The 72,089-nt window shown below is 41.1% G+C and overlaps 1 protein-coding gene across 1 annotated transcript; it reads left to right on the top strand.

Moving 5' to 3' along the window:
• Positions 1-1,487: 1,487 nt before the first annotated feature.
• Tmem170b (transmembrane protein 170B) lies at positions 1,488-42,102 on the top strand. The gene is made up of 3 exons (XM_047558904.1): positions 1,488-2,171; positions 25,535-25,705; positions 34,487-42,102. The coding sequence occupies exons 1-3, from the start codon at positions 1,859-1,861 to the stop codon at positions 34,615-34,617; spliced, it is 615 nt and encodes a 204-aa protein (XP_047414860.1). The 5' UTR covers positions 1,488-1,858; the 3' UTR covers positions 34,618-42,102.
• Positions 42,103-72,089: the final 29,987 nt, after the last annotated feature.

A 72,089-nucleotide genomic window follows, 5' to 3' on the forward strand; every position in this document is an offset into this window, starting at 1 on the left:
GCCTCCCAAGCTGCTGGGATTACAGGCATGCACCATCATGCCTGGCTCCCATTCAGAACTTTAATGTTAGGGATTTAATATTAAGTTAAGACAGGTATTGTGGTTGCTAGAAAGAATAATGGGTTAGGAATTCAGACACTGAGTTCTGAAACAGTGTCACCTCTATCAGGTTACTTAATTCTTCAAAATCAATTTTTCCATTTGTAAAACAAAATGAATTAGAAAACCATTAAAGTCTTTTTGTGTATGATCCTCAAGTGACCCTCAAGTAACAGATCTAATTAGTTCTAAATTCTAGGAGCAAGGCAAACTCTGAGTTTTGGTTCAATTCCTATGAATGATCTCAAAATTTTCTTTTCCTATGTTGTGAGATCAAAAGGACAATACATATAAATAAGTACGTGTATATGTCATTATTATTTTTAAAATAGTCACCAAGAGCAACAGTTTACAGGCAATCAACCCTTTAGTGTTTTGCCACATATACTGGATAGCTACAGCATATATTTCTTCACCTCCTTTTATGAATTTTCTCACCAGATGTCAGAGGGGTTCGAAAAAAGATAGAGTTGGAGTAGGGGTGTCTAGTGCATATTTACGTTATTGACCAACCTTGATTTTTAAAAGGTTTCAAACTTCAAGGAGTTAACTTGTGTAGCTGAATTTAAGGTGCTCCTCAGGCTAACCTGGACATGAAGAAAGAGAGCAAACGGGGGCGGGGGAGATCTGGGTTAAGTGCTGGGGGGAAAATAACGGAGACTTACACTTTAGATAAAAAAAACTATTGCCTCGAGTTAGAGCCCCTGACGGCCTTGAGGATTGGGACACCTGCTGAGCCTAGCATCAATAGGTGATTACTGATCTCAGTACCTGGGAGGCCCAGTTCTTGCTACTGGTAGAAAGGCTGGCTGAATGATAAAGCGGATCTATTTGTTTTAGAGGCTTTCACATACATTCTGCAAGTAAGTGACTTTTCCAGATCACCGAACGAACTCACACAAATCAATAAATCTATTGAGATATTTAAACCTTTTTTAAAAGTTGCATGCAAACACCTTTTATATGAAGGTGACAGTTCATGAACTGTTACAGCATCACCTCAGCAAGTTTAGCAGCCCCCATAGCGGGCCAGGGCTCCCGCACACCCAGCTCACACAGCCCCGCCCTGTGCAAGAGCTCCAGATCTCCCAGGGCTCGCGCCCGGGGTCCGGGGGCGGGGCCCTGGAGGCGGTTCCCTTGGAGCACCCAATCGAGAGCGAGACCCGGCGGTGGCGCCAGTGACGTCGGCCGCGCTTCCCTCCGCCCCCCTGCGGGCGGACGCTCGGCGCTGTCAGCCTCGCGAGCTCCAGCGCAAGAGGAGAGGGAGTGGGAGGGCTTTGGGACCCGGCGGCTGTCGCAGGACGGCAGGTCGCGGGGAGCGGGCGCAGTGAGCATGCGCAGCCGCTCCGGGGCGGGCGGGGGAGGAGGGGCCGGGATGAGCAAGCGCGCGCGCGCGCGCGCGCACGAGGGCCCCGCCGGCGGCCGCGGGTGGAGGGGGCGGTTCCTCGAGTGTCGGCGACCCGAGGGCGTGCAGGCGGGCGGCAGGTGCCGCCGCGGCCGCCGCCGCAGCCTGCTCCCGGCCCCGCATCTCCTCGTCTTCCCGCGGCGATGAGCTGGGCCCCGTCGGGGGCTGCACCTGCTGGCTGCCCATCACCCCGGGCCTGCCGGCGTGACCTCGGCCTCGTCGCGTGTCGGGCCCCCGCGGCGCGGCGCTGCCCCTGAGAGGGAGCGGCGGCGGCCTCCTCCGCCCCGAGTGCTCGCTCGGGGGCCGCGCGGGGACAGCGCCCGGCCCCCTCCCCTCCCCGGTCCGCTGTCCTCAATGTCTCCCCGGCGGGGAGGGGGCTGCCTGGGAGACACGCTGAGCGGCCCCCCCCGGAGGCTCGTTGGCGGCAGCAGCAGCGCCCAGCCCGGCGCCCCGCAGCCCTCGCCGGCGGCGGCGGCCTGGAGGAGCCGCGCACCCGCCGTCGCCCCCCGAGCCTCGCAGCCGCCGCCGCCCGGCGCCCCAGGAGAGGGCGGCGGGCGACCCCCGGGGAAGATGAAGGCGGAGGGGGGCGACCACTCCATGATCAACCTGTCGGTGCAGCAGGTCCTGAGCCTCTGGGCCCACGGGACGGTGCTGAGGAACCTCACGGGTAATTGATGCGCTGGGCTGGGGACGGGATGCGGTGCCGCCCCTCCCCTCCTTCCTCCCGTCCGCGGAGGGCGGGGGAGCGCTCCTGCCGCCCCACCCCCGTGCGCGCCCCTCGGAGCTCCGGCCCGGTCCGGCGAGGAAGGTGTTAATCGGCTCCGCGGTGCGCGGGCCCCGGGGCGCCGGCGCCCTGCACCCCTTGGCTGCAGCGTCGCTGCACCCGCGACCCTCGCCTGCTGCCCTGCACGGGGAGGCTGCCCGGCCTGTGTAGTACGCGCGGAGTAGCGTTGGTGCTGAGACTTGGGCACAGTTAGCTTTTATGTCATCAGCCTCCCCCTCTCATGCACACATGCACGCACACATCGCTTTTTGCTGTTTAGATCTTTATCTGGTGTAGCTCTTTTTCTTTCTGGCAAATCTCAAAGCTAACGCAGGACATAAATTCTCTGCTCACAGTGATCTCTTTGCTTTGACCGTTATTTATTATTTTTTAGGCGACAGAGATGACTAAGTAGATTATAGTGGGTCAGGGGCTGGGCCAGCATCTAGTGCTTTTAAGCATTTTAGCTTTATCTGTCTTCTCTCCCTCCCATTTCCTTTTGTCTGTCTGTCTTTCTCCCACCAGCTTCAAGCTGCTGCTTCTGTCATGTCTGATAATTGTGTGTATTTCCCTTCATTTGTCAAGACTATAGGGAATTGGACTCACCTAAATTATAGTATCAATTTCCATTTGTTAGAATAGAAATAATACAGATGATTATTTTTTTATCCAACGTGTAGGTTTGCTCTGTGAAGAAACTTCTGGTTTTGTTAATGTGGAAGTGCTTATCCCCTTAGAGTTATGAATTTAACAAATAGAGAAAGAGATTCATTTGCAATTTGGTGAGTCCTCAGTCCTTGCTCTCCAGAGGAAAAAACTTAAAAACATATTCAGGATTTAATTCTTGAATATGTGTAAGACTGTTAATTTCAAATGAACATTAATGTTTCAAAAGCCACAAGTCAAATAGATTAATAGTGTATATTATAACTATGCATATGTATACCTTTAAGCATACAGATGCATATAGGTTGCTATATAAAAAACTCACATATTCATAGAGAAAAATTCAATGAGCTTATATACTACAAGGACAGCTTTAAGGACACTAATTTCCATGAATGTGGAAATGACACAATTAATGTTATCCACACCTTTTAAGGTGTAGTTTAACTTTGAGCACTCAGACTTTACTTGGGGGTGGCAGGTCAAGAACATGTTTGCTCTTTTTTTTTTTTTTTCTTCTGTACTGGGAATTCAACCCAGGGCCACTTAACCACTGAGCTTCATCCCCAGCTCAGATCATGTGTTTTATTTTATTTTTTGAGACAGGTTAAACTTAGTTGCTTAGGGCCTTGCTAAGTTGGTGAGACTGGCCTTGAACTTGCGATCCTCCTGCTTCAGCCTCCTGAGCAGCTGGCATTTACAGGTGTGGGCCACCACACCTGGCAGGAACATGTTTTTATAGTTCTGAAAACTTAAATTAACATGAAGAAAATTTCATGATTTAGAGGTAGACTGCTTTATCTTACTTATGGCTTTACTTGTATTTCTGTGCAATATCATGCTTCAAAAGTATCAATGATGTTTATTCGACTGAAGTAAGTAAGGACTTAACAAAAATGTATATTTGTATATGTTAATGACTAGCTTAGCTCATCACAGGGTATTTAGAGAGTTAGTTTTGGAAGCATAGAGTAAGCGTAAATGTAATTTACCTCTTGGCCAGATTCAACAGTATTTTAAGATATTTAAGATTCTCATCTGTATAGTGGCTTCCAATTCCACAAGTCCACCATTAGGTTATTAATCAATGCAGGGTTAGCTTTAGTTATCTTCCAGTCTGATCTTAATAATTGCCATTTGCTCATTGGTCCTTGTCATTTCAAAAGGACATGCTGAACATCCAACACCAAGACAGAGATGTGGGATAAAGGAACAAGGGAACCTCTGCTAGGAAATAACTAGGGTCTGAGTATGCCAGATTCTATGTATCAGGATTCTATGTGTCAGTGAGAACAGCACATGAAGGAACCACACACTGCTTACAGAAAGTCGCCTATAAGTGGTCATATCTTGATGTACTTCCTCATGACCTTAGTGATCGCCTGTGTATCTTAACCATTAGTCAAGAGATTCTACCTGCAGTGCCATGTACAACCCAGTCTATTGAAAACAAGCAAGCAAACACTGCTCTTTATAAAATAAGAATTACAGTTCACTGAGTGCCTGCTATGTACTAGGTACTTTGCATTTGTATTGCAATATATTACAATATAGTTACATACATTATTTCTAACCTTAAGATAAGTCTGTGAAGTATATTTACAAGGAAACACGAGTAAATTAAGTCGCCCAGATCGTATAGCTAGTACATGGTGAGCTAAGCGTTAGACCCAAGACAGTGCCTCCGCAACTCCTTTCCCCTCTACTATGCTACTTTATTTAGCTACTTCCTCTTTACTCCCTGCAGGCAGAATTAATTTCTTGCTTCATCTTGCTACTTTTGCTCCTTGTATATATTTTTATTGTATATTTTAATTACACTTTAATTTCTATTCTTTTTAAACTGAGCTTTTGGAGGGTAGGTCTTACTCATCTGAGTTCTTAAATTCTAGCTTATAGTAAATGCTAAATTCCTGTTTATTGAATGGAATTTTAAAAATAATACTCCTAGTTACATAATTTAAACATTCTTTGTTGGCATTGTTTTTCAGCTGCATCTCCTGGAGTGAATATGAGATGTTTAAGCAACTTTATAGAGAATTGTCACATGTACCTTTAAAACATACAAATGCTTGTTGAATGCAGTTATTTTTGGTGCTAGGTACCATGATTTCATGTATTTTATGTCATCTTTTCAACATTTTTAAAGGAACTGTTATTTATTTTACAGATTCAGACATTAAAGCAAAGGGCTTCTGTATTATAGCTAATAAGTGAAAGAGTCATTACTGTTCTTTCAACTTATAGCACATACTATTAAGTCAGGACAGTTTTGTCATCATAATAAACTTGGAAATGAAATAGATAATAGAGGGGTGCATACTGTAGAACCAGACCGAAATGTGTTTAAGAAATAACTGAAGGTATTACATAAATCTGGTAATAGGTATTCTGGTTAATTAAATACCAAATAAAAGGGAAATGTGCTCTCATTTCTTTTTTTTAAATATATACACATAACAGATTGATATTATTCTTCCCTTTGTATCTTATAGGAAAAGTAGAAAATATATTAACCTTTTAATCTTAGACACTGACCTTTAGAAAACAGTTTTGGATATGAATTAATTCGATAAAAAATAAATTTAAAAAAATGAGAACTGGAAACATTTTAACACTTTTTAGAGCTAGAATTATTTTATTTTAGGAATACTGTACTATCACTCCCTCAGTTATTTAATGGCACAGACAGGACTAGACCCAGTGTCCTGACTCTTGGTTCTGTGCCTCTTTTCTGTCCCCTATAGCTTCTTCACTCAAATAGGTCTGAGGAATTGTGAATCTTGCAGTACTTAAAATTAGCTTGGTAAGTTATTTGCCTCAGTGAGCCTGAGAATGTGTAACTATAGTAGTCCCCCCTTACTTGAGGGAATTCATTCCTAGACCCCAGTGGATACCTGAAACCACAATTTTAGTACTGAATTCTATTTATGCTGTTTCTAATACATACATATTTATGATCAACTTTTATTTATAAGTTAGGCACAGTAAGACATTAAAAATAATAATAATGGGACAATTGAAATAATATACTCTAATAAAATTGCCAGCAGCATCACTACTCCTGAGCTCTGGGACCATTGTTAAGTAAAATAAGGATAACTCCTAGCACAAGCACTGTAGTACCTTGACAGTTGATCTGATAACCAGGATTGCTACCAAGTGACCAACAGGATGTAGTGTATACATTGTGGATACTCTGGACAGAGGGATGAGTCATGTCCTGGATGGGAAGGGGCAGGACAGCACAAGATGTCATAATGCTGCTCAGAACAGGGACCAGTTTAAAACTTAGGAATTGTTTATTGCTGGCATTTTTCCATTTGATATTTTTGAATTGCATTCGATCTCAGGTAACAAACTACAGAAAATGAAACTTTGAATAAGGAGGACTACCATAATTTTTCCAGGAATAGAGAATGCTGGGAAAAGCAAGATATTGAAAAATAATGCTTCCTAAAATTTATTACTTACATATGTGTGTGCTAGTTTATTTACAAATGGCATTTGGAAAAGTTAGTGATCTAAATCATATATCTAGTTTTAGGAATCCTACCAAGTTTAGTCTTCTATTTTTCCCTCAAACTACATTCAGACTGCGGTGAAAGGTGAAAAGGGTATGTGTGTGTGTGTGTCAGTGTGCATACATTTATTTAGGTATGTAGATGTAAGCATGTATATACACGTGCTCCTTAGCCTCCTGTTAGATGTTGAAAATGCATTTAATTCATCTAACAACACCACAGCGTAGCCCAGCCTATCTTAAATGTGCTCAGAACCCTTCCACTAGCCTACCGTTGTGTAGACTCTCTCATACAGCTTATTATGTTGACAGTGGAAAACAGAATGGTTGTGTGGGCATGCTGTTGCACCATGATGAAGTTGAAAATCACAAGTCAAATCATTGGCATCTGGGCTGTTATAAATGTACGTGTGTACTGGCTTATTTTACAGGATATTCGTAAATGTGACCAATCTCTTTTGGAGTTTACAATTGCTAAGGCAATTTAGTGTCAATATTCAGTGTCAGTAGAAAGGGAAAAACGTTGGTATCCACCACACATATTTGGCCTAGCTCACACATGGCAGTGTACCCGGTGCCTTCCTGTAGGAGTGCTGCCAAATAGTCTGCTCTGTCACCCTGCGTTCCACCTACTGGGTTAGCTTCCTCCTCCCAAATGCTCTAGTACAGGTGAGTTTATGTAGAAAGAGTTATTTCAATTGTCCACTCTAGAGCTATTGATGTTTTGTAAATGTAGCTGTAATCACAGGTGCCAGACCTCAGAATTTACTTCTTAAGAAATTTCCTTTTACGTGTGTGAAAATTCCTTGCTTTCTGTGGTACAAAGCCACTTAATAAGTGTTGTATGATTTATACTTTATGGCATTTAATTTTTTAGGATGCTCACCTATATATCTGAAGGAAGATATTGTAAGTTTTGAAAATTCAGAATTGTCATCATCAGGTTTTTACTTTCTTGATTGTCATCCATTATTTTTGAATTATACATAAATTCATATACTTTGGCAATATCCAAGGTCCAAATGATGTTTCTTAACCTGATGCAGTTTCTAGATTAGTCTTGAGAGTACTTAAGTTCTAATTTTGATTCTTTAGTATTTAACTATCAGAATAAAAAATTATTTATCTTTGTGTAGTGATTAAAAGAAAGGTCCAAGCAAGTAAAATCATGAAGAGGAGTCAGACTTACTAGAGATATTTTCCTATAGAAAGGAAACTTAAACTTCTAGAAGAAGGTGGAGGAATTGGAACCAGGGAGGAAATTGGAATTAAAAATGGTCAAGTGTGTTAAGAGCCCAGAGAGTGTAGTGTTGAATTTACATAGTATCAGATGAATAGCTCTAATCATGGCTATATTTATTCAACACTCATTATGAGTCAGGTACTACAGAAAGCATTTCCCATGTATCTCACTTCAAATAATTAAAGTGACCATATAATTTATTATCTTATCTCATGTATATGATTACATAAGATGTGGTAGGTTAATTATGTATTTTAATGACCCAGTATTTTAGCAATAAAAATTAATCATAGACTATACAATGGCTATATAGCACATTTGGAAGAGTTGTCATTAGACTATCAAATTCCATCTAGTGACCTTGAGCTAAGTAGATTAAGCCTTGAAAGAAAAAGAGACATTTTACAAACTTTACGCAAGAAGGAAGAATCATATTTTTCCTCGAGTCTAGTTGCCTGTATTATAATGTAAATCTTGGAATGTAATCTGGGAACATACATGTATGTACTGGACTAGGACTTGAAAAAAGTTTTGAGGAATGCAGATTTCCGTATCAATTAATATGGCTTATCAACATATTCCATTATTACCCTTCATCTGCTATTCTGTCTCATGTATTTGTACATTAATTTTATATTTTTTTCATAATTCACCATGGTTGTTAATTTTATATAAAGCAATTCATACCCAGGATTTCAGTACCAAGAGTGACATATGTCCTTTTTAGAAATTTTACCTTTAGTAGTTAACATTCCTCTAACTCTTTTCAGTGTGCTGGACAGTGTTCTAAGAAACATTACTTGTACTTTATTTGATCCTCAACAATAATCCCATGAGATAGACACAGTTATTATTTCCAGTTCTCCCAGTGTCTATGTGCAGAAAAGCTGCTTCTGGCTGGACTCTTGGAGTGTCCAGTCCTGCATGTGCTCTGCAGACTGGCATGGGCTGGACGGCCAGCTGCCCAGCAGGTTCATATGGCAGGTGCCTGGAGATGGAGGGCCAGCCCACAGGTCTGCTCAAAACATGGTTTTTCCAGAGCAAAAGTCTGGAGAGAAAGCAAGTGAAACCAACATAGAAGTCACAGTCTCCTGTAACCTTATCTCAAAAGTGTCATACCACACCCGTGCTGTTTTCTCTTGGTTACACAGACCAGCTCCAGAACTGCAGGAGGCTGTGGCGGGGATCCCTGGGGGCTGCTGGAGGCAGGCTGTAACAGGCTTACAGTGTAGGCGTGGGGAAAAGGAAGGAGGCCTTTAAAGGGAAGACAGACAACAGAGGAGAGGGGGAGGGGATGAGGGATCCACAAGAGAAATAGATTCAGAAGGTGATCAGAAAAAAATGTTTGATAGGTAGAATTATTATATAAAACAGCAATTTCTAACACTTTCGAGGGTTAATCTTGGTTATATCTTTTTTGATGCTAGGAATTGAACTCCGGGGTGCTTAACCACTGAGCCACATCCCCAGTCTTTTTAAAAATTTTTCTTTTGAGGCAGGGTCTCACTGTTGCTGAGGCTGGTTTTGAACTTGCAGTCCTACTGCCTCGGTCTCCTGAGCTGCTGGAGTTACTGGCGTGCACCACTGCACCTGGCAGTCCTGGTTTGTTCATTATGAGTCCTGTGCCAGTCTTTGTGGTAAACGCTGATGAACAAAGATGAAAATACCCATTATTGCCCATAGTTGCTCATGGTCTAGAGAAGCTCTCCTAACTTTCATGGCTTATTGAGTTCAGGAAGAACAGGCAGTGGGATTTTGATAACAAAAGTAAAGATGGAAAGTGGAAAAAGAACCTTTGTGTGGGACGGTAGAGACAGGAGAGGTGAACTGCTTATGGGATGGACCAGGAGTGAGTGTGTACTGCAAGGGCTTCATTAGGTCTAAAATTAACATGTGCTGCTCTTGGGTGCCTGTGTCTGGCAAAGAAGTTCATGGTAATGTGAAATTGGATTTCCATTGTGTAATAATATTCTCTCCTCTCATCCCCTGTAGTGAATTACGTTTCCTCTGTCTTTGTTTCTAAGCATTGCCACACATCAGAATCAGCTGGGCTGGTTACAGCTCCAGGGCCCCAGTCCTATTTATGCAATTAAAATCCAAGAACAGGGCCTAGGAAGCTGCATTTTATGGAGTGCCCAGGGATTAGGAATATATGATTTAAAAAACATTGATTTTTTTTTTTTTGGTGATCAGTTTGTAGCTATGTTTTGATATATAATGAAAGTAATATGAAATAATTAGTATGGCTAAAGACATTAAAATTTCAATATAAGTGCCTCATTTATTTCCAGAAGGGTATGATAATGCAGTTTTTAAAGAAGTGACTGTCTTTTAACATTAGAGGATTATATCACACTTTATCTTTTAAAAATATTTTCTGCATTTATATGAGCTATTAACCATAGAATGATCCCATTATATGATAGTATTTTAAAATTCTAACTGATTCAGTTTTATTAAATTTGAAATTTATGGAAGAATTAAATATTTAAAATATTTATGGAAATATTTACATAAGATAACAGTTATTGAAACTTCCCCCTCTTGGGTAATGGAGGGTCTCATAGACCCTCCGCCAATACTCTAAGGAAGTAAAGAAATACGAGTCCAGAAACAGTTTGTCCTTGACTGCTGCTAGCCAGCTTCTCCACTTTAGACAAGCCACCTATTTCCCAGGCCCAGCTTTCTTCATCTGCAGCACCATCTGACGCCCCTAACTTCCACATTGATACTCGCGGAAGGTGACCTAGAGGTTCCTTTTCTTAAGGAATTAAGAAAAGCTTCCAGATTTCATTAGGAGTTAAGGAAATAATTTATTCATTTCATATAAGCATTTCTTTAATTTTTGAAATAAAGCAACTTTCTTTTTTAAGAGAGCCTTTTTCAGACCTTTAATATGCTTATTTGTAGGGTAAGTTGTAGAAGCAATAAAAATCTTAGTTTGCTGAACACCATTTAGTAGCTCTTAGAATTTAATTAGGCCTTAAATTTGGTTTGAAACCTCTGGATTTAATATCTAAAGATCCCTTCCAGTTCTGAAAGTTAGTTTTTGTTTTTTAAATGCCAGTGTTGCATAATTACTTCCTCAGGATTTGTTTCAGAATAATATTTAAAGTATTATGACCTTTCTTTGCATTGCTCACTAGGTTTTCCTAATTATTTCCTTTTATTTCCTGCTCTTCCATTCATTTATTTGGACCCATATTTAGATTTAATTTTAGGTAAGTGTTATATTGAGAGATTCATTATAAGTTATACTCATTGACATAAAAAGTTCATTTTTTAGCATTCACAATATATTCCTTGAAATATTATCTCATGAAATTGTAAAACATTTTATCCATTGTTCATATTTTTATAGGTCAGTATCTGATTCCAAAACCATGTTTTTTTAATACCACATGTATAATTTAAGTAGCTTGAGGATATATAAATAATAGTAATAATGAAAGTACTGTATAATTGCTCTGTGATAACTTCATAATAGATTCATATTTTCACATTTAATTCTTATCCTTTTATAACTGAATAAGCTAATCAACTATGAGGAAGAACAAATTAAATGGCATCTTTTAGGAAGATAATACTATGGCTTACACAAATAATTTATAAGCTATCTTAAATAACTTTAACCTAATTTTTAAAAGCAATTTATGTTGTGATTGTTTTAAGTTAAAAACTGTTTTTCTAAGAATTTTCTTTTACTATTCAATGATGGGTATTGTAATTTGCAATTTGAAATTGTATAATTAGTAAGCAACGGGGTAATTGAGCCTAAGTGAGTAATGAACAGTATTGTCATAACTTTTAAGAGGCAACATGTTAAAGCAGCTCTTGAAGGTATCACAATTGATTTTAAAAACTAGTGTTTTTGCTCTCAAGCTGCAGAAGTACATAACTATTAAATCTCTACAGTAGCTTTAATTTATATGTTAAATGAGGTTTCAAGTGGACAAATGTAGCAATTTATTTTTAGTGATGAAAAATAAGAAAAATATCTTTTACTTTTCCCTTAATTTAACCTCCTTTGTTGTTCATTCCCTTTCGTAGAGTTAGGTTCCACCCAGTATCATCCTGCTGTCCAAAGACTTTCTTTTAATGTGACTTATAATGTAGGTCTGCTGGCAGTTGATTTTCCCAAGCTTTTCCTTTTTGAAAAATTTTCATTTCACTGTCAGTTTTCTAGGATACTTTTATTGAAATATGAATTTCTGACTTTACAGCTTTGTTTTGTTTAGCTTTTTTTTTTCTTTCAGTATTTTTAAAGATGTCACTCTATTATCTTGTGTTTTAGTCAACTTTTTTGCTGCTGTGACTAAAATACCTGATAACAATTTTAAGGAGGAAAAGTTAATTTGGGGCTCATGGTTTCAGAGGTCTCAGTCCATAGACAGCCAGCTCCATTGCCTGGGGCTCAAGGTGAGGCAGAACATCATGGTGGGAGAATGTGGTGGAGGGAAGCAGCTCACATGAGAGACCCCACTGCCAGATACAAAATGTAAACCCCCAAAGGCACGCCCCCACCGCCCACCTCCTCCAGCCACACCCTACCCCTTCAGTTACCACTCAGTTAACCCCATCAGGAAGATTAATTCACCAATTGGGTTGACTCTCATAACCCAGTCATTTCACCTCTGAATGTTCTTGTATTATCTCACATGAGCTCCAGGGAGGACACCTAGTATCTAAACCATAATCTTCCAGATTGGTATTTTGTACTGAGAAGTTTGCGTCTTTTATTCCTGTGTATGCAATATGTCTTTTCCTTTGAGTGCCCTCAGTATTTCCCCTTTTTCTCTGGTTTTCAGTCATTTTACTTTGATGTATCAAGGTGTGTGTTATGTATGTGATTTACTTTTGTTATGTTACAGTTTTTCAGGTTTGAATAGAAAGCATTTTTCAGTATTTATTTTTTGGGGGAAGGGGCTATTTATCTTGCTTTGGATTCTCTGAGACTCTTAGGTGTGTGGTTTTATGTCTTTCATTATTTTTGGAAAATTTTTGACCACTGTCTCTTCAAGTATCTTCTTCCCATTCTCTTCTTTTTCCTCCTCTGGGATTCCAGTTACATAAATGATAAACCATTTCAAATTGTTCCCTAGTTCTTCAATGTTCTCTCCTCATTTTTCCCTTTTTCTTTCTCTTCTATTTTAATTTTAATAATTTATTTTGGTCTATCTTTAATTATTCTTTGTTCGACTGTGTCTTACGTCTTTTGGTTGAGCCTGTTAAAGGAATTCATTTCTGACTTCTTTTTAACTTTTCTAACATTTACTTTTGACTCTCCTAGTTACCGTCTGCTGAAATTCCCCATTTGTTCATGCGTACCCCATTCTACTAGTCTTTAACACGGTAATGGTAGCTATTTTAAAGTCTCTGTTTGGTGATTCTACTAGTTGGGCTATCTCAGTCAGGTTCTGTTGATTGCTTTATCTTCCAACAGTGGCTGTTTTTCCTGTTTTTTTTTTTTTTTTTTTAATGCATCCCATAATTTGTTGTTGTTGAACATAGGACATAGTATATAGAACAGTGGAGACTGAGGTACTTCCTTATTCCTGGAAGTGAGTGACTTCTGTTAGATCAGTGGTGTGAAGAGTCGATCTGACCTACTCAGGAGTTGAGCCAAGCCTGAGTTTCACTGTTGCTGTGGTCACCTTCAGTGCACTGCATGCTCAGGTTCTCGGGAGGTTGCTGATGGTGCCTGTGCTTAGGATGGGAGCCAGGTGCCACAGGGTTGTCAGTCTCAGTGCTCCGTTGTCAGCTTCTCGCCAGCTCTGCGCTCTGCCTCCAGGAGGGCCTCTCACGCACTTTCCTTCCCAGTGGTGGATTGCTGTTGCTTGTGCCAGACTCTTGAGGGGCTGTCCTGGTCTCTTTCAATCTTAGATGTGCCCAGTCTGGAGTCTCCAGATAGGGCCTTGTCATCTTTCCTGCCTTTCTGAACCATGGTGACCAGACTTTCCCTAAGGTTTGTGAATGGGCCTGGGCAGGAGCGTCCCCTTCTTCCCTCAGCATTCACCCACCTGTCCTGAATGGTTTTCTACTTCACCCCTAGGGACAGAGGATTTTTTTCTTGTACCCTTCCCTAAACCAGAGCTGCAGTGGTTTTTTTTGCTGTTCCCTAAGAGTAACAGGATTGACTGTCCTCCATCCAGAGGTGGCTGTCCCCAGTCTCCTGCCTACCACCCAGTCTTTCCAGGGAATGTCTAGGAGAGACCAGTGGGAAATGTGGATGTCCTTGTGCCAGTTACTAAAGGCTGACTCGTTAGCCCACATTTGGTCTTAAACAGCAGTCATAATTGATTTCCTCCACACTTGTATGGTGACCAGGTAACACATGCTGTGTGTCCCCTTTCTCCTTTGGGGGACCTGTCCCTCTTTGAAATCTGTGCTGCTTTGTTGTCTTGCAGGCTCCTCATGATAGGATGAAGAAAAGTTATGATTGCAAGTTATCTTTTTCTCACTGTTAGGGTGGGAATGACATTCTTTGTAACTTTCTATATCTAAAATTCTGAGTAAAATGTAAATCTAATAACTTTTAGTAATCATTGTTTTTTAAATTTGAAAAAATAAATGATACATTTAGGAAAAATTTGCAGACACTACAAACTTGAGATTTACTCATTTTAGAATATGGCCGATAGCATGAATGTGTAGATAATATCCACATTTTTCTACTTGGCATTTCCTGCTTTAGGTTCCTTTATTCCCTGCTCCCAAACCTTTGGATTGTATCATAGGTGGGCCAGACACTCTTTTATGCTTGTAAATCTCATGGCATTATCATCTGTCCAGCCGCCCTCACCAGAAATCTGTAGGCCGCATGTGACACCCCTTGTCTGCCGTCAGGTATGCCAGCAGTCCTCCCGAGTGTCCCGCACGTTGTTTTCAGCCCTAAGGGCGGTGCCTGAGTCCAGGCCTTGACTTCTCTTTGGACTTTTGATGTTGTCTTACAGTCTCTCATCTCTGCCAGTCTCACTTTCCTCATCTACCTGAGTAATGTTTGAAAATGGTAAATGTGATAGTATAATACTCTTATTTAAAGATAATCTTTTGGTTTCCCATAACCTTCACAGTAAAGTCCATGTTCTTTCAGTCTGTAGTGTCCCCGACTCCACAGCTGCTCTGGCTTCTGCACACCTCTATAATCTGAACCACCTTCTCTCCACGGTTTTCGGCTTTGACCTCTCAAGAGTTTTTGCAGGCACTCACAGCTGCACGCTTCAGATGCCATGTCTTAGAGCACTGGTTTCTCATACTTGGCTTTGCATGAGAATCCCAGGGAAACTCTGAAAAATTCCAATGCCTCATCCACATCTGAGATCAATGAAATCAGAGTTTCTTGGAGCATCAAGGTATCACTTTTTTTTTTTTTTTTTTTTTTTTTTAGGGCTTGGTTAATTCCTGTTTACTTTTTAAAATTCACTGTGGCAGTGACTCCTCTTGAAATCTTTCTTGGACCTTCCTACTCTTTCAGGACTGTGTACCCCATAGCATCAGTGATATGCCGTGCTCTGAAAAACAGAAGATATCGGAACATAAGCCATCAGAGTATCAGTAATTAAATTACTCAAATGCTAACTCTTGATAAAATATAAAATTACCGGGACCAGGGGCTGTAGCTGCAGCTCAGTGGTAGAGCACTTGCCTAGCATGTGTGAGGCACTGGGTTTGATCCTCAGCACCACGTAAAAAATAAGTAAAATGAACGTATTGTGTCCATCTGCAACTTAAAGTACTGTGACTAATTTTCAATGGTGGGGACGGATAGGAAAGCCTAGCCTCCAAGGACATTTATTGAGTCATCCAGACCAAGAAAAACGTTTTCTATAAATGAATAAAATATTCCATTTTTAGTACTAGTGTTTTGTTTTTAGTAAACAGCAAAAGTAAAAAATATTTTTCAGGACTCAGTGGTCAGTGGTAGAACACTTGCCTGGCATATGTAAGACCCTGGCTCAATCCCCAGCACTGAAAAAAAAAAAAAAATCAGTAAATAGTAAATACAGCAAAAATTTTTGGCTTCCTGGTCCAGGCCATATGGTCTGTGTCCCAGCTACTCAATTCCACCATTCTGGAATGAAAGTAGTTGTTGAACACAAAAGGATTTTGTTCCCACTAAAACTTTATGGATTCTGAAATTTGAGTTTTGTGTAGTTTTCAGCTGTCACAAAATATTACTCATATTTTAAACTTTACTAAATGTGGAAATCATTCTTAGGTCATAGACTATACAGAAAAAGGTGGTGGGTCAGATGTCAGCTGGCAGCTCATGGATAATACTCTGCCAATCCCTGACTAGAGAACTTTTTCAAATTATAAGTGCATCACCTATCAGAGAATCTAACAAAATCTAGAATGAAAAAAATCTTGGGATCACCTAATTTGAACACAGATTATTTAAAAATATTTAATTTCTATAAAGAAGGTAGAAAATTATGAACAACCCCCATATGTAGTCTTTTACAAGTGTCGTGTTTTCATCTTGAGGCATAGAGTATTTTGAGCCTATAGTGAGTTTTTGCTATCAGCTTAACATTGGGTACTCTATGAGGATTGAAAAATATATTTAATTGTCTAATGAGACAAGTTTTGTTTTTATGACTTTGGGACATTTTATTTTATTTTGGGGTACTGAGAATTGAACTCAGGGACACTTGATCACTGAGCCACATCCTCAGCCCTATTTTGTATTTTATTTAGAGACAGGGTCTCACTGAGTTGCTTAGCACCTCACTTTTACTAAGGCTGACTTTGAACTCAAGATCCTCCTGCCTCAGCCTCCTGAGCAGCTGGGATTACAGGTGTGCACCATCATACCCAGAAACTTTGGGACATTTTAGTAAGTATCTCTTATGAAGCCTTAGCCTGGAGTAGTGATTTTCCATAGTACCATACATTTTGACTATTTGAGAGAGGTGATAAAAATTGCTTAGGTTTCATCTCCAAAGATTGTTCAGTTGCTTTTTAGTTAATTCTCAGGAGCAATCATTGGTCTAGTTAAGCATCTTCTCCTTTGATGAATTCAAAGATGGAGTAAAAACTAATTTTTTGGGGGGGCGTGTGAGTATCGGGAATTGAACTCAAGGGCATTCAACCACTGAGCCACATCCCCAATCCTATTTTGTATTTTATTTAGAGACAGGGTCTCACTGAATTGCTTAGTGCCTTACTTTTGCCGAGGCTGGCTTTGAACTCGTGATCCTCCTGCCTCAGCCTCCCAAGCTGCTGGGATTACAGGCGTATGCCACCATGCCTGGCCTAATTTTAAAAATAATTTATTAGCTGGGTGCAGTGGTGCATGCTTGTAATCCCAGCTACTTGGGAGGCTGAGGCAGGACCATTGCAAATTTGAAGCCAGTGTCAGCAACTTAGCAAGATCCTGTCTCAAAATGAAAAATAAAAAAGGTTGAGGGATGTAACTCAGTGGTGAAGCCACCCTTGGGTTCAATCCCCAGTACTGCAGAACTGATCATGATAATGATAAAAACAATATATTTGCAGAAAATATTCTTTTTTTAAAAAAATGATTCTATTTAGTTATACATGACAGCAGAATGTATTTCTATTCATTGTACACAATTGGTGTGTAGCTTTTCATTTCCCTGGTTGTACAGGATATAGAATCACACCATTCATGCAGATCATACATGTACATAGGGTAATGATGTCATCTCATTCCACCATCTTTCCCACCTCTTTGCATCCTCCCCTTCCTTCATTTCCCTCTGGTTAAACGAAAGTTCCTCCAGTCTTCCCTTACTGCCCTCTGCCCCCATTATGTATCAGCATCCACTTATCAGAGAAGGCATTTGGCTTTTGTTTTTTGCGGGGGGATTGGTTTCTCTTGCTTAGCATGATATCCTCCAACTCCATCCATTAACCTGCAGATGCTATAATTTCATTCTTCTTTAAGACTGAGTACTATTCCATTGTTTATATATACCACTGTTTCTTTATCCATTCATCTGTTGAAAGACATCTAGGTTGATTCCACAATTTAGCTATTGTGAATTGAGCTGCTACAAACATTGGTATGGCTGCATCACTGTAGTATGCTGATTTTAAGTCCTTCGGGTATATATAGGCCAAGGAGTGGGATAGCTGGATCAAATGGTGGTACCATTCCCAATTTTCTAAGGAATAGCCATACTGCCTTACAGAGTGGTTGCACCAATTTGCATCCCTACCAGCAGTGCATAAGTGTACTTTTTTCCCCATGTCCTCACCGGCACATATTGTTGCTTGTATTCTTGATAATTGCCATTCTGACTGGAGTGAGATGAAATCTGATTTGCATTTTTATAATTAGTAGTGAACATTTTTTCATATATTTGTTGATCAGTTGTTTATCTTCTGTAAAGTGTCTGCTGAGTTCCTTAGCCCATTTATTGATTGAATTATTTGTATTTTTGATGTTAGATTTTTTGAGTTCTTTATAAATCCTGGAGATTAGTGCTCTATCTAAAATGCATGTGGTTAAAGATTTTTTTACTACTCTGTAGGCTCTCTTTTCATGTTATCGTTTCCTTTGCTGAGAAAAAACTTTAGTTTGAATCCACCCCATTTATTGATTCTTAATTTTATTTCTTGCACTTTAGGAGTCTTGTTAAGGAAGTCTGGTCCTAAGCTGACATAATGAAGATTTGGGCCTACTTTTTCTCCTATTTGGTGCAGGGTCAGTCTAATTCCTAGGTCTTGATCCATTTTGAGTTGAGATATGTACAGAGTGAGAGATAGGGGTTTACTTTCATTTTGCTGCATATGGATTTCCAGTTTTCCCAGCACCACTTGTTGAACAGAAATTAGGAAAACTCCCCCATTCACAATAGCCTCAATTAAAAAAAAATATTTGGGAATCAATCTAAGAAAATATGTGAAATACCTCTACAATGAAAACTATAGAGCACTAAAGAAGGAAATTAAAGAAAACCTTAGAAGATGGAAAGATCCCCCATGTTCTTGGATAGGCAGAATTAATATTGTCAAAATGGCCATACTACCAAAAGTGCTATACAGATTCAATGCAATTCCAATTAAAATCCCGATGCTTTCCTCATAGAAATAGAGCAAGCAATCATGAAATTCATTTGGAAAAATAAGAGACCCAGAATAGTCAAAACAATCCTTAGCAAGAAGAGTGAAGCAGGAGGTATCACAATACCAGACTTTAAAGTATACTACAGAGCTATAGTAACAAAAATGGCATGGTATTAGCACCAAAATAGGTAGACCAATGGTACAGAATAGAAGATACAGACAAACCCAAATAAATACAGTTATCTCATACTAGACAAAGGTGTCAAAAACATAGGATGTAGAAAAGATAGCCTCTTCAACAAGTGGTGCAGTAAACATTCTTAAAGTTATTTCAAACTCTTTAAACAGTGAAGAATGTATAAAATAATATCTTCCATCTCCCATCTCATCTATGAAAATCACTGTTAAATCTGTTTGTTTTTAACAAGTAGGACTGTCCTATATTTTTGACTTGTTTTATGCAATATTTTTAGATATTTGGAGAAATTCTTTTCTCCTAACTATATTTGTGGAGAGATTTTTAAAAAGCAAAAAGGATAATTGGTAATTGACTTTGTAATTGGGGCTGATGACAGTTGCAGATCGGGAGCAGAGCCGTTTCTTGTATTGGAGGCTCTTGCATAGTGATCCCCGTTTCCATTTTTGTGTCTCCTCTTGTCATACATACGTAAGCTACTGAGTCTAGTTAGAACAAATGTAAAGCCAATGCAAGACCAGGAGAGGGGGTCCTCAAGTTATGTGGGGCTCATATTTGGCTGAATTTACATGGTGCAGTCCACTTGGGAATAATGCTTTCAGTTCCCTTTTACTGCATATGTCAGAACAATTTCCTGTTACCTAATATGATGTTTTAACTTTGGGCCTTAGAATGTTTTAGTTTAGATATACAGGGGCAAATTCTTCAATTGATTCTATCCTAGAGACCAATTGCTCAGTGGAGCCAACAGATGAGGGAGGCTGTGGTCTCCCTCCTGGTCTGTTGCTAGTTTCTTCTCCCTGAGGATTGTGGGCACTTCTCCTGCTCTACCCTCAGGGTCTGCAGCTCTCCTCCGCTGAACCAGTCACAGGTTCCATGTGAATGCCACTTTTGAGACTTGCTTACTCAGAGTGGCCCAGTTCACAACAGAGCTACGTTGATCTGTCAACTAATTCACAGTAACAGTAGTAACAGGAAAACTAGTATAACTAAATATTCTCAACAGAGTTCAGTTTTTGTTCATGATGACTATAGTATAATTTTTTTCTTTTTTTAAAAAAAAGAAACATGAAAATAAATTTGAGTTTGAGGTCTTTTTAAAGGGTCAGTTTACTTAAGAATAGTACTGGACTGGTCTTTGGAGGACCACTTGAGATCCCATTTTAGTTGTTTGAGTCTTTGATCTTTATCCTGGGCTTTATAAAACATTAAAATTACAGTTTACTTATTATAGGTACATCTGTTGTTGAGGTCAGTAACAATACATTCAGTAGGAATGCAGTGCTGTGTTTTGTAACATAAGGTAATCCCTTCTTCATAGTGTTCAATATAGTCAAGAAACTACCGCCCCCTTTTGTGGGAGCGGGCATGGTATCCTACATGGATGCGTGGCAAATTGAAGATGTCCCTTACTGAAGAGCATGTGGCCACTGCAGAGCCTCTTCTTGCCTCAGAGTAAAATGAGAAGGGCTTCATGGAAACAGCCCCTCCCCACTCCTTTTATTATTATTTCCTTGTATTCTAACTTTATTAAGTTTGTTTTAGGAAATTGCATATTTTCACATACAAATATGAGTGATTTAGCTTTCTAACTTTTAATGTATTTGTTAGTAATTGAAGCTATTTATTTATGAGTGACAATATGATATGAAAGTACCATTTCCTGAGAGCTGGAAGAGAAAATCCCCTAATAGACAAGATTTGTCTGATTTTCTTTAAATCACCAGTATCTCTCTCTCCTACTGTCAGTGTGTGCTTGGTGTTAGAACACACATCCCAAATTATGTCACATGTCTCTTCTTATGATTTCAAATTATTTGAGTTCATTCTGTGTGCCAAATCTTAACAATGTGGCAGGGTAAATCTGAATATTTTTTGAATCTTTTTTATATTCCCCCTTCCTTTTCTTAGTAAACTTTTTTTTATTGTAAACAAATGGGATACATGTTGTTTCTCTATTCGTACATGGAGTCAAGGCATACCATTTGTGTAATCATAAATTTACATAGGGTAATGTTGTTTGATTTATTCTGTTACATTTTTTCCCTTCCCCCTCACCCCTCTTTTCCCTCTATACCGTCCTTCCTTCCTCCATTCTTACCACCCTCCTTAACCCTAACCCTAAACCTAACCCTAACGCTAACCCCTCACATCCCCCATTATATGTCCTCATCCGCTTATCAGCGAGATCATTAGTCCTTTAGTTTTTTGAGATTGGCTTATCTCACTTAGCATGATATTCTCCAATTTCATCCATTTGCCTGCAAATGCCATAATTTTATCATTCTTTATGGCTGAGTAATATTCCATTGTATATATATATATATACCACAGTTTCTTTATCCATTCATCAATTGAAGGACATCTAGGTTGGTTCCACAATCTGGCTATGGTGAATTGAGCAGCAGTGAACATTGATGTGGCTATATCTCTGTAGTATGCTGATTTTAAGTCCTTTGGGTATAGGCCAAGGAGTGGGATAGCTGGGTCAAATGGTGGTTCCATTCCAAGCTTTCTGAGGAATCTCCATACTGCTTTCCAGAGTGGCTGCACTAATTTGCAACCCCACCAGCAATGCATGAGTGTACCTTTTTCCCTACATCCTCTCCAACACCTATTGTTGCTTGTGTTCTTGATAATCGCCATTCTAATTGGGGTGAGATGGAATCTTAGGATAGTTTTGATTTGCATTTCTCTTATTACTAGAGATGTTGAACATTTTTTTCATATATCTGTTGATTGCTTGTACATCTTCTTCTGTGAAATGTCTGTTCATTTCCTTAGCCCATTTGTTGATTGGATTATTTGTATTCTTGGTGTAGAGTTTTTTGAGTTCTTTATATATCTGGAAATTAGTGCTCTATCTGAAGTATGAGTGGCAAAGATATTCTCCCACTCTGTAGGCTCTCTCTTCGCATTGCTGATAAGTTTCCTTTGCTGAGAGAAAGCTTTTTAGTTTGAATCTATCCCAGTTGTTGATTCTTGCTTTTATTTCTTGTGCTATGGGAGTCCTGTTAAGGAAGTCTGATCCTAAACCAACAAGTTGAAGATTTGGACCTACTTTTTCTTCTATAAGATGCAGGGTCTCTGGTCTGATTCTGAGGTCCTTGATCCATTTTGAGTTGAGTTTTGTGCAGGGTGAGAGATAGGGGTTTAATTTCATTCTGTTGCATATGGATTTCCAGTTTTCCCAGCACCATTTGTTGAAGAGGCTATCTTTTCTCCATTGCATATTTTTGGCCCCTTTAACTGAAAGCATTCCCCCCAAAACTGGAACAAGGCAGGGATGCCCTCTTTCACCACTTCTATTCAACTTCGTCCTTGAAACTCTAGCCAGAGCAATTAGACAAATCAAAGAAATTAAAGGGATACGAATTGGAAAAGAAGAACTCAAACTATCCCTGTTCGCTGATGACATGATTATATATTTAGAGGAACCTGGAAATTCCACCAGAAAACTTTTAGAACTCATAAGTGAATTCAGTAAAGTAGCAGGTTACAAGATCAATGCTCATAAATCCAATGCATTTTTATACATAAGTGATGAATCTTCAGAAAGAGAAATTAGGAAAACTACCCCATTCACAATAGTATCGAAAAAAATAAAATACTTGGGAATCAATGTCCACAAAAGAGGTGAAAGACCTCTACAATGAGAACTACAGAACACTAAAGAAAGAAATTCAAGAAAACCTTAGAAGATGGAAAGATCTCCCATGTTCTTGGATAGGCAGAATTAATATTGTCAAAATGGCCATACTACCTAAAGTGCTATACAGATTCAATGCAATTCCAATTAAAATCCCAATGATGTACCTTACAGAAATAGAGCAAGCAATTATGAAATTCATCTGGAAGAATTAAAAAACCCAGAATAGCTAAAGCAATCCTCAGTAGAAAGAGCGAAGCAGGGGGTATCACAATACCAGATCTTCAACTCTATTACAAAGCAATAGTAACAAAAACGGCATGGTATTGGTACCAAAATAGACAGGTAGATCAATGGTACAGAATAGAGGACATGGACACAAACCCAAAAAATACAATTTTCTCATACTAGACAAAGGGTAAACCTTTTTTAATTTGTATTTCGAGGTAATTGTAGACTCACACAGGTAAATGTAGAGAGCTTTGTCCAGTTTGCCCAATGGAGATTTTTTGGAAAATAAGTTTAATATCTATCACACTAGAATATTGACATTGATACATTCCACCAGCCTTACTCTGATTTCATCAGACTTGTGCTCTGTGTTCATTTGTGTGTGTTTAGTTCTACACTTTTTAATATGTATCCACCACCACAGTCAAAATATGGGACAGTCCCATTGCCACAGGATTTCTCATGTGTGCTTTTACATCACATACTTATTTTTAAGAGTTTTTATTTTGTTTTTTAAATTTTTTGTCTCTTATGGCCTTGACTTAAAATAATGGCTTTAAATATCCATACTTCAAAAATCTTTTACTTACTTTTTAAAAATAGTGGTAAAAACCCACATATGAAAACATGTACCGTCTCCTGTACCCTCACACAGAATGCTCCTGTGACCAGATGTGCGTGTACTGTTTCACTAGGCAGTTCTCCCTTGGTATCCTGTGATTCGGTTTCTCTCTTTGTGGAGTTAGGGTCACATCTCATATATTAAGGGCTTGGTCCCAAAAGACTGTCCCCACTTCAGCTGCCATTTCCAAGCCTGGACTTCCCATGCATCAGACCTGCTTTGCGTAGGATTCCCATGCCCTTCTCGTGGTGTCTGATCATTCGCTGTAGTGGCCCACAGAACTCAAGGAGACACTTTCTTTTTAACTCACTTATTTTAAAGGATACAACTTGGGGAACAGCCAGATGAAAGAGATGCCTGGGGCCGGGGATGGAGAAATGGGAGTCAGGGGGCCTCTATATTTTCTGGGCATGCCACCCTCCAGCACCCCCATGTGCTTCAACAAAGTGAGAAGTTCAGGAGTTTTGTAGGGTTTGGCTTCCAGACCTCCTGCCTCCTTCCTGGAGGTGGATGATGCTAGATGGTCCCGTCTCTTAGTGACTGGCACCTCAGAAGGCTGTGAGGGTGCCCCAGTCACCTCCTTGGCATGAACTCAGGTAGAATCACAAAGAACTCCTTATTAGTAGCAAAAGGCACCTTTGTCAGGGAATTCCAAGGGTTTTAGGAGTTCTGTACTAGGAACATGGACAGATACCCAAGTGTATTTCTTACTTTACCAAACAAAAGCTACCATTTTTTAATGTACAGTTGTTAGGTAAATATTAAGTATATTTACTTTGTTTTGTAACCAAACTCCAGATCTTTTTCATCTTTCAAAATTGAAACCCTGGACCTGTTAAATCCAATAAGTCACCATTCCTCCCCCTGCCAACCCCTGGCACCAACCACTGCATTTTCTGTTCGTGTGCATTTGACCACTCTAGATACCTCATGCAAGTGGAATTGTGCTGTCTTAGGCCTTTTATGACTGGAGCATTTCACTGAGCATAATGTCCTCAAAGTTCTTTCATGTTGAACCATGTGACCTTTTAAAACTGAATAATTTTCCACGATATGTGTACGCCACATTTTGTTTATCCATTCATCCATTGAGGGACATTTGGATTGCTTCCATCACTTGCCTACTGTGAATAATGCTGCTTTGAGCATGGTTGTGCCAACATCTCCTGGAGATTCTACTTTTAGACCCTTTGGCTATATACCCAGAAGAGGAATTGCTGGATCATATGGTAATTCTATTTTTACTTTTTTGAGGAACTGCCATACTGTTTTTAAGAGCAGTTGCACCTATTTTAAATTCCCACCAACATTGTATATTGGTACTTTAATGATAATTGGATTTAACTGATTCATTTTTGTGTTCTTTACTTAATGACTAGCTTGACTTTCATGCTTAAGAGTGAACGCTTAGCACAAATAGCAGATGAAATCCTTTGCACTATAGAATGTTTGCATACCAAGGATGATCTTCCAGGTGACAGCTAAACATTTTGGAGTCAACTCTTTCAGTTATAAGTAACAGAAAACTTACCTAAACTAATTTAAATAAGAATCTTTTTACAAAGAAACTGAGGTGTTATGTCTTAAAATAGTAATGTGACAGCCCTTAGAAATTACTGGAATGAGGGACTTGGTTGTCTCTTGTCTTTGTAGGATCTGTTTTTCTTTCTTCCTGTATTGTAGCATTATGATGAGGAAATGGACTTGGCTTGAGCTATCCAAGGACCAAGGAGACTCAGTTGGTCCCAATCCAGAATTCCCAGGGGAAGAGAATCATTGGTTCAGCTTGGATCAAGTGCTGGCTGAAATTGTGCCTCAAAAATATGGCCAGGGAGATGAATCTACAAGAACAAAGCATCAATATTTATGGGAAACTTGCAAGGCAGCAGGGTACCAGGGAAAAGAGAATGAATGCTAGACAGAAGGAAAGATGTGCTTGTAATCACCAGGATTTATTAGCATTTATGTCAGGTACTATGATAGGGATATTTTTATGTGCATCATCTCATCTAACCCTTCCCCAAACCATGGGTGCCCCCTGTGAAGTGAATTTTCTACAGTGTGTTAACGGAGTGGTTAATGCTTTGCTTTTCCTTTCAGAGATGTGGTACTGGATCTTCCTGTGGGCTCTCTTCTCCTCTCTGTTTGTCCATGGTGCTGCAGGAGTGTTGATGTTTGTGATGCTGCAGAGGCACAGGCAGGGAAGAGTCATCTCTGTCATCGCAGTCAGCATTGGATTTTTGGCTTCTGTAACTGGAGCAATGATTACCAGTAAGTTGGTTTTGTTTTGTTTCGGGACATACTGTTATATGTACTTATCATTTGGGTTACGATTCTTATTGTAAGTATAACTAGATAGTTGTACTTTACTATTTGAAGAGTCATTATGGAAAGTTTTATGGGAATTAGAAGTACTGAGAAAAGTTGGCATGGGGCAAAGCAGTTCAATGGGAATATTTATCTTAGGAAGAAAGGTAGGCACAAAAATATGAAAGTGATAATTGTCATAAAAATAGTGAAAATATGGCCATTAGTCTTTGGTGGCATCTGCCTGTGAGTGCAAAATATAATTACATTTCTTTTTGGGAGGACATCAAGTTTTGTGACAGGTCTCTAGCCAGCTGGAAGTTAACCACTGTGGAGTGCCCTCTAGCGACGGCAAGTGTTCTGCTGTGCCACCTTGTACATTTTCATAAAAGTCTCCACTCTCGTCCTCCTGGGCTTCTCTTGACACTGCACTTGGACCCCAGCTCTTGGCTTCAGAATTAGTTCTGGTTTCTTCAGCTGCTGGTTGATAGAACCTGCACGTGTCCGTGGAGACTGGGAGTGCCATGCTGCTTCCTTGGTATGGCTGTGTGGGCAGCTGGCTGCTTCTCTGGGCTGCTGTGGATTCTGTCCCTGCTAATAAATAATGGAGGCTTCCACTGTGTTCCCTTCTGGCCTACTTCCATATGTCTGGGGCAGCTCAGCTACCACTGGATCTGTCTTTATGAGGGACTTCTTCCTTTCATTTGATTTTTGCCTCAAAGATAAGAGAGAGACCTTATCTCTGTAGTTAAGGGCCTCCCTCCTTTACTTCTTTCGAAGCGGTTGTCCTCCTGGCCTGGAGAGGAAACCCTGTTCCTGTGTCTCTGGGTAGCCTCTGGCACTGATAAGAAAGTCGTAAAATATTTGTGGGAAATAGCAGGTCGTCTCTTTTCTCATCCTGTCTTCATACTAAATGAAGAATTTTAGTAAACTTGATTTTTCTGTGTTACCTTGTGCTAAGTTTTTCTTGCTTTTGTTGTTTCTCATTTAGCTTATAATTTTATCATATGGTGCCTCACCTACTTTGCCACAGATAGGGTTTCAAACAAGGACTCAGGTTTACCAAAGCACAGGGATGCATAATGGGGTGGTAGGAGATTTAGTGGGAAGCAAGAGTAGAGCTAGGTCCTAGAGGGTCTTAGAAGGCCAGCTGGAAAGTTTGAACTTTTATCCTGCAGTCCATTGGAAACAAGTAGACATTTTCAAATGGGACTGACAAGGGACATAGCAATTCAGTGGGAAAATTTGTTTTACAGCTAAGTATAGAATGTACGTAAAGAACCAAGAAGAAACTCTGGAAGGACAGTGACTTTGTCTATCATCATCAGTGCTGTGCCCCCAACTTTAAAAAACTTAAACATGATAGGTGTTCAAAGAATACTGGTTCAATGGATGAGTAGAATGAGGGAGGAAAAGAAGGAAGGAAGCAGGGAACAGACAGGAAGGAAAAAAAGGAGGAGGAATCAAGAGGTATAAACGGCTGAGCCTGTGATCAGGATCTGAGCTCGTGTAATAGCTGGGGTTGGAAAGGAAGGAGTTGTTGTAAGAACTGTGACAAAGGACAAAAATCCAAATTTGTTGTTATTTACTGTGGTGGTTTTTAGAAACATGATGGGGGCTGCCGTGCTTTTGATGAGGGCTTCTGTTGTAACCTTGGAACCATGAGAGAGATGCAGGCAGGAGGACGCAGCTTCTCAGCACTCATCAGCAGTATGCACATACGTGTGCTACTGTCAGACTTCAGAGAGTGCGAGAAATGTAATGCTGCTTCCTGTTATCTCAATGATGTATATGCATACACAACCCACTTTCAGTGTAGTCAAGAATAAAATAAGCCAATGATTTTAGAAACTGCAGTGTTATATTTAAAAAGCATTAAAAATAAAAGTCTGATACAACTTTAAGTAAAAATTTGTGCCGACATTAGCAATAGAACGTTCAGATTTCTTCTGGCTAATTTTCTGACTTCTGCAAAGACTTGAATTAAGATAACTAGTCAATGTGAATATTTAGTTGTGTTTTTTTCTAAATGTGGGTTGTGAGTGCCAGCTTATTCATACATATATATGAGTTGAATATTCAGTTCAGCAAGCAAGTGCTGAATATCTGTATTCAATAAGATACTGAGTTTTGATACATTTCAATTATACTTGTTACTTCTTAGATTTTCTTTCCAAAAGAGTTAACTTTTTTTCTCTTTGGTTTGTATTGATAGTTGATGCAGGAATGGTAAAAACTGGGTTTCTTTCAAAATAGTGCCTGATTTTAGCTGTTTATTTTAGCTAGTCTAAAGGTGCAAAGAGACATTTCAGTGTTGGCTGAATTTGCATTTCTGATGAGGTTCCGCATCTCTTCCTATGCTTATTTATATATTTAGATTTCCTTTTCTGCACATTGCTTCATTGAATTCTGTGATTTTCTTTTAATGTTCTTATTTCCTTCTTATTAAATTATATTAGGGATATTGGTCTCTTATTGATTTTGGACTTTATAGATAACTTTCTCTTTTTTTATCACTTACCTTTATCTACAGTGTCATTTATTGAGTAGAAGGGCCTGTAATAAGCTTAAAGAGGTTTTTCTCTTGATGGTTTATGATTTAGGGCCTTATTTCAGAATTCTTGCCCTCATCAAAATCAAAACATACCCGATGTACTTTGTTCTGTTGATTTCATAGTTTCACCTTTTCTATTAAGGTCTCCAGTTCATCTAGAGCAGGAGGTAGCAAACACTTTCTTGAAGGGCCAAGCGGTAAATAGTTTAGACTTCGTCAGCCAGTGGTGACTGTAACACTGTTGACCTCTGCTATTTAGTGCAAAAGGGAACGTGGGCATATGGAACCGGATGGACATGGCATATGGCATTGTGCCACAATCCCTGCTGGCCCCTCATGACCTTTGTCTTTGGTTTTATCTAGGATTCTAGGTGGGCCTTTTCCCTCTCACTTAGAAAGTCAGTTTCTACCACACCGCCCTCTACAGGTTCTGTCATTTCCTCATTGATTTGAAGTGCCACCTTCGCTGCACGTCCTGTTCTCCGTGTGCAGGTTCTATCCCCAGACTCTCTTCTGATTTGGTGGTCTTTCTCTCTGTTGTTGCAACAGGGCTGCATTTTTTATGCCTCTGATTTTGTAGTATGTCTTAATATCTGTCAGGGTTAGCACCTTCTTGCTACTTTTCTTTTTCAAAGTTAACATAGCTACTTGCAGACCTTTATTCTTTTACATATATTTTTAATATGCCAAACAAATCTCTAAAATAGTATGTCTGTGATTTTATTAGGACTTAATTGGATGTAAAGGTTAATTTGGGAAGAATTGTTCTATTAAATTATGTCATCTAAGAACATGCAGAGTATCTCCATTTATTGGATATCTTCTTTGTCTTTTATTAGAGTTTAAAATATTTTCTTTTAATAGGAAGATTTCATATTTTAGAGTAAGCTAATTTATGATTACTTTTGATTTTATGAGTATTGTGCATTGTATCTTTTTAAACTACATTGTTTAGTCTTGTTAAGTTTTATAAGTTGTGTTTATGAAAGGTTAATAAAAAATTGGTACTTCACAGAGATAGATGAATAGACTGCTGACAGTAGATTAAGAAAGTGTAAAATGTAGATATAATAGAAGAAATAACATTTTAGTAATAAAGATAAAATAAGGATCATAAAAATAGTTTTATGAACAGCTGTATATTTCTAAATATGAAATGTCAAGATTGTTATGAGAAGAAATGGAAAATATGAATAGAACAATGTTTTTTTAAAACAATTTAAGTGTTAAAGACTCCAGGCTGAAATAGGATTTGCAGGTGAGTTCTACTAAATATTCAAGAAACAGTAGGTTCCTATTTTATCCAGATTATTACAGAAAACAGAAAGAATGAAAGTTCTGTCAGATTATTTGCTGAGGTCAGTGTGAACCTGTTGCTAAACAAGATAAAGACTACAGGAGGAGAGATGTGTGTAGGCTCGTTTGCCTATGAATGTCACCCTGGATTGCAGAGAGGGTTCAGTGTCACACATGGGCGTAACTGATCCAATAAAACATTATGTATAAACACTAACATTTGAATTTTGTATAATTTTCCTCTATGATGAGGTATTCTGTAGATTTTTTTTTATCCATCTAGAGATGTAAAACCCATTCCCAGCTTGCATGCTGCACAGAAGGTTTGGCGGATTTGGCCTGTGGATTACAGTCTTACCCCCTCCCCGGCTTTATGAATGGATAGATTCAGCGCACTACTAACACGAATTCCGCCTTTTTTACTGCTGTCAGGAAATATGCAGGGCACACCACTGCTTTCCAGGACAGTGCCCCGCAGGCCCTTTGTGCCGCTCTGCACTGGCATTCTGCACCCCATGACTCTCCTCCCTTTCCAGGTTTACGCCCCTTGCTGGTCTTCAGAGCAGCTTTTCAGTGCTGCTTTCTCCACTTCACACCACTGTGCCAGTCTGGCCTTGCCCCCTAATGCTTTGGGGACTTATTCCTGAATTTTCTGCCATTGTTCACAGTGGAAGTTCCAGTCATATACCATTTATTCTGAGCGCCCTGTCTCACTTCTGTCTTCTCCATTCTTGCATATGAATTTAGCCTCATGGTCACCAAGAAAGGGAAGGCCATGTGTATTCTCTCAACTGACTGTTGATCAGCAAGGCACCTTAGACAGAGGAGAAACTACAGTTTATAATGGGGAAAGCTATTTGTTAACATGTATAAATGTAAAAAAGATTAATATCCAAGCCATATTGTTAAAAAAAACAAACCCTGTGAGTTGAATCAGAAAAAAGTAACCCAGTAGAAAAATGGATTAAACATTTGACAAACATTTCATAGGAGCAGAAATCCTCATGGTACGATAGTATGTGAAGAAAAGCTTAATCACATTAATTGTCAGGGGATTGCAAAATATTTATAAAGATAACATCTTTTTACCTACCAGATTGGAAAAAGAAAAAAAAGGTAACATATCAACTGCTTCTGTCCTTGATATCGAGTACCTGGGATGTAAGCTGGTGTAGCTAATTCAGGAAAACTATTTGACATTGCCTAGTGGAGTTAAAAATGCCCATCCTACAGGACACTGTGAAGGATGGATCACCAAGAAATTGTTGACTGCATTTGTGGTGCGGGGGTCAAGTACAGGAGTGTCCAGGAGGCTTGTGTTTGTGAGAGGGAAGCGTTTGGAACAGAAGCCGTCAGCAGGGAAGTGGAGAGGATGGCACAGCACGCTCGGAAGGCTCTCCAGCCTCAGAAAAGAGTAGATCACAGCTGCATCCAGGGGAATGTGTTTATTCCCTGCTACATACAAATGTGTTTCCTGATACTTAAAATCAAGAGTTCAGTCAGCTTTGTCACTGTACAAATATTTTTGTTTGAAAAATACAATTGGATGCTATCTTGGCCTTCATCATGAAAATTTCTTGAAATTATAGTGAAGTTTAGGCAAGTTAGATATAAAAATTAGATTTAAAAATTTTTAGTTCTGTAAATAATGTCATGGCATTTGCTGTGTTAAAAAGCATGGATAAAGTCCTTTGGCAGTACCAGATGAGTGCTCTGCTCAAAAGTGCTCCCTGTTCTGAGTCGGTGTATTTCCCCAGGCTGCCCACGTTCAGCCAGCACACGTATATATACACACGTACATGGTACACGCATACAGGTGGGTTTGCACTGGGAGGGAATGTGTGTTGTTGTATGTTTTCTTTTCTTTTTCTTTCTTGGATAACTGATTCTATGTCAACGTATCTCTTTTTTCTTTTTACTGATTCCTTTCAGTTATATGTAACATTAGGATTCATTTTGACATAATTGTGAAAGTATGGAATATATTTTCCTCCAGTTCAGTTCCCAACACTTCCCCATCCCCCCCCTGCTCCCCTCCCTTTACTGGTCTTTCTGAAATTTATTTCTAGTTTTTTTAAATTAGTGTCTTGTGGATACACTTGTTGTTGAGATTCATTGTGCTGTATTCATCATGTACGTATGAAAGTTCAGCCACGTTCTTTCCATGGTCTTCCCTTTCCGTCCCTCCTCTGTCCCCTTCAATCCCCCTCATAGTCTTTTGAAATTGTGAGGTCCTTGGTGTGGACTTGGTCTCGTTTACCCATTCTCCAGCTGACGAACAGCTGTTTTGCTTTCTTTTATAGAAAGCACTGCACTGATTATTATGTGTATGTGGATATATGTGTGTGTCTGTTCTGAATTCTAATCATCAGTTTGTTTTACATGTAGCAGATATTTTTCTAGTCTTCCTGAATGTCTGACCTTTATGATTTTGGCTCTTTTTTTGTGATCTCTGTTTTGTAAGGTCCTAAACATATTTACATATATTTTAGTTTACCTTTGTGGTTTTATTTTTAGCATTTAGTTTTTTAATCCATCTGAAATTTGTTTTGGGGAATGGTGTGAGGTGGGGACCCAAATTTGTTTCTTCCACATGATTACCCAGTTGTTTAGCACCACTTGTTGATATTGATCCTCTGATTGGGATTTTGACTGCTGGCCCAATCTGTGGAGTACTGCTCGGACCAGCCACTGTTCTAGGCAGCGTTATGGTTAGCATCTCGTGAAGGCCAACCCCTTCCCACCCGCATCTCCCACATTTTACGGCTGAGGAAGGAAGGCATGAGAGGGCGGTGATTCCCCAGTTAACAGGCTGCTAAGAAGAGGAACTTGGATTTTAACCCTTGAGCCCAGGTCAACCTGGGAGGTTTGAATTGGTAATTTGTTTGCCATATCTCAGGGCAGCCTGAGCTAGTAATTGCTTTGATTTTGCCTTTCTTGGATCATGATTAAAAACTTGGTATTCAGATATATGGAGGTCAAGTTGTATTTTTAATATTTAAGATAGTAATGAAAATCTAGGGCAAATCCCAAAGAAAAAGCCAGAGTACTATATCTCAGGTTTATTTTCACATAATTTCTGATAATGAAGAAGGCAGAAGATCTTTTAAATTTTTTGAGAATGTCATCTAGTTCTAAAATTTGGGTATATGACCAGTTGTACAAGTGATTTTATCACTTGATTAAGTAAATGTTGGCGTTTTATTTTAATAGAGATACTGTCAGTTGCTTGGTTATTTTCTGAATTCTTTGTTCTCTTTTAACTTAACATAAAAAGAAATGATAGAATGACTAGGAGAGTTATAAACAGACTAACCTGCATTGAGATCCTAAGTCTTGTGCTTACTGTATTTCCTTGAGTTAGTAATTAAACCTCTCTGAACCTGTTTTTCCCATCTTTAAATTAGGTCATAATACTGAGGGGGTGGTATGATATTTAAGTAAGATAATATTTGTAAAGTTCCAAGCAAAATACATAGTATGTGGTAAGTGTATTATCATAATTTCCCTTTATTTTAAAACATGTATATGACAGCCCTTGGCATAGATTGGTGATTTGCTTTTCCCATTTATATCTCTTATAGAAAAATGCTATAAGAGATACAATAAATAACTATTATTTGGGAGATTTTTAAAAAATCTATTAGTGTATTATAGTTATGCATAAAAGTAGGGTTCATTTTGAAATATTCATAAATACATACTAATGAATGCATATAATTTGCTACATTTCAATCCCCAGTATATATTTGGTAGATTTTAAGTAAAGTTTGAAGAGTCAGTCCTTAGCTAGTTTTTTTAAATTGACAAGTAATAATTCTATCCTTACCTAATTTTTATGAATAGATTTCTATCTTAAGTAATTGTCAATTCAGTATCTTTGAAAAATTTATTTCTGTTCTTTTTATGTTTCTTTGTTTAACCATTCTGGGATATGTAGACAGTTTTTTTCTAGAGAAATAGTTTTAAGGCCTCTCAGTCTGTAAGATATATTATAATTTAAATATTTCTTCCTTTTGATTTCAAAATATCCTTTTAAAATTAACCACTTAGGGGACTAGGGGTATAGAGCTCAGTGGTAGAACTCCTGCCTGGCACGTGTGAGACACTGGGTTCAGTCCTTAGTACTGCATAAAAATAAATAAAATGAAGGTATTATGTCAATCAATGACTAAAATTTTTTTCAAAAATTAGCCACTTGGGTCTTCATCATTATGTGCAGTATTTTAAGATGAAGTGTTAAATTAGGCTCTGAGTTCTGCTTAATTCTGAGATTCTCTCATCCTGGGAAGGGTGCATTATCTAAAACATAAATTTCTAAAATTGATATCAAGTTTATCTTTTATTTTTACTAGTCTCCAAATAATTTACAGTTGTGTGCTTCTTTAAAAAATTCAATAATTTTATATGATGAAATTATTTCCATATTCTTATATTTTTCATGATACTGAAGAATTAATTAACTTTACTCAAAAAAGGTACCATTAAAATTTTCTTTTAAAATTCAGAAATTAATTTATGTAGTTTCTCTGTATTATCATTTATAATTATCAACATATTATGTGGTAGGTTTGTAAAACGGCTGATCAGGTCCAAGCAATTCAGTGTCCAGGAGAAAGATGACAAAAATGGATTATTAACTTTATAGACATATTTGGTATTATGTATGCAGCATATGCTATACATATATATCTTTGGGTTGAATAACAAAAGCTGCTTTTCGGTTAAGTGGTTAAATGTAGTACGCTAAAGGTAGTTTTTACCAATCACGTAGAAACCTAAATGAGAATGAGTGATGAGGTTTTCTGTTTTGATAAAACGAGAAGAGACCCGGTCACACGGTGGAGAGCCTAATCGAGCAGTGGGTGCTTTGTCTGTCTCCCTCTCTCCTGCAGGTGCAGCGGTGGCCGGCATCTACAGAGTAGCAGGGAAGAACATGGCCCCTTTAGAAGCCCTGGTGTGGGGCGTTGGGCAGACCGTATTGACATTAATCATCTCTTTTTCAAGGATCCTCGCTACACTTTGAGGTTTCTGAGGGAATGTCTTATTTCACATAAGGAAACAGAGGTACAGATTCCCTGAAAATGGCATTGTTAACGAGCTGTGGACCGAGCAAGTCAAAACATAAGGAAGACCTTGAGCTGTGTGGAAAGACTGCCCTCTGGCGTTCAAGTGATTGCACTACCGCACTGCACCTTACGTGCCTCCGTCCCAGGCAAGGTGCACAAGACCCACGTGAAGCCTCAAGAAAAAGCACCTTGTTTAGCTGCCAATCAGGTTAACATTGGTGTTGAAATCATCGTTCTTAACAGTGTTGTGTTAAGTTACAGGGACGTTTTGAGGAATTGATATATGTGCCAAACTTTTCTTTTTGACATTGATCATGTGACAGTTTGCAAGTGTAGATGTAGATGAGTGCTGTGAACACATTTGACAGGAATTCAGGTCATGTGGTAAGATTTGTTTTGTAATGCTGAATCCCCTGAGTGCTAAATACCAACTCGTTTAATACGGGAGAAATTATTTGGTTTTTAATGTTGAGTGTTTCTGGGATTTAGGGCTTATTAGGCATTATTATTTAATTTATGTGGAAAATACAGTCTTCTTAATGGAAGATGAGCTAAACTGTTTTAAGGATTCAAAGTAGACTGTAGGGTGCATACTTCTCACTAACCAAACACCCTTTTAATAGTTTTCCTCATGCATAAATATTTTATTTATATGAATTTAAAAACTTTAGGGGTCACACATATTGTTACTTATGTGTCATAAAAATATAATTTGAAATTTTTCTTATAAATTTTGTAAGAAAAAAATCTGAAATGCATGTTGCATTCTTTGACCCTTCTAAAGAAAGTTTTGCCTTGTATCTCATGAAGAAAACATCTTTGTCATTAGTATCAGTGGGATTATATTACTTGTTACATCTGTCTTGATTTTTGACAAAACAGTCTTTCATTCTAGAGTATTAACTATACTGAAAGAGTGGCCTAAATTAGGCTCTGGAAATAAAAATGCTCATTTGTATATAAGTAACAAGTAAGTTATATAGGAAGAATAATAAACTCTCTTACTTTGGATATGTGGCAATGTCATAATTCTGCTAAGTAAAAATTGGGGAATACAATAAATGATTTTAAAACTTGGCAGTCTGAACAAATCAGTACAGTACAAAATATATATATTTGAGTGATTCATTTCAGATGTTTAGTTCTTGATTTAAGTTTACTAGAATCTGATCACATTTATTAAAGTGGCACTATCTTTTGTAAAGCATTTTAAGAGGTTTTGTCAGTACATAGCTGTTTGTTTGTAAGAAGACAAGAAGTAAGAAAAACACAGAACTTTGGCTGGTTAAATTGGTCTCCTAGTGAAATTTTTTTTTTTTTTTTTTTTTGCCAGTTGTAATTAAAAACTTGCTAACTCAAAGGAACAGCCATTATAGAGAATACAGAGAACAGTCCAGAAAATAGTAGAGCACCCTAACTTCTCTGTTTAACTTGTCTTTTAAAAAAGCAGGTTCATTTTAGATCCCATTCAAATTTAAGACTTCTGTTACCTATGCTACTTTTCCTCCATCAAAAACAAGAATATATCAATCTATTGTGAGATTTGGGAAGGAGGATACCTTTAGCTATGTGGAAACCAGTTTTAGGGGTTTACTATCACTGGCTTAGACATTTGTTCAAACAACAGCAACCAATTAGCAAATATTCAGTCTTAAAGATCTTTGAAGTAAATCTTAAAATTGATTCTTTTTATGTACAAGCGTACTATTAATTTATGTGTTCTTTATATTCCTAATGCTTCCTCAAATTAAATTTAGACATAACTTTTCCAGGTCGATTCAATTTCTCCTTTTCTGTTGGACTTGAATTGTATTCTTTCTTGACTTTGGCTGTCCTATCAATAACTTAAAGCATTTGTATTCTAGAGGAATTACCAATAACGTTGAAATTGTCTCAGAAGTACAGAATGAAAATTTTAAAACATGGCAATTTTATGATTTGAGAAAGATATCATGGTATTATGGAGCACATGGTTCATAATCCAAAATTATCCAGAAAATAACTTGGACATGGTGTATATGAATGCATGGACCAAAGAGATCTGCACTCCTGTTTGTACTCTGGAATGAAAGTGAACTCAGTGGTCGGTCTGTGGCTTGTCCTGCAGCTCTCTCATTATCAAACTGACCTATATTAAGGTTTGAGTGTGTATGTGTGTGTACGTGTGTATACTTTTAATTTGGGGGGGATATTTTTGGTTCCTTTGCTGTTCTGTTATTCCCATAGGGATTTTGTAGAACTGGCACTCTTTTGATGTTTTGAAATGCAGTTGAATAGTGTGAATTTATGAAATTGTTTTAATAGCTATTTATATGCTGAGATTTTTTAAAAGTTAGTGGTTTTCCTATAGAGACAAGATGTCTAATGATATATATGTATACATCTATATATCATTATATACATATATAGAGAGCTATATATGAATACAGTCTAACTGGAAAGCTTTTGTTACTGAACACTTTTGTGTTCTAGTGGAGAATTTGATATATTTGTTTAGTTGAATGATCTTTTACGTAGAGGATGTTTGGGATTTTTGAATTTTGGAAAAGTTTTCTTGGTTTAATAGTGCCGGAGACCCTTGTTTGGGACATGACAAAAGTCCTTATTGACATAGTTGGGTCACACTTTAAGATTTGTATGTGATTCAGCAGTAATTTTTCTTTTCACAAGTGCAAGAAGGAAGGGGTAACCCTGCAACTGACACTCCTTTATTTTAAAAATGTTTAGTGAAGTATCGCTGATAGTGAACTGGATTCCCCACAGAAGGAACTCCTGTGAACCCAGAGTCATTACTTAACATACTGGTTAGACATGGCCACAGATGTGTTAGCTGGGAGCCTCATGCAAGCTACAAATTAGGCTCCAAAACCTTTAGCAGACAGAGGGACAAGTGGTCTGTCCCCTGGCACAGTTCCTTTGGTCACCTAGGGTCAAGAAATCCTAAATTATGGCTGTGTTCCCCACTTCCAGCTTCATTTCTGTTTTGGATCATAATGCTTACGATCCAAACAGCATTAGTCTGTTTCCGATCTACTTTCTGAGTGTTTGTAGCATACATTTCCCCTGCTACATTTCCAAACCCACATCAGTTCTGCTTGTACTTTAAATGACAGAAGGAAATGAGTCGGCTTGTTTATTTTCTGTTTGTGGTCTGAGGACTAGGGATGATTTAAGATCAAAGAGTGTCTTTGGAAGAGGTCGTTGGAGAGCCCTGAGGAATAGGAGGGAAGTGGGGCTCCACATTCACATGCCGGGCCGTGCTCCCCTGCCAGCTCTCGTGGTTTCATAAAGACTTCTTGCAGTTCTCGGATGTGCAGAGTGCCGTACCAAGTGTCGTCTGCTCTTCATACAGCGATGACCAGGAAGGGATTCCTGTCCTCCAGTCCACCAAGAGCTGCCTTGGAGACAACTTCAAATCCTAGAAGGGTTGGGGCTGTTGGCTTCCTGATTCTAGTTAGGAGTTTGAATCCTGTTGTCCCCACCATGATTCTGATTTCCCCAGTCCATCCACTAACAGGAATTTCAGTAACTGAGCTGTCATTGCCGTGTCACAGGGAGAGAGTACTAGACTCTGAGCCAACGACTGAGGCTTGAATCCAGGCCCTGTCGCTTGTTAACTTTTTGATCTGAGTAAATCATGTAACATCTCTTGGCTTCTGTTCATACAGTGTGAAATTTGATTAATACTTCTTATGGTTATTGTGAGGATTGTGTGAGATTATTTACTAATTCAGGCAAAGCAATATGTGTTTGACAGTAAATGATCCCTAGGTAGTTGCCTGAATTTTTCTTAAATAATGTTTTGCAAAACCAGTTGAATATGTTTTATAAGATTCACCTATTCCCATTCATTTCTGCATTTTCCCTACATTTTTAACATGAAAACTAAAAAAAGAAAAAAAAAGTCTCATAACCTAGTCCTTCACATTTTCTCCACCCTTTATTTTTAAAATCAGCAGATATTTATCTAAGGACACCTCTGGACTTCAGTGGTGGTGGGAGTGGCCGAGGCAAGCAGGATTAAGTTATAGGTTCTGGTTCCCACAGGTGGAAGTGGGACAGGAGTAGAGGTGACCAGCGTTTAGGCAGTCACTCCTTTATTTCCCTGGATCTGCTTAGGATATTCATTGACTCTCTGTTGTATGCAAATTATTATCCTGGTTTTGGAGACAGAAAAGTGAGTAAGAGTCAGCCCCCTGACCCCTATGTCTGCCTTTCTTCCACAGATCAAGGTGGTTTTTGGTCCTGGTTATTATCATTGTTTTGTTTACTGGTTGGGTTTTTTTTGTTTTTAACCTAAAAGGAAAGACCATTATTTTAAATGTATGTTCATTTTATAATTCAGGAAGTAACAAGATACTAACAGCATTTTCAGAAATATTCTCATACTACTTCATTCTTACTGTCCCAAAGTTTTCTCAGAAAGTCTTAAACAGTTTCTCTAAACATTCTTATTTATTTTGTTTTCAAGATAAGAGGAATGTGAAAAAAGTCACTGAAGAAATTCTAGTAGCCTTAGATTGCAGAGAAGTTTGGTAACACGTGTTGGATAACTGGGTAAATTCCTGTTGTAACAATTAGGAATGAGACTCTTGGTGGTTAAAATGGACTGACCATTGAATGGTCTCATAATCTGCCATAATTGCCCATCCTTTTGAAACTCTGCCAGGTAGAAGGAACATCATTTGATTAGGAGTCATAACTTTTCAAATGTGTGGTACCATTTTATAGCAGGGGGAGGTTTAAAGATAGGAGATGTTGAGGGGCCACAGGACATACCTGTGACCCTTGAGCCCAGCCTCTCCTTCATAAGGCTGGAGCTACCCTGTGCGAGTACGTGTGCGCGCATACCTTTGTGTGTGGCTGTGCTGACAGCAGTGCGCTCCTCGTGTGGTGCTAGGTCGCCCCTTGGCCTGGAGGATCCGTCGAGCTCGGGCAGTGTGGTTTTGATCAGGAGGTTGTTGAGTGAGTTATCTCAACAGCCATCTGTGCATTTGTTTGGGGCCATACTACATGTAGTATTTTCAATAAATATGGAGATAGGTTGGTTAATTCTTGATTAAATCAGTGGCGGCTCTCAAGTGTCTGAGTGAGCTGAGCTGTGAACTGTGATCCCCTTTTCCTGAGTTGAGGGGGTTCGTTTTGACATTCTTTACATTTGTTGAGCATATGTTGAGCTTACATAATAGCCCTTCCTTGATTTTGAGAACTAATTTAGCAGTTTCTTTAAAATCTTCCCCCTTTTCCCAAACAGATGCCATATGTCATGGTTTAGACAGACGCACAGCTTGTTGATGGAAGAGGAAGTGCTGGTTCAGAAGAGATTTTCCACACCTGTGGTTACGTAACTGTTCCTGAACAATAGCTGGGCAAGTGCGGATGGCTTGAGCCTCTTGACATTATTTTTTTCTTTAGATTCTATGCCGTACACATATGCAGACTGTCCATCCTTTGTAGTAACTTGACTGTCTCCGTTTGGGGAATGTCTCTAGGTCTTCAACCGACACTGGAAAGCAGGTGACAGACGCAAATACACAGGAAGGGTGACTGTAGTGCACAGGCATCTGAATCCCACCACTATCATGCTTTTTCTCTAAATATATTGGCAGTGACTAAAAACCATCATTTATTTTTCAGAACCCCATTTAAATGAATGTTAGTTTGAGAGTACTACTAATGATGAAAAGTTATCCCCCTTTGAAATTAAAAGGCTCACCCCATCACTAAGTCACTTTGGGATAGAGCATTTTGGAGTTTTCTTCTTAGACAGTAAGTCGAGGCCAAGTTCAAGTGCAGTGAAAATGATGTACTTTCAGTACTGGGTGAGCAGCACGGAGTCTGACTGCTGGCACTTTCCTGGTGTTGGCGACATCGAGTGCATTGACCACGGAGGAGTCGGAGAACATCCTGGCCTCCCTCAGCACACGCACCTTCTGACATGAGCTCCACGTGTTTAGATGAACAAATAGGAAAATTCACAGTGCTTTTTATTTTAGCTGTGTAACTTGGTGAAATTCATCTAATTCTACTCTGAGTATTAGCCCCTGGCTCCAGTCATTCTGGGATGAGGGGAGCAACTACTAAAATGTCTTTATGTAAATTGTAAAAGTACAATTTACCTGACAGGTGTTGAAACTCACTTTCAAATTGTGTTAACTCTCAGACCACTGACGAATCATTTAGTTAAATCACAGTACTGTTCGTAAAAGCTAAATGATACCTTAGTGCCTTGAAAGTTAAAATACTTTTGCAAAGTGAATTTAGATTCAGGATTGGCACCGATGAGTGGGCTTGGGACACATCACCTGTGACTCCAGAGTTTAGGAAGGTGTCACTGAAACAGGTCTTGGCTACTGACTTCTTATGGGTTGTGTAAGCCAGTTATTGAGCCATTGGCTCTGCCAGATGACAGCTACTTTCATTATGTTTTCATGATGTGGCATTTCCTCTGCTTTTTTTTTTTTTTTCTTTTTTCAAGTATGACATGGGGGGAAAATGTAGTCAAGCAAATTACATGTGGGATTTTAAACTTTAGTTTTGTTGTAAACTAGAGATTCTAGTGTGAGCGATGTTAGTTTTATATTGTAGTACAAGGGCAGACACTTTATGTAACTTTTAGAAATACGTTGACCATCAGGGATTTATTTTTACTATAGAAATACTAAATGTACTGTGAAGCTTCAAGATGGGAGGAATAACCCTTGGAGGGGTAGTACACAGGAACAAAAGCATATTTGACAAAGTACCCTGCATTATGTGAACACAATTCCCCCCTTCTGTCAAGAGTATAAACTACGCTGTATGAGTTTGTGTACTGCATGTTTACATAATAGTTTAATTTTGAAGGATTATTTAAAAAACTATGTTTATATATAATACCTAACAAGCTGTAAATATTGTATACTATTGATTTTTAATTTTATATAAGCAATTTTTATTTCCCAATTCATGTACAAATCCCATTGTATATATAGCATAATTTCCTGGAGAACACAAATTTTGCAGTGAATTTTAAGTATTTTAATTGCAGAAAGCATCAAGTTAGCCTTAGAGAGATGTTGATCTTCATTTTAAATTATTTTTCACCACTCATTTTCTTCAAAGGGCAGCAATAAACATATGCAAGTTGTTTTTGATTCTAGAAAGTTGGTCCACAAAGATCTAGGTTCCAGTTCATTGCTTTAAAGAAAAGATGCACAATTAATCTCATCCAGTGTCTGATCACAGGACCCTTTCCAAGGTCCACACGTGACTCTCCTCTTTGTAATATACAGGGTGAACTCTACCGACGACACAAAACATCTGTTACAAGTGAATCCAGCACTTAACTGTCATTACACAGAATTTATTGGATTAAAAATTTGTAATATACAGTATTTTAATAAAGTTTCTGTATTCAATTTCATGCACTTATATATAAATAAACCTGTCTTTAAAAGCTTTATGTAGTGTCCAACTCTTGGTGACGTATCGTCTCTGTTCACTCAGGTGCTCAGCGTCCTCCTTGCCCCCCTTGTCACCTTTTTGAGCCAGTTTTGTCTTGCATATGGGTTTTGGATGTATGTAGTGCTGAAAGGTAAGCAAGAAGTCTAGTGACCAATCAGGCCCGGTTTATAAATTTGCCTAGGACAGATCCTGGGCCATGTGGGTATCTAGTTCTAAGAATTATTGTTTTATGAAGCATGCCATCACTTTTAATAATAATGCACCACCATTTCTTGAGTACTTAACATTTTGTAGACACTTCATGTATATTCTTAAACACCAAAGGTAACCCTTCAAGTTGTCTTTCATCCATGTACAGGTGAAGCATTTGAGATTCAGAAAAGGTGGGAGACTTCAGAGTCACCTAACTAATAACTACTGAGCTGAGTATTTCATGCTCTCTTACCTGTATTTCCCCCTACTATTCTGAGTTGGTTTCTACAGAATATTCTAGAAGCCCTTATGTATAATTAATATACAAAGACCAGATAACATTTTGGAGAGTTGAAAGATTATCAACTTAAAACTTGAATTGTCAAATTTATGCATAACTTAAATTTTTGTTAGGGATTTCTTAGGGAAGTGTTAGACACTCAGTAAGCTCAGGACTCATCCTTCTGAGATCAGAGCAACAGCCAGTCCCTGTAAACATAATCAGCCCTGCTGGAATAAAAACTAGCTTAACTTTTTAAATTAATGCAAGAGTAATGGAAGTAATCATGTTTCACAAACACTGACATATTTATTTAACATCATTACTAAATGGAAATGTATTTTCCTTTTTTCCAGGTAACATTTTCTTTCCATCATAAGATTATAAAATTACTGAATACATTTCCTCCCTGACCATGAATCTTAAAGAAATTCTTGGACAAAATGTCTTGGAATAAAAAAAAAAAAATCTTTGAGATGACAAGTTGCCTATTTTGACTCTTCTCTTTGATTTTTGAAGATAAACACTACTTTGCTGGTGTTTTTGTAATAGGTGAGCTGCCTTTGCACATTCTGACATATGCTCAGCATCACCCCCCCACGTGAGACAATGTTGCATCTTTTATGGCCTTAGGATGGCCACCTCCTCAGGCTTGCAGAGGAAGAATGTGTCGGGTTTGCTGAATAGATACTGAGGTCAACCATGTTTTGAAGTTAAACCTTCATTAGTCTGTAAAATAGAACCTGAAAGCTTTAGGGTACATAGAGGAAAGTAGAAAGGACCCACGGTAGGTCTTCCAGGAGCAGAAATCGGGTTTGCCTCCAGCTTCTAATGAAAACTTAAAAAGAAGAATCTATTTCCTATCACTGCTCCTGTTTGTGTGCTCCTAGTTTCCCACTACTTATTGCCACCATATTTTTCTTTGGGCCAATTTTATGAATATTCTTCAGACAGGAAATTCTGGGGTCTCATTTGCAAAACACAATTCAACCAGGTGAACTACTTGCAAAGCAGCAGTCCTACCACTAGATGGCGCAGTGGTTCTATTTTATTTCTCCCCTAGCTCCTTGGAACCCAAATTAACTCTGTACTTTTGAACTCGATTCCATAGGATGCATTAACAATTTTTTTCTGAAGTATATGTGAATAAGCTAAACCTGAGAAAAATTACTAACGAATTTTACTGAGGAAAGTTAAGATTTAGGGCTGTTTGCAAGTTAGAAAATCACTAGTATGATTTTGAAAAGCCATTAATCTGGCCTTGATTTATGTGTTTTTCTTAAATTGCATCTGTTAATGCATAATGACTTGTTACCAGCACTTCTAGTGACAGGTACACAACACAACATAATCAGCCTTGTAGCCTGAGAGTTGGTTTTTAATTCCTGCCCTTCCAACGAGCATTTCAGCTTGGCCAAGCCAATTTACTTGTGTGACCCTCAGTTTTCACGTCAGGAAACAGGACTAATATCTCATGTTATACTAGCAGGTGGAACAAATATTCCACTTTGTCCTTTTGGCCTCTTGTGTCTTGTCTGCGTGAAGCATAGAAGGATGGCATAGTTTTAGAATTTTCCTATGTGTTTTGGTAGTAAGCTCAAATGCCTTGGTTTCAAAGTCAAATCCAGACTCTGTGTTCTGACAGCACAGTGCACTTTTAAAGAGAATTTGTTTCAGATCTCAACTGTCCCTTGACCCATGGCCTGCTACTATTACAACAGAGCCTAATGAGGACTTTTTTTTTTTTTTTTTTTTTTTTTTAAGAAATCTACCTCTGGGCTGGGGATATAGCTCAGTTGATAGAGTGCTTGCCTTGCAAGCACAAGGCCCTGAGTTCGATCCCCAGCACCACAGAAAAGAAGAAAAAAAAAAAAAAAAAAAAAAAAGAAAGAAATCTACCTCAGCAGAAAGGAGCCTGGGTAGAAAGCAGAATGGATAAACTTGCTCAGCTAGCAAATTCCTTGCATTCCCCGAACCAAATATGTACAGGATGAGGAAATCAAAACAGCCAACATAAATTAAGTCCTCCTGCGACTACTGCTCCTGAGTCACCCATCAATTGCACATTATCACCAGCCCCCTCAGATCCTGGTACAAATGGTAAGGTAGAGACCTTACCATTCTGCAGACAAGCCGGAGTCCAAGCTCAGAGAAGGGCTGATCTTTTCAGGGTCAGAGCTTCTGACTTTCAAAACCGAAGTACATAGTGTGGAGACAGATGTGCCCACACACTCTGGGTCTTAAATCAGGACCAAGCTTAAGACACCAGAGAAGAGGACCAAATATTTTCATGAAACTTTTTCCTGCCCCTTTCACATTCTGTGGGAATTGGTGTCCACGGTAAGCTCTGAAACATGATATAAGAAGACACACCTGTTACCTTTGATGTAGGAAATAGGAGATAGAACTTGTAGGGTTGAGGCCAACAATTTTGAGAGACTTAGGACTTGCAAGCTCTGTGCATGCCACCTGAGTGCCAAAAGAATGGGCTGTGGTCCTCTTCCCAGGTCTGACCCCCAGAGCACACAGACCTCCTGAGAGAACTGATCTCGCTGTGCCAACTTCTTTTGGAATAAACATGGAAATAAATTGACAACTCTTGTCTTCTTATGAATGCAATTTGCAAATTCAATGGAACAGCATCAGCATGGGCCTGTCATTCTGGGCCTGACCTAGACCAGGACCAGCTGGGCTTCATGAATTTGATACTTATGTGTCCTTTGTATTCTTAACTTGGATCAACCTGCAGATTTCTTACTTGAAACTTGTTTAACTTGGGGATTTGTTACAAGGTGAATGAGAAGGGATGAAACTTTTAAATCTAAACCATAACTTCTGGTTGTGTTTGTGTGTGTGTGTGTGTGTGTGTGTGTGTGTGTAAGTACCTAGAGGAAAGATGTACAGCCTGTATTATTGCAATAATAATAAGCACTGCAATAACATTGGCATTCAACTTTTACATCTATCAATCTATCACCTCATTTTAGCCTCATATTCTGTTTTTATTTGGAGGAAAGTAAAATGCCTTTTTTTTTTCAGTGTTGGGGATCAAACCCAGGGATGTTTGCATGCTAGACAGGTAAGTTACACCAGCAGGCCAAATTCTTTTTTCTGAAAGACATTTTCTTGGACAGAGTTCTTTCCTGAAAACTGGACGGCTTTTTTACAGATGTCAATTCCAAGAGCAGTCCTGAGTTGGTCACAGCAGCCTATTGCTGGGACTCTGATGATCCTCAGGGCTCTGGAGGAATCCCTTGGAAACGGAGCATTTCCTGGGTATCCTGGGGCTAACCCAGTCTCCTGCTTTAAGTCTTTATAAAGGGTACATGTGCAGCTCAGAGGCGAAGCATTTGCTTGGCATCTTGGATGCATGAGGCCCTGGGTTTGATCTCAACACTTATAAAAAGATGCAGAAAGACTAAAGACTCAGATGTTCACACACCAGGCCTTATTTGGGGAGACAGTTGCCGGTTTTCTTCTATCAGGAAAATCTTACTTGTGAAAATTTACATGCTAGTAATGCTCAAGTCAATTGACATGCCCCCCATAGTTAATTAGGGTTTGGTTTTGTTTTTCGAGATTTGGCTTAACAGAGTGGATTATTTCTTTCACTCACTAAGTAGTATTCTTTTCAGAATCTGAACTCATGGTTGCTAGTTCAGTGCACACCACCCGTTAAATGCATGGGAAAAGCTACCAAGCCAAGCAAAACTGTGTTTTCCTGGTTATTTAAGTCCAAAATGGACAAAAGAAAAATGGTATACTTTTGATATCATAGAAGTGGCACACGGGATTAGGGACAACATAGGCAAACCCTGAAGAATGTCCACAGCAGGCTTGTGAGACTGTGCACAGTGTGCTGATTAGTCCCAGAGTCAGCTGGAGCAGAAACAGCCACCCACCACGTCAAGAGTCATTGTCGCCTTTGAACTGTATTGGGGAAGCTATTAAAAGCCTGAACTGAAATTTAGATTACAATGGTGTCCATAAATAAAGAGCAGATCAACATTGTCAACTTCATAATGGAAGAGACAAAAGGCAGAGATAATATATTGACAAAAAAAAAAAGAAAAGAATTTTTGCTTGACATTGAAATTTGTATCACTTTATACATACCACTTGCTATTTGAAAATATTCCTATCTCACACGCAGATAAACTTTGACTTCACTCACTGTTTCTGGCAGCGGGTGGAGGTGCTCAAGGATTTCTTTAACTGCAACAGAGAGGAAGAATTCAGACAAGAATAAAGCAGATGTTTTTCTAAAAGAACCGACACCAAAATGAACAAAATAAGCCCTCAAAATAGGTTCTGTCAAGAAAATAGGGCTTTCTCATAGATTAAAATGTGGACAATCAAGCTAAAAATAAATAAGAAACACAGATTCTGGAAAATACCAAATGTCAACTGGAAAAAAGGATCAAATCATTTATCAGGACTCCAGATCTATGATGTACTCCTCAAAGAACTCTTTAGCATCTTGGCTGTTCCAAATCCAATTTGGTCTCATTTTTGTTATTGTTGTTGTTGTTGTTCAAAACAACCAAACCCCTACCTTTTAACACAGTAAAGCTGGTAAAGTAAGGCTCCTTTCTCTCTTTCCAAAATCTTCCCACTTTTAAGTCACAAAGAAACTTGGGTCAGGCTAAATGCAAATAACATTTTTTAAAGTGTATTCCAGAGAACACTAGAGGGGAGAGAGGCTATTGAGAAAAAGAATTCCCTGCCCAAAAATCTCTGTTGGAGCTGGCCTCGATATTCCTGTCTTAGAAAGTCACAATTCACACATGCATATTAAACACTTCAGAGTTTGGCACTCTGAGTTAAGACTCTTTGGCTTTGTTTAATTTCATGAATGCTCTAAAAATGTCAATAGCAATAAGGGAAATCTCCCTAACTCATTCTGTGGTTCTTTGGAAAGCATTTGCAATCATATTTTAAAAGTGCAAACTGGGGTCCCCATCCCAAAAATCTCTGAGCTGCCACACTAAGCCTGAACCAGGGTTTTGGTTTCTAATCCCTCCGGCCCAGTGCTGCTCCTTGGTAGCCCTCCAGTGTTTGCAGACCCCCTGGTTCAGAATCCTGCCTAGACCCTGGACTCCAGCACCTTCCATGTCTGGCAGAACTATGTCTGGAATTTCCTAACTTGCATATCCTTCTGAGACTTCCGGGACCCAAGCCCTGTGGCTGGCACTCGTTATTCATGTCCACACCTAGGAGTCTGTGACTATGGGACCCTCATACAACCCAATGCATCTGGCAGATGTCAAATAAGAGATTCAGACTAGATGCGACAACGTTTCGATGAAGGGAGAAGCCCCTGGGGACTGGAACCTCAGGGATGGCTTCACAGATGACTTGGCAGCAGGACAGACTTTGGAGGATGAGTTTCTAGAAGTGGTGAGGAGGAAGAGCATGTGGGTGTCTTCCTCAGGTGAGTAACAGAGCAACGTGGATCAATGTGCAGAGCGAGTTACAGATAAGAGATGCCAATGGGAAGAGTCTAGAGTACCAGGAGAATGAACTTGGATTATTTATAGGCAGAAGAAAAATGCTTTTTAAGAAAGACAAGTGCACCTGTTAGAAATTAAAGGGAATGGTTGGGGATATAGCTCAGTTGGTCGAGTGCTTGCCTTGCAAGCACTAAGGCTCTGGGTTCAATCCCCAGCACTGCAAAATAAATAAATAAATAAATAAAGGGAAGGTGAGGGACAGGTGGGGTCTTTTAGTTCATTTTCTATTGCTATAACAAAATAACTGAGATCAAGTTTCTTAGAAAGAATAGAAGCTTCTTTGGTTCATGGTTCTGGAGTCTGGGAAGTCCAGTAACTCTGACCTGGCCTTTGGGGAGGGCCTTCTTGCTGAAGCTTTACCCCCGTAGCAAAGGGTGTCACTTGGAGAGAAAGAGCAAGTGTGCCAGCTCAGGTCCTCTTTTCATAAAGCCACTAACGCTACCACGAGGCCCACCCTCATGCCTCATCCAGCCCTAATTACCTCCCAAGGACCCTCCTCCTGAGATCACTAACATGAACCTGGGGAAAAGGTTTCAGCACATGGACTTTGGAGGGGGGACACACTAAACCTTATCAGGTCCCGTTGTCTGCTCTGAAGTCATTTCACTGACCGCGTTCTCGGTATTGGAGGGAAGGACCAAGGGCTTCCCAATCAGGCTCCTCGACCTGCTTACTGGCTGGATGATCTTGAGAACTTCATCTTCTTGAAGCTCAGTTTGCTCAGGTAGGAAATGGTTTCAAAACCTCAACAGAGTGCTGGGAGGCCGGACCAAGACAAGACGTGTGAGAACCGCGACCCTGGAATTAAACAGGGCTGTGAACATACTGCAGCTGAGAGCTCGGCCACCTTTCTACCTGCTCTGTGAACAGCACCATTTGCCAGCCAGGTGAGCTGCCTGGTCGTCAGCTGGTCTTTTCCAGAATCCCCAAGTGACCCCTGCCCTGATGGCACAGGGTGGAGAAAATGACGCTCTCCAAAAGCTCTTCTGAACTGCAGTCGCCCTGGTTTGGTGGCTCCTGGACCCTCCTCTTTCTCCGTCATCTGCATTAGCGTCAGCTGCCCTTCAGGACCCGAGCCGCCACCTGGGCCCTCCAGGAACCTTGACTTCTGAAACCCAATCTGTTCAATTATCTCCTGATGCCAAGAAATGGGTCCAATGGAGGTGAAACCAGTTGACCCCAAACTGTCAATTTTTGCCTAGAGCCCCCCCAACAAAAATCCCCTTTGTAGCTTGTCTCCTTTTTCAAGTTAGTTAATTGGGGGAAGGAATGCCTGATGGAAATTCTCTGCAATGTCTCTTAACTGGACATTACCTGGGGCCCAAGGCGTTGCCAGGAAGTAAAATTAAGCTGGTGGAAGTGAAAGTTTTTTTTTTTTTTTTTTTTAACTGTAAGACTATTAGCAAGTGCTTAATACAAACCAAAACCGTATTTACGTCCCTTCATCTCTGGCTTCTGTCCTCCCCTCTTTCCTGTGGATTTCACCTCCTCTCTCTCTGGACAAAGGCCTTGTCTCGCACTCACCTCCTGTGATGGTGCCTCTGGTGGGTGTCCACTGGGTTTCTAGTCCCTGGACCCGTTCCTGTGCCTCACACATTCTACCTGTCCCCTGCCACCACCCCTGCTGCACCTGGGAGAGACTTGAACCAGCGGAGAAGAGGCCAATGGACCAGGAAGGAAGGTGAGACAGTGAGAGAAAAAGAGAGAGTGATCGATTGATTAATTGTTGGGGCAAGTCCCAAAAGAAGAAGTCAGGAAAAGGAACAGACTCCGTGGGGAGGAAGAGCGCACTGCCTGATGGGCCCCTGTCAATTTTGGCCCACAACCCCCAAATGAAAAGTCCCTTTGTAACTTCCAGTGCCCTGGAACTGGGGGAGGTAAGACAGAGTGTGGCTTAGGATAACTAGGTGGTATTGGCCTACAAAAGGGACATCACATTATTAGGAAATTAGGACACACACTGGATGTGCTCAGTGGGGAGATGACCCCGTACCAAAGCAAGAGCCATGGAGCCAGGGTGTTGGTGGAGCTCTTGGCTCCTGTGCCTGTCCACCTGGCCTCCTGGTCTAAAGTGGCGGTGGCACTTCTCTTAAAGAGCATTTCTCCCCCACACGTCACTTCTCGGTGCCTCAGAAACCCAGTTCCCACTAAGACCTCTCAGGGCTCTGTTTACCCGTTGAACCTCCCTCCTGATGAACTGCATTTACCGTGAGATCTCAGATCTTCCGCACCCACTTGATAAAGCGGAACGATCAGAATGTCTTCCTGGATTTATAAATATGTGTTTAGAGGCTTTCAGTGCTAAGCAATAAGCGAACTAAAAATATCTAAGTCAATAAATAATTTAGGGAGCAAATAATTTGTTCTTAATATAAATTGGTGGGAAGGTTCTCATGAATCATCTCTGTAATAAGTAAGACATTTTACTTTGTTTTAGTGGACATTAAATAGCTAAAGCTGCCCTAAGACTTTTGGGATACACTGTGGCCCTATTTTATGAATTGTAGGTTAGATTATCATGTTGTATTAACATTAAGTTTCCTGAATTTGGGAGTCCTTATTCTCAGGCAAACAGTGGTGAATTCAGCAATAAAGAAGAATCATGGATGTAACCTACTTTCAAATGCAAATATCTATCTCTCTGTTCATGTAGCTATAGAAAAGTATAAAGCAAACATGACCCAACGTTAAAATTGGGTTTATCTTTGTAAAAAAGTACATGAGAGTTCTTTGTATCATAATAGCACTTAACCACGTACAATAACTTTGCAATTATTTCAAATAAAATGTCAAATATATATATGTACACCCACATTTATAATATACGTAATATAATCCTGGCTGGTATTGATAGTGAAAAAACTGAGTAAGCTCATTGATTCTAGTGCAGGGTTTATTCGAAAGCCGCAGGAAGTATTTGAGTGACAGCCTCCTGTAAATGTGGGAGACTTGAAGGAGAAGCCTGAGTTCCCTGTGGTGAGCAGAGCTTGGTTTCCGTCTTTCCCTGTGTCACCGGACAGTCATGAAGTGAGAGCCAGTGAGCACTCCCTCTCTCGGTCTCTATAAAATTTAAGCTAAGTGGCTCATTTGCAAATTACTGAAGACAACCCGTAGATTATTGTTACAATAAAAACTTCTGGGTGAACAGGTCTTCAAAACCTCAGGATTCGAATAAGGGCCCTGATGTAGAAGTCATCTGAAAGGTGACCGCTCACTGCTTCTGGGGAGTCAGGGTACTCCACAGTGCAGATTCTTAAATTAATTAATTTTTCAAAATGACAAATAAAAATGATACACATTTATGGTGTACAGCATGATGCTTTAACGCAGGCATTACTTCATGTTTATTTGTTGGAAGAATCATTTCTCTACGTTCTCTTCAAGTATACAATACCTTGTGTTTGACTGAAGTCACTATGTTGAACAATGGATCTCTTGAACCCATTCTTCCTATAAAACTGGACTTTTGTATCCTTTGACCAACATCTCAGCAAGACCCCCGGCCTCTCCCCGCAACTCCAGGGGACCATTGTACTCTGCTTCTACCTGTTCCTTTTCAGATATCACACATAAGTGGGAGCACGTGGCATCCAAATTTCTGTGCCTTAGTTCACTCACATGATGTCCTCCATGTAGTCTCAAATGACCAGGTGGATATCTTCCTTTTATTTAAGGCTGGATACTATTCCATTGTTGTTACCGTTTAGATGTGAGGTATCCCGCAAAAGTTCATGTGTTGGATAATGCAAGAATTTTCAGAGAAGGAATGATTTTATTATGAGCCTTAACCTAATTAATGAATTAATTCACTGATGTGGATTACCTGGGTGGTACCTGTAGGTAGGCAAGGTGTGACTGGAGGAGGTGGATCATTGGGGGCTAGCCTTTAGGGTTTACATTTGTCTTCAGTGAGCACAGTTCTCTCTGCTTCCTGTGGCCACATCCTGAGCTGCTTTCCTCCTCTACACCCTTCCACCATGATGTTCTTCCTCACCTAGGGTCCAGTGCAATGGAGTTGGCCATTTATGGACTGAGACCTCTGAAACTATGAGCCAAAATAAACTTTTTCTCCTGTAATTGTTCCTGTCAGGTCTTTTGGTCACAGTGATGAAAAAGTTGATGAAAACAATTGTGAACATTTCCACATTTTCTTCATCCATTCATCCATCAGCAAGTACATAGGTTGTTTCCGTATCTATTATGAATAGCGCTACAATAAACATGGTCTCTACAACAGACTAATTTTATTTCCTTTGGGTATCTATCCAGAAGTGGGATAGCTGCTGGATCATGTGGCACTTCTACTTTAGTTTTTTGAGGTACCTCCACTCTGTTTTCAATAATAGACATACCAAGTTACATTCCCACCAACCGTATCCAATGGTTTCCTTTTGACATGCGGGCAATTCTCGTCCGATCCTATCTCTTGAGAGGGTTGAACCTTCAGCAATACCTTCACTTCTACCCCTCAGCCTCCATGACCTTCTCTTCTCCCCTTTTCTCACTCTTCCTGCCTTTTTTCTTTTTTCTTATTTCATATCCTGTTTCCTCTTTTAAGCTTTGACCTGTCACAAAAAAATGAGATTATCTTGATCCAATTCTGAAATCTCTGCAGCTCGTGGTACTGGTCAACAGGAAGCTCCTGCAGGAGATGATCCTGAGAAAAACAGTTGAAAACAAACGAAATTCGTCTTTAACTTCCACCTTCCTCTGGGGATGCCTGCTTTTCTATCAGTCACTCCTGGTTGCTCCTATTTTCTCATTTTAAAAGAAATTCCCATGGGGACTTGCTTTGGGGCTAAAGAATGCTCTCAAAATATTAGAGACTTTTGGGGAAAAGTGGAAGCAGGCTTAATTTCATGTTTAGATTGAAATTTAAGTCAAAAATTTAAGTCAGGGATAAGGAAGATTCTGGCCAACCAGCCTATCAGGATTCGGGCTCTGGACCAGGTCAGGGTGATCAGACATCATCACTGGGGGAAACTGGGGATAGGGAACCTGAACAGATATCAAGGGTGGGGTTTTCCAGCTAAAATCACTTAACCAAAGTCCAAAAGTCAGGGTCTCGTGGAGAAATGAGCTCAGAAGCCCTGAGTAGAGTTTGGTCAGAGAATCTTGGTCAAATGACCAGTTAGCCTTCAGACAGGAATGACATGAACAGTAATGTTAAACGAGCCTACAGTTAGAACTTCTCACTCTGCAAACTCTTTCTGAAAAGTGTGCTTCTCTGTGCTTCTCTTCCTCCCCAAGGCTATCTTTCCCCCTAGCCAAGGGCCCTACAGTCGGTTCAGTGAGACTCCCCTGCTCTTGATGTCCCCTCTCCTCATTTCCCATGCAGTACCCCTTACTCTACTCCTTGGTTACAAATTCCCACTTACTTTGCAGCATCTCTGGTTGATCTCTCTCTCTTCCCCAATCAGTAGCCCCACTGAATGGTTTCAATATAGCTTTCCTAACCATCTTAACCAATGTCAGAATAATTTCTTCTTTGACAGCATACGTTAGGTTCTAAGATTTATTTTAACAGAGGTAACAGGACTGATGAAGGCCTGGGAGTATTTAAGAAGCCAACAGGAAGAGGGATGTACCATGGAAAAATAGGCATACAAATAAATAAATACTGAAAGAGCAGCTGGGGTCAGTAGCTTTGAGAATCTAGGAGACAGAAAAATTCTCTTGCACATGTAACCTTTGAACTGTGCTATAGTTTGGATCTGGAATGTCCGTCAAAGTTCCATGTGTTTAAAGCCTGGTCTCTAGCCTGGGAGGTGGTAAAAGCTGTAAGGGGTGGAGCCTAGTGGGAGGAAGTTAGGTCTTTTGGGGGCGTGTCCTTGAAGGGCTCTTGGGACCCTGGCCCTTTCTTCTCTCTTTGCTTCATGGCTGCCATGAGGTAAGGACCCTTCTCACAATGTGCTCCCTGCCATGATGTCTATGCTGCCACAGGTCCAAAGGCAACTGGACCAAGTAACCATGACTGAATCTTCTGAAACCATGAGTGAAAATACATATACCTTTCCTCTTGTTAAGTTTCCTTATCATGGGTACTTATTACGGCAATGGAAAGCTGACAAATACAAGTTATATGTTAAAGAATGGGTAGAATTTTACCTGATAAAGAGATGAAGGGGAATTCCAGGAAGAGAACACTGAGTAGGAATCTTTCACGTCTTGACCCAGATTAGCGATTTGGCAAGTAGAAATTCCAGGTACCATTTTGGGACACCCCTCAAATTATACTGCATGGTCGATGCAGAGCTGCCATGCCTATCTGCAGGCAATCAGGTGCTCTACTGAGTCTGGGAGTCCTGCCCAAGGGAAACTCATTTCAGTAACACACATGCCACAGTGCCTGGCCTTACTATCCTAAGGGGATTCACTAAAAAGGAACTTGGGTTCTTGGACTTAAAATCTCAAAGAAATGCTTGACTCTTTCTTTAAAAATAAAATTGCTCTTTTGGTTCTTCTGAAAGTCACTGATAAGACCAAAGGGGGTAAGGCAAAGAAGACAAACGTTGGCACTGGTGTCTGGAAAATGAACCCCTCTGGGTGGAAAATGCTTCACTCATTTCTTCCGCGCAAGACTAGAAGCAAAGAATTCATGCAGAAAAGCACATGGAAAATCCAAGCAACATATTTTTAGCTGGTTGACCTTTTTGTAAGAGTAGCATCTCCTTTAAAAGGAAAAATTATCAAAGGAATGTTGTTATTAATATTTGGAAGGGAGGCAGGAGGGGAAATAAATCAGAGGTTAAGATTACCCAAGCTTGTGTGATACATTTTGGGAACCTTGGGGACCCCAGCTGGTCTTTCTGAACTGATGGTACAGGGCCTTGCTCTTGAGTGACCAAGTCCCCACCAATTGGAATGTGTCTTGGGGAACCATTTCTGGGTTCTCCAAATGTCCCACACTGCTCCCCTTACATCCCCCTCCCCCTTCTTTCCTTCCTCTTTTCTTCCCTCTTCCCATCCCTCCTTCCCTCTTAGCCCTCTCCCCTTCTGGCCCTCTCTAACTTTATTCCATCCTACCTGTGCAGAGTGCTTTGCCAGAAAAAGACTCAGAGCTGATTCTATTCTGTGAACTGCAACATTCCCTGATGATAGGTTCTTTCTCAAACTACTCTACCATCCCCCAAATGGAGTCAACTCCAAGTAACATCATGGAGAAGGCAGGGTTTGGTTGCTTTTGGTTTCTTTCTACTTCCTCTTCTTGTAGGCATCTCATTTGGATTTCTGTTCCTTCCCACCCTAAAATCCCAAGTACCCAGGGTCTTGTGGCCTGGAAGTTCACAGGACAGGAGTGTGTTTTCTTTGTTTTCCAAAATGACCAGTTCCAGGGATCTTCCGCTGCTCAATTCCCTGGCTTAGCCCACACGGGTTGAATTTTAAGGAATAAGTGTAGTGTTGAGGAAATCCACAATGACTGTGTCAGCTGACCTCTCTTACTGTGTTTCTCGTCCCCTTTTGATTACCTTCTCCCCGATTGTTATTGAGGTAGGATTGACAAATAAAAATCACATATATTTAAGGTGTACAACATAAAATTTCAAAGCACAAACACACTGTGAAATGATTACTACTGTTAAGCTAGCCTATCAACCCATCATGCACCTGGTACCACTTCTTCCACTTTGATTTCAAGGGCATATCTCTAAGGGCGAAATGGGCGTTGAAGTAGCAACAGATTTTCAGCATATCCTCAATTATATCCATCGTGTAGGAAATTTCCTGCTCTTCCTTTCCATCAGTCTGGTTCCACCCATGCCAGGGTCGTGACTCCATGGCTGGATGGGGGAGGAGCAGTAGGATTGAAAGCTGGACACTGGATGTTTTGTCAGGTCACCAAGGAGAGATGGGGAGCTGGTGGCCATCCCCACTGGGGAAATCCAGGGTTCCAACTTTGCTGCTTGGGACAATTCTTGGAATGGACACAAAGTCCATTTCCCAGAAAAGTCTTGTTGAGTTCACGCTTCCCTGGATGCTCAAGTCTGTACTGTTGAAGTCAATGAGCCCTCAGGACCTGCAGGCTGTTATTTTGAGAGTTCTGGAGGTGTCCAGGCCTGCTGCTAATAGAAATGTCTTTCCCATTTAACCAGAAAGTGATTTCCAAACCTTTTTCACTCCTGCAAGACTCAGACCCACCTCTCTTGCCTCCTTCCTCCTTCCTCCTTCTGCAAATGCCTTTGCTCCTCCAAAGATGGGGACTCAGCTTCTCTACCTGTCCCTTTGTCCCTCATCTGTTAAGGAGCCTTGTTTTTCACTTCTTGCAGGCAAATGCCTCCTTTTTCTCTGACACTGGCTTTGAGTCCTCTGCAATTTCCACGAACCTTGTCCCATCCTTTGTATGCTGTTTCTTGCTTGTACAGATGTTCCTCAACTTATAATGGAGTTATATGCGCTGCAAATTGAAAAGATCATAAGATAGAAATGCACTTGGTACACCTAACCTACAGAACACCCTAGCTGAGCCCGAGTGCACTGCAAAGCGCCAGGTGTTTCCCCTCAGGATCAGTGGTTCACTGCTACCGTCCAGCATGGAAAGGGGATCAGACTGCATCTTGCTTGACGAGGAAAAGGTTTCTGCCGAGTGCTTAATGCTTTCACACCATTATAGAGTCAAAAATTAAGCTGACGGCTGGGGAGATAGCTCAGCTGGTAGAGTGCTTGCCTCGCAAGCACAAGGCCCTGAGTTCGATCCCCAGTACTGCAAAAAAAAAAAAAAAAAAAAAAAAAAAAAATTACTAAGCTGAACCATTGTAAGCGGGGACTGTCTGTATTGTGACTCTCTCCCTTTATGTCAGGAATGGTATCGTACCTCTATAAAGTCCTACACGGGAAAAGAAGTCCACACACCATCCTTCCTGTGAGTGCCACCACATCCCCTTCCTCCTTCCCACTTGGAACTTGGAGAAGCACAACCCTCCGCAGCTCACGTTTGCACAGGTCTCCTCTCTCATCCTGGCTCCTGCCACCTTGGCCATCGGGTAATGAGTCCACAGCCCTGCCTCTGGATCCTGATCCTCTTCCTCCTGCTCCTCCTTAGCATCCCTTTCTAGAAGCTTCCTGTTTCGCAAATTTTGTTGGCCCTTCTCTGCCTTGATTTTTCTCCTGCTCTTGAACTCACCCTGTGTACCGTGTCCTCGTCCCCCTTCTTCTCGCCCTTCCTCTCCAGGTATATGATCCCCTTTCTCTACATATGCCCCTGTCTTATTTTTCTGTTACTGACTCCTCTGTTGATTCAGTGGGGAGTCTGGACCTCAGCTCTTCCAATCTCCCCTTCTCCTCTCTTCCTCCATCTTTGAGTGATGCTGCTTTGAACATAGGTGCGCCCATCTCTCTGTAAGTCCCCCTGTCCAGTCTTTGGGGTATATACCCAGAGGTGGAATTGTTGGATCATACAGTATATATATATATTTTTTAGAAACTTCTAGACTGTTTTCCATAGCTGCAGGACCACTTCCCCTTCCCACCAGCAGAGTACAAAGGTTCCAATATCTCCATATTCTCATCAATACTTGCTACTTCTGTTTTATTTTTTTTAAGAAGTAGTCACCCAAATAGATGTGAGTTGGTTCCATGTTCTCCTTTACATTCATTTAAAATCAGTAGTGATTTTTGAATCTTTGACATACCCATTAGGATGAAGTCAATGTTTCTCTTAAAAAACAAAAGCTATGAAGAACCAAGCACCTAAGTGATGATAACGTCACCCTGCGCAACTCCACTCCCCCAACCCTCCTCATTGAGAGCTGGTTCTCAGGGTCCCCACAGCTACATCCCTGGATGTGGGGATCTTCGTGGGCAGCTACTAGCTGTACCCTTTGTTCCCAGTAGGCCCCCTGCTGGACAGGCTGACTGGTTATTTGACCTTTAGAACATCCGTCCTGCCTGGGAGCCCTTCCTCCTACATAGTTCAGACTCTATAATCAAACCCTGAAATTCACATTCATGGAGGAAATACCTCTTAGGTTTCCTAAGACTCCAAGAGAGGATTTGGGTCGGTAGCCTGGGCCAGGGCCACCCAAAGGACTTTTCATTTGGTTTGTTCAATAAGAATCCCTCCCTTCATATGCTGCTCATGACACAGAGCTACCCAGTGCCCACTCCTTCTGTTCCCGCCTCACAATGGAATCAACTCCTCCTTCTTTCTGCTGTCATTGAACTTTATTGGGTCTGTTATTAATATTATCATTCATATTAAACACTCTTTCCTTTCTCAGAGTTATTTGTGTGTATCTCCTTATCACTGCAGTGACTTTAGTGATGGCCACAAATTCTTGCTTGGCACTGGCCTAAGACACAGTCTCACTGAATTCACCTGAGCTGGGTGGTTGCTGCAGGAGGGGCTGCCTGGATTGTATCCTGCACCCTCCTGAGCTCACCTGCAACATGGAGCGACCTGTGTTGTCAGCAGCAGCAGCCATGTCGCTAGTGATCTTTCTTCTGGAACCAGGAGAAGGTAACCAGGGACCTAAGGCTGGTCCTGCCATTTAGAAATGACACACAGGACTGCTTCCTGGGGTGTCTTTGCTACTAAAGACACATCCAGGGACTACGCCTTTCTGCAGAGGGATCTCAGAAGCAAAAGTTCTTTTATCAGAAGAGAAAATGGTCCTGGGGGATCCAGTTTTCCTTCTGAAATCATTTTCAGCAAGTCCCATCCTAATGCCCTCCTTGAGGCTAAGGCGTAAGAAGCCTAGTGAAAGTTCAAAGCATCCAGGTCCCAATGAGTGTCTGCTTGCCCACAGGGCTGGTGGGACTGTTAGTAATGGCCAGGCCTTAAATTTGCAAAGTCTAGCCTCCCCCATCCAGGGAGTTGGTGGAGACACATTTGGATAAGGATCCTTCCCTGGAGAGTTGGGCCAAAGCACCTGCCACTGATCAAGATGGCAGCACGTGAAGTGAGAGAAGTAACAGCAAAATCAAGAAGTTGCCCTCCTAAGTTGGAGCAAGGGCCAGCCAGACGACCTGTATTTGGGGGTTGAACAGGCTGTCTATGGAGCCACTGTCAATTACGGGAGAGTCCAAGGCTCCACTCTAGCACACCTAGTGGTAAGGCTGGGTAACAACACTCCTTTCTCACGGAGTAGCCATGACAGTTTTTATTTGTGGTGAGAAATTTAATCCCCTTGGAAAAAGTGGTAACCCCAGGATGACCTAAGTCAGTAGACAAAGTGGAGCAGAAGGGAACATGGGGAGCAGAGAGGACACATGACTCAGAAGCTGTGTGATGGGCTGACAGATCTGGTTCCATAGAATGTTATAGGCCAGACAGACTCCATTTTACTCTGAGATTCCATGTTATGTAGGAAATAAGCTTCTCCCACGGGAACACCCCGCCTCTGTCCCCATCATCAGTTACTTAACGTGACATGTTTAGCAATACAAAATGACAGTTCTTTTGTAATGAAAAATTATTCTCTTTGGATTCCTAGTGCTCCTAAACAATGTACCATGTGAACAGTGATTGTGTGGATGTTAGTAACCATGCTTTAGTTTGGACCTAGGTAAGGGTCATTTTGACCCACTTCCCTCTCTGTTGATGATCTCATGATGTTAGTTTGTAATTTTGAATCATAGCAACAGACACTTGTGATTGATGTGATTTTTGGTATAAGAACCCCTAAAACCCTACGGTCGGGGCTGTTCTCCCAATAGTCATTTTTTGGGGCATTGTGTGAGACAGTCAGCTGGCTGGCTTACTAAAGACTCTTAAATTTGGACTTCTCAGTGGTGATGGGTCTGTTCTTAAGTTGCGCCCCATAACAGCTGTGCTTTGGGTGCCTCACTTGATTCTTGTCATGGTTAGAGGCAGGAAGCCGTGGTTTCTTTACACTCCCTAAACCTTGCCTTGTCTTAAAAGTTTTATCATATGTACGTGAAAGAACAGAATGGTTTAAAATTCCATTCTGCCTCTGAGCCTAACGCAATCAATTTGTCTCAGCTTCCAGAACTTTCCATTTGGAATACCCTGTTAAGCAATGCCTCACCTTTATTTTAGCAGCTTGGAATGTATAGCAGACTACAAAGAACTCACCACTGGAAAGCCATAGACAAGACTTCTGGATCACTGGGGAAGCTAAGCACCGAACCATCGCCCCTAGGGACCAGTAGAGCAGAGTGACAACAACAAAACCCAGGTGTCATTTGGAGCCCTCCAGTCCAGGGTCATCTCCCGCCCTCTGCCTGGCCGCTCCAAGGCCAGGGCCCAAGGGGAACCCTGGGAACCCTGGGAAAGGAAGAAAACAGGATTGCTACACTCACGTTTCACTTCTCCTGACACCTCCATTTCCCCCACTCAAGTCTGGCCACTTACGGTACCATTTGTTCGAAAACGAAGGAAAAAAAAATATATATCTGTTATGAGTCCCCTGTGAGCCTGACTCGGGTACCTGACGCGGGTCGGCTTGTTTTCTGGGATGCCTCGCGTGTACCCGTGCTTCTCAGGGCTGAAGGCGTGGTACAGGCAGACACAGCCCACTGGGCTGCCAGGAATGCACTGGGGCTGACTTTTCTTTCTTTGGAGCCACATTCCTGCAGAGATAAATACACAGAGAGGATGCTGAGTCAGCATGAGGGCTGCAGGAGAACAAAGGGTTATCATCACAGAGGCTGAAAATAGAATTTGAAGCTATCAGGACCAGGGAAACGCAGAGGCCTCCCGGGAACGATCTGCAAAGCAAACCTGAGCCTCCCAGGAAAACAAGCTCTGGGTAAAACTGGGTGAAACCCAACCTAGAAAATCCATTTTTGAGAAAAACTATTGGGCAGTGATGTGGGAGGCCACTACTCCCAAGTTTTTGCAAAGCAGCCTAAGTAAAGCAATTTGTAAAACAAAATTGTCATTAAAAACAACAACAACAACAACTTTGTTTCTTACTAGGATTAAAAAAAAAAAAAAAAAGTCACAAGTACTAACCATGCTACTTAAATGTAGCATTTTTTTCTCAAGCGCTGCCCTGGGCTTAATGCAGCGTAGCTGGAGCAGGGTGGGAGGGTTGATGGGTCTTGGAAATAAGCCATCCTGACCTTTGGAGCAGGATGATTGCAGAATAGCAGCTGTAGGGTGACTGTTTCCTAAAGTGGGATCTGGTACATTAATTTTACATTCAAGTCTCCTTTTGTAAAGCAGATACTCTCGCCTAACTCCCTTGGATTTTTTGGCAAGCTTGCTAAGATTCAGTGAACCAAGTCAAGGCCGTTTGCTGGCCCTGAGTGGCGTTAGCTGACGCGGTATCTCTGTTCCTTTGCAGATCAAGCATCTCATGAAAACTGGGCTGGGGAAAGGTCGGGGTCTCCTTTTAGATTCCGTTTCAATGGGTAGTTAACCTTTGAGTCAACCGACGCTGTACCCACGCTCAGCCTCCTCGCCTCCCCGGGCTCCTCCACCCACCCTCTTTAATTAGAGTACATCTTGTTTACAGGGCACAGGGCTGGTTGAAGATCCGGTTGGCCACTTGCCCTCTGGTAACCAAGACAGCCACCTGAACTGCACTGCGGGTCAGCTGTGCGTGGAGCCAGTTGGATGAAGAACTTAAGGGCCGGAAGCTGCCCTGTAAGACACCTCAGCCTCCTGATTAAAGCAGTAATTACACTGTTATGTCTGTTAGGAAGGCCTTTGGGTTGGCCTGCTAATGTGGCCAAACAAAAGCCCTTTGCTCCAGACTCCAGCCCAGGACCTCATCTCCTGGTTTACATGCTGTGACCAGCACCCATCGCAGGCAAAATGGTTTAAATTTTAAACCCTTGTCATCCATCTGCTTCTGCTTAGTATTCACATTCAAGGTGGAAAGTGCCCCCAGCAGGAAGTCGAGCTGCTTCCTTCTGGGTTTGGCTGTGAAAGCCAGAAATGACCTTCCTCCTCAAATTCTGTTCCAGCTTTAATTTCAGGCTATCTCTGATTATAAGTTGGTTTGCATCAACTTCTTTTGTTGCAGCTGGTGAGGGTGGTGAGTTATGATTGAATCAGGAGTGGTTCTCATTCTTGGCTTGACATATAATTTAAGGATAAATACATATGGTAGCATGTTCCACCCTTGGCCACAATGCCGACGGTGATCCTCACATGTGACATGTAAAGATCTGCATCTACAAGTCCATCTTATTCGGAGAACCCAAGGACAGTTTAAAGTTCTCCCTGGCCACTTGCCTTCCCCAAACAGAGATGTAGTGGGGAGGAAATGAGAGGAGGCAGGGAGCTTGCCTCTGGCAGGTGGAGAAGCAGGAGAGGGGCTCAGTAACTGGATGGAATTTTAAGGTCTCGACTCAAAAGGCCGCCTGTCCAGTACCTCCTCGACCTGGTCTCAGCAGCTCCAGCTCCTTAAGGCCTCTTCCTATACATCACCATCTACAGAGGAAGCTGCAAAATGAGGTGCCTTTATTTTAGAAGTCATCTGTACATGACCAGGAAGAGACAAGAGTAAAGAACTCCAGGTGGCCTGTGGAAACCAGCGTTTGTGAAGAGCAAGGCGGCTCCACCCCGACTCTCTCTCCAGGATCTCCTGCATGGTTCTGATCGTAACCTCTTTCTCCTCCATCCTTCCTTGGTCCAGAGTTTCTCTTTCATCAGTCGTGAGGACAGCATTGCCAGGAGGTTTGATGTGTGTGAATTCCTGCCCCCGAGGAGATGGACAGCAAAATGCACGGACCCCTGAGAAGCAAGAGCACGGGAAGATGTGGAAACTGACCCTTTCAGAGTCTGGCTTCAAAGACGTCTCAGGGCGGAGGCTCCATGGGCGTGTGAAGGTTCGAGCCTGTGTTTTGTCCCAGGAGGTTCAAGGTCTTCTGTCCGTCCTATTAAAGCCTATTCTATTTGTTCAATATTTCTGGAAGCTTCTCTTTTCACCACTTAATTATGTGTTTGAATTGAGCCCCTGTCTTCCAGATAGTACCCTACCAGTCCCAAACCAGCCTTCAGTTTAGGTCCACCCTCATCAGAAGCTGGTGCCCTGTAAATATTTGGTACACTTTTTTATGTGATGCTGGCATCAAACTCAGGGCCTCTCTACCACGGAGGTGCAGCCCCCCCCCCCCCCCACGTGGTGTTCTTGACTTTTGGAAATGAAGGCAGATGTGTTTATTCATTCAAAATAATTTTGAGTATCTAGTATGTACTAGTCACCTGTGTTCTGGATGACATAAGAAAACAGTAATGAAACATGGTTGCCTCCTAAATTTACATTATAAAGGAAAGAGGGGGACAAGGGAGATGGATTATAAACATTGAACAACAAATAAATTGCAGGGTACATTAGAAGTTATAAGTACCATGGAAAAAACCCAGCAGGAACAGAGGATACAGCATGCAGCTGAGACTGTCAAGGGAAGATTGCAATCAAATTTTCACATTTTCAATTGCAATTTTACTGCATCAGTGAGAAAACTGACAAATGGGAGTTTCTGTTCCTATTCTTTTTTTTTTTTTTTTTTTTTGGTATTGGGGATTGAACCCAGGGGCACTTAACCACTAAGCCACATCCCTATCCCTTTTTATATTTTATTTTGAGACAGGGTCTCACCGAGTTGCTTAGGGCCTCACTAAGTTGCTGAGGCTGGCTTTGAACTTGTGACCCTCCTGCCTCAGTCTCCCAAGCCACTGGGATTACAGGCCCCGTGAGTGAGTTTCTATTTTTTTTTTTCTTGAGTTTTTATTCTTAAGAATAGGTGTTACCAATAAACAAATGTTAGGATAACCCTAACCCTATACACACACACACCACATACATGTATACGTATATAATACATATATACATCCTAACATTTATTTGTATCATACATTTATATAGAGAGAGTTAGAGGCACATATCCATCATCTTACTACTTGCAGACTTACTGTCTACAGATATTTGAATTTATATTTACTTGTGAAATAATATTCAGAATATAATTTCACAATTTTATAATTATATACATTATATGATTATAAAACAATCGTCCATATACTGTGTGTATGTACATATGTAAATATATATTTTGCAATTAAAACTGTTAAAAATATCTGTGCTCAAAGCACCTTGATTTGTCCTTCTGGTCAGGTAGCTGTTTAGGAAATCTCTAGTTCCCCAGATGGTCTTTCTGTTTACTCAGGAAGGACTTTCTAAACTGACCCACTTAATCTCTGGGTGACAGAATCGCGGAGCTGCTCCCTGTGTCTGACGCGTCCTGCCCCTCCGGCGTCAAGCTGGAGCGTGCTGGCCGTCAGGTGGCCGTGTTGGCAGGAGGCGTGGCGGGGGCAGGCCGCGGTCCCGCCGGGGAGGACACGGGCGCACGTCCTCCCGCAAGCTCCATGCCTGCGCTGAACCCTAGTTTCTGGTTTCTTTGAAAATCCTTGGTGCACAAATAAGCAAATGAGGGACAAGGAATATCCAGTCATTGTTTGAGTCGTTTCTGGAATTTGGGGCATTGTGATGTTAGTTGTTTAGAAAAGCTTTGGGTTGCCTGATTATCATACAGCACAGGCACACGAATAACTTCCTGGGGGACTGGCCGGCATTCTTGGTCCCCTTGGCGTCTCTGGCCCAGCAAGGCTCACTCAGGGCGTCTTCCCAACATCCTGTCTGGGAATGACCTTCTTTTCTCCACTTACTAAGCTCTGAGAGTCCTTATTGAAATGACCTCCTGCACAGGAAGGCCCGCTGTGGCGCCTGGCAAGAGAAAACAGCCCTGGTTTCTAGGAAGTCTCACACACACACACACACACACACACACACACACACACACACGCTGGACAAGGCCAAGTGTTCTTCCGAAGGCCTGGTACAGAAAACCAGCAGACATTTCAGCAACGTTCAAAATAGAGGCAGAGGGCACACAGGGGAAACCGGCCAGCGCCTCAGGCGGCTGCGGGAGTGGCCACAGCAAGCCAAAGTGGGCGGGAAGGAAAAGAGGGCCAGCGTGTGTCCCCGTGAAGGCCTGGGTACATCCAGGCTGAAAAACTATTCGCTGACATGCCTGCGAAGCTGCGGCACTTAAGAAAAAAGTCACTGTGGAATTTACTACAAGAATTTTGCTCCATCTCCACTACAGGAAAAGTAATTGCTGTCATCAAATATGTTCTCAGGCTGTCCGAATTTTTTTTTTTTTCTTTTTCTCTTTTCTAAGTGCTACTAGTGAGAACAAGGGAACCCAGAAGAAAGGAGCTGATGTGTCTTTTAAACTGATGCTCCATCTCAAATAAGACCGGCTTGAACGTTATAAAGAGCTTTCAGGGGCCCTTAAAGGATGATTCACTTTTTAGGAATGATGGAACTGTGAGCCCCACTTCATGGTGTTCAATATGCCTCAGCTGCCCTCAGATGCCCTCTCTGGGGTTAAAGCCAGCATTCTGAGTGTGACCTAAGCAAGGCCCTGTGCTCAGCAGTGCTGCCCACTGGTTTGGCTCTCTGCTATTGCCACCTTGAAATCCTTAACAGTTATCTTTGAACTTATAACTGAACTCCTAAGGTACAACCAGACCCTGGCGTGAGCTGGGCAAGAACTGTGCCACTGACCTTTTCTGCCCACTTATGTTTGGTGTTTGTGATGCCCCATGAGCATGGAAACCCTGTCAATGCAAATACAAGGAAAGTGTGAGTAGCACATGCTCTTAATCTCAGCAACGTGGGAGGCTGAGGCAGGAGGACTACACGTTGAAGGCCAACTTGGGCAACTCCGTGAGACCTCGTCTTGAAATAAAAGTAAAAGGTCTGGGCATGTGACTCAGTGGTAGAATGCACCTGAGTTCCACCTCCAGTACTGGAGAAAAAAGAAGGAAGGGAGGGAGGGAGGGAGGGAGGGAGGAAGGAAGGAAGGAAGGAAGGAAGGAAGGAAGGAAGAAAGAGTCCATCTACATCGAGTGAGGTGAAGCAGGGGCGAAGGAGGAACACTGTAGCCCCAGGAGGGACCCTTTCCGTTTGAACCAGAACTTGAATGAAGAAGGAAGGCCATGGTTTTCTAAGAAGCACCAATGACCAGAGACCCTATCACATTCTTTCTTACTCATTTTGCTTCCTGGAAATGAATCAGCTGACCTCTGAAAGTGGAGACTTATACTGATAGGGAAAGAGAAGGCATCTGCAAGTCTTTTTCTTTTTCTTCTTCCCTTCATCAGTGAGCCAAAGATAGAGACTGCTAGTAGGATGTGTGGATATCGAGGGGTGAAATGAGGAGTTGAGTTAGTTTGGGGCAATATTTCCACTATTCTGGAAAGAACGATACTACACCTGCATGAATGAGCTACAAAATTTGGATTATGGACCAAGTAATTTCAGTGATTCTGTATACAAATAAAATACCCTTATTTTGCATTTTTAAAACAGACTTTGCATAACATAAAGATAAATGGTAAAATTCATGCCAACAGTTAAAGAATTTAATTTTTTTTTTCTTTTCCTCAGAATGACATTAAAAAAAAACAAGAAACATTCTGGCTAGTTGAGAGATGGCAGAAGAAAGGAAACCAGTTTACATAACAGTGCCCTTAATGCTAATTGCTTCCCCCACTTTTAAACTCTGTTCATTTTGCACTGGTCCACACAAAGTATGTAGCTGGTCCTGCTGGTGATAAACAAGATTTCTGCAGAAACACAATAAATAACCTTGCCAATGGATTTGAACAGCGCATGACCACTAGGGTCCACAGAACGCTTACACAGAACTTCATCTGAGTGATTGTCTTTGTTTGGATTCCTTAGAGGTGCTCCCTGGGATAAGGAATCAAATCAGGAGGGTTATCTGAGGAAACGCCAGGAGGGGAGGGAGAAAGGCAGGTGAGGAAGTGAAGGCAGTCAGTTAGCCACATGCCTCACAAGTGTCCCCCCTGTGGGGAACAGAGCTCATTCCTGCTGGGGAGATCCAGGAGGCAGTGTTATCCCAGATTACCTCAGATGAAGAATAGGAAAGTTGGAGCATGCGCCTGCTATTGGAGGTATTAATTCTCTGCCATTTCCAGTGTGGTCTGCATCTGGTTACTATGGACAGAAAAAAAAAATACCCCTAAGAAGAGAGTCCCAGGTACAGACAGGGTGCCAACAGCACCTATAGTTTTAGTCAGACTGAAGACACATGTTAAAATTATGAGTGAGACCCAGGGAAGAGGGGGGACACGATCCACAAAGAAAAATACATGATTTCTCTGCCTGGCTGAAATTTTGCAGGAACATTCTAAAGAGCCCTTCATATATGTCGTCTTGGATGATGGTGTCGCAGCTGGTTTTGGGCAGTGTGGGAGAAGAAAGTTCTGGGAGTGTGGAGAAGTAAAGGGGACCCAAATAGAAATCTGTGGACATCACAGGATTGCTAAGGAGGACCTGGATTTATCAGGAGGCTTGGAAAGAGAATTTTAGACCAGTGCAGCTTGCCAAAGACTAGTTTTACACCTAGTTTTAGTCTTTGGTGACTTTGACCTGGCTGTTGATTTCCTAACTTCACAGGTATTTATCTGGACAGCAGAAATATAATGTCTAGTCCCCAGCAAAATTTCACTGAGACACAGATGACAAATGGTTCAACAAATGCCCATTGCTGAGTTGCATTATTTTTTGCCTGAGATCAAAGTCTTGTACCATAAGCCTGAAGTGGGAATTGTAGGATTTACAGAAATCACGGGTAACTGGAAATTTATTTGAATATGAAATGAACCAGGACCAACAGTTAACACAGGAAATATGTATAATAGGTAGGCTTATAGCAAATCCTCATACTCTGCTTTCTGTAAATGCATGTACACTCATAATGTATGATGTTTGTAAAATCATACTGATTTACGCAACATTTAGAGGCAGATATTATTCTGGATCCATTTAGGAATTTATGTTAAAGTGTGAGAGTGTATGTACATGTACTTATCTGAACTTTATGACATTTTTTTTAAAGATCAGATTACTATTTTTATTCCATTTTCATTGTTGTGTTCTCCTGGGCCTGGGTCTTAATTTTATCATATATACAAGCAAATAAGTTAGTCTGTTACTGATTCATGGATTCTGGAAGATCCATGAGACTCCTGGGTCAGAGAAGAAGGGCTCTATTCCTCTATTAATCACAGCATAAGTGACACTCTCTGACCTCTTTGAATGTCACTCACTCAGTGAGCTTGTGTTGCAGCTAGGGAGCCCTGAGATTGGGAGAGCCTTTGCCTTTACAGAAAGCAGTAGGCAAGCCTGTTCCTGGAGAAGTGTAACTTAATTCTCAAAGCTCCCAGCTACATACATAATCTCATGAGATTACCTGGGTAAAAGAACGGCGGGACCTTGTCATATTGTCACACTAAGCTAGCCAAGAAAGATATTCAAGCATCTATTATAGACACAAACCATCTAAAAAGGTACAAGAAGATATGAAAATGTTAAGGCAAAATGTGAAATTTATGTATTTTTAAAAAGCCTGCATCAGCTGTTTAGATACGGAAAATACATTGAGATAAAATTCCTGTGGATGACAGATTCCATGCTGTAGAGAAAAATACTGGTGAACTTGAGGACTTACAATAAAAACTGTCCAAAAAGACACACAGAGAAGAAAAGACGAAGCGGGTAGGCGTGAGCTGGGGGCCTGCGCCAGCCGCCTTTGTACTATGGAAGCTGTTGGTGAGAGAGGTCGGGAGCGCTGGGCAGGCAGACCATGTCCAGTGATGTGAAGTCGTGCCACTAGAGCAAGGTACTGGATGAGGTGGGGGTGACGGGGAGCAGAATCAGGACCCCGGGAGCCTAAATAGAGACTCTGGGCATATTAGAAAAAGAACCCATTAGGGAAGACTGACTGAGAAAATGTGCTTGTGCCAAGTGTTCTTAGGAAGGGACTTGTGGACCCAGGCAAGTGGACTCGGGCTGCATTCAGAATCCTCCACCCCAAACCCTGGTGACTTTGGGCAGAGCACAGCCTACAGAAGGGGAGCGTGGTGTCCTGAGAAGAGACATCCAGTAGAAAGCACTGACCAGAGAATATGGACGATGCAGGGCATGACACCTAGGGAAAGCGTTCCATGGGCAGAAGGGGTCACAGAGAGGGGCCGCAGGAGAGATGTGGCCCCTCCTCTGCTGCCTTCCTTAGCTTTTGGACTCCTGGCTTTCACAGTTCCTCCAGAAGGACGCACATCTGCAACGGTTATCACCGTGCTACGGACTGAATGGTGTCCAAAATCTGAACGTTAAGTCCAGACTCCCAGTACTTCAGAAAGCGACCCTACTTGGAGACAGACTTTAAGACGGCAGTTAAGTTATAATGAGCTCACATGGGTAGGTCCAATCCAACCTGACTGGTGTCCTTGTAAGAAGAGGAAACGAGGACAGACACACACAGAGGGAAGACCCTGTGAAGGCGCCACCTGCAAGCCCAGGAGGTGGGCCTCAGGAGAAACCAGCCCGCCCACCCCTTGACCTCAGGCTTCTCTCTCCAGGACTAAAGGGATTTCTGTTGTTTTAGCCTTGCAGCTGGTACTTTGAGGCTTGGGAAGGCTTGGCAGGGTGCCATGCAATACGTTTTTATGGCACCTCTACCAAACAAATGCACATGTTTAGAAAAAGTTCTATCTGTCTCCTGTGCAGCTCAGTTCCTTGCCAGATGAGTCCTGGAAGAAATACGAGTGATCTAAGCACCAAGGCAGAAATGGAAGGGTGTCTTAACTGGGTTCTGAAGGTCAGCTCTGCCACCTAATAGATTTGTGACCTCAGGTAAATTACTTAATTTCCAAGCGTCCACTTGTCCTTGACTTCAAAATGAGCTTCAAAGGGCGTGTGTTACACAGGTGCCACCAGGACTAGCACAGTGCTTAATGTGAGGTAAGGCTCAAGGTACTAGCTCACCTTCTGGTTTTCCTGTGCGCAGTCTGAGCTCCTCCAAGGCCAGCATCCTGTTTTCTTCTGCCTTTGAAATAAACTAGAAGCGTTTCTTAGGTGTGAGCCTTTTACTTGAAAGAACCAAGAAGCGGGGAAGTTGAAGTCCAGTTAGGCCAGATTGCTTAAAGGATTTTTCCAAAGCCTTCCTCCAGTGATCTGTGGAGTGGCAAATGGATGGGAAATCCGCTGGTACAATGACTGTTAGAATAAAGTCTTCACCCGATTTACTTGCCTGATAATCTTGTGAGGCAGGGCGATTGCTAATACCATTTTATATATTAGGAAAATATGGCCCAGGAAATGCTGGAGATGCAAACACATATCCAGTATTAGGTGCAAAGTCAGTTCCCAAATCCAGTAACTTTTTTTTTTTTTTTTTTTTTGATGGTTAGATAGTCAGATGCTGTTTAGATAGATTCTTAGTAAGTGACACTGGAGGTGATGTCCTTGCCCTGGGGGTAGATGGGATTACAAAGGACGCTTATAAATGTCGCTTTTTCTGTGTGGGATGGGAGACATTCATATCAGCCATGATCTGAGGGTTGTGGTTCAGCATAGCTTTGGGGGTCAGACAATCAGGAGTTTGACTCTGGCTCTGTTACTGAATGGCTGGATGACCTTGGGCACTCGGCTGCTCTTGAACTGTGAACTGAAGAGATTGTGCCTAATGGTTTCTCAAATCTATTAAAAACTGATTCTGCTAAATAGAACTGAAGAGACTTGTAAGAACCCAGAGACTTATGGAGGTGGAGATTTCCCCGCTGTGATCTCTGTTCCCACCATGGACAATGCCTTTCCGAGACTGGAAGCGCAGGGAAGCAATTGTACAGATAACACTGGCGAGGTGGGGTGAGTCCTTCTTCCAGTCCGGTTACAGGAACAAGTGTACTGGGGACTTAAAGGAATCCATTTTGCACTCTCAGGATTAGAAAGTACAAATTCTACAAGAACTCCCTGGCGACAGAACAGAGAGTCCTAGAACAAAGCCTGTTTTGATCCTTTGTCTTGGTTTGGGGTGATACCATATCTACAGCATAAACCACGGTGCTTGTATTGTTTGTGTGCCAGTAATAAAACAGGAAAACACAACCAAGTGGTTTGGTTAGTTTTGGCATGCACAATGCAGGTTGGGAAATGCCCTGGGATTCTGGCTGATCACCTAGCATTTCATTTTTCAATAAGTGTGTTGCTTTCAAAACTCCAGAGGTCCTTGTTGAAGGGTAATCGTAAAGAATTGAACATCCTGGTGTTTGGAACAAACATTCCAGCTGGTTGGCATCACCACCCTGACTGTAATATCAGTGATAATGGCAGTGACCACAACAGGAGCCGGGTAAGGTCCCTGGGGATCCCCTAAGGGAAGCCTTTCCATTTATGGTAAAAGAGAGTGAAGAAGCAGGGATTTGGTGTTAAAACCTGGACAGTTTGTGCTTGTAGTGTTGGAATCATGTTCCTCAGAGTGGAACTGCCTTCAGTCTCGGTAGCCCTGGGACCACAACCATCTGGTTTTGGAGTTCACAGTGTGATCTTGGGCTGACCTTGGATCTAGCTTTGAGAAGCTTCTGATTTAACTGATTTCAAGTTCACTCTGTTTGGGGCTTCTATATTCTGATCATTAAATCAGAATGTGCTACTGTTTGGATCACAACTACCCTCCAAAGGCCCATGTCCATGGTGCTATGGGGAGGTGGTGGAACCTTCAGGAGATGGGGCCTAATGGAAGGAAGTTAGGTCACTGGAGTCACGCCCTTGAAGGGGATATGGGGACCCTGGACCTTTCCTGTCTCTGCTTCCCAGTCACTACGAGGCAGAGGTAGAGCAAAGCTGTGCTACCACATGTTCCTTGCCATGATGTGTGGCCTCACCACAGGCCCAAAGCAACATGGCCACTGATTATGAATTAGAACCTCTGAAAATGTGAACCAAAAGGTACCTTTCCTCTTTTAAAGTTGATTAACTCAGGTATTTTGTTGTAGTAATGGAAAGCTAACATGGGAAGCATGATTTGATACCTGGTCCAACAATGGCCCTGGGCCCAGTGTAGGTCATGGACCACCTGCATTGACACCCCTCAGGAGCTTGTCAGAAATGGCCCATGCTAGACTTATCAAATCAGAACCTGCACGTTAACAAGATCCTAGGGTGATTCATTCGCACATTTTAGTTTGAGAAGCCCTATAATAGAGCAC

This window comes from Sciurus carolinensis, chromosome 7 (genome assembly GCF_902686445.1).
Source record: "Sciurus carolinensis chromosome 7, mSciCar1.2, whole genome shotgun sequence".
Taxonomy (NCBI): domain Eukaryota; kingdom Metazoa; phylum Chordata; class Mammalia; order Rodentia; family Sciuridae; genus Sciurus; species Sciurus carolinensis.

Coding starts and splice junctions, on each gene's coding strand:
- Tmem170b (XM_047558904.1), top strand. CDS start 1,859: ATGTCTCCCCGGCGGGGAGGGGGCTGCCTGGGAGACACGCTGAGCGGC. Junction 2,172..25,534: donor GGTGCTGAGGAACCTCACGG/GTAATTGATGCG, acceptor TTTTCCTTTCAG/AGATGTGGTACTGGATCTTC. Junction 25,706..34,486: donor AACTGGAGCAATGATTACCA/GTAAGTTGGTTT, acceptor TCTCTCCTGCAG/GTGCAGCGGTGGCCGGCATC.